Consider the following 59,047-nt stretch of genomic DNA (forward strand, 5'->3'; position numbering starts at 1 on the left):
TCTTAAAATTGAGGATATTGTTTAATTTCCAGTTAATATTTTGTTTCCTGTTATTGAGGAGATATCGTTGTCTTCAGCCAAACCGGACATCAAACAATCTCCACCCTTAAACTAAATTTTTAATTTTCATACTAAGATCAAATGGGGCACTTAAGTAAGATATCACAAGATGATTAAGAAATATACTCATAAATAAATTGAAAAAATATTTCCAGTCCCGTCATGTCAGAAACCGCAGTTAAGTCCTTTCAAAAAGTTTCACTATTGCTACAATTTTTCAATTTCCAACATCCTCTTTCTCAAGGAAATTGATATGAAATGCAAAATGTTATTTGTCGGCAAATGTTTCGACAATAGTATTTTGATATTTTATGTTATTTACTGTAAACAAACAATAGATTTCCGGCGATCAAAACTAAATTGCTTTGAGAAGTTGGTTCTGAAATCGAAGATCGAAGATAAAAATTCAGTTCATAGTGAATATCGAGCTAGCATTGGATTTCGAGCTAAGATCAAAATTCAATGTAAATCAAAGCTGAATATTGAGCTGGAGATGAATTTCGAGTTGAGTCGCAAATGGAAAATTAATTCAAACTTTCTTAAGGCCGGATTTCGAATGGAACTGAATTTCAAGTCAGCTAGGAGATCGAAATTCAAAATTTTCAAAAGCCGAATTTCGAGCTGGAGTTGAATTTCGGGCCAGCTCGAAGATCGAAATTCAAAATTTAAAAAAATCCGATTTCAAGCTAAATGTGAATTTCGAGTTCGCTCGAAGATCATAAATCAAAATTTCAAAATTCTGGAAACAAAGTGATCCCTCGGAAGCATTAATCACAACAAAATAACATGAGAATTGCAGACTCGGTTTGATTGAGTCTGTACATGAGGGATAATGAATAAGTGCAACAACCCTCACGCCCACTAGCACCGGTTTGAGCGGTACTAAATTCTCAACACTTCATAGTGTTGGCATTAACTATTCCGAAGGACCAGAAAATATAACAACACTTAAGTGAAGTACGCAAAAGCCGAATTTCGAGCTGGAGTTGGATTTTGAGCCAGCTTGAAGACCAAAATTCGAAAATTTCAAAACCTAAATTTCGAGCTGGAGTTGATTTTCGAGCTGGCCCGAAATTCAACTCGAAAATCAAAATGCATCTCCAGCTTTGATTTACTTTGAATTTTGATCTTGGGGCAAGCTTGGAACTTCAAGGCTAGCTCGATATTCACTATAAACTGTATTTCGATCTTTGATCTTAGATGTCAAAACCAACTTCTTGTTACCTGTTCCATTACTTTTGAAATATTTCTTTATATTTGGTAATGCATTAGAAGACAAAGTTTAAGTTGGGGATTGACCTCGAGGTTATGTTAGGGCAAATTCCAGCAGACATAAAAAATATAATGTGGCATTATCATTATTTTAACCAAACTTTTAAATTTAAACAGAAAATAATGATTGAAATTTATAATTCTACAGACTGTAGGAGTTTTTTATCCTGCGGATAAACAGACACTAAAGATAGGAGCTTTAAAATCCAAACTGGAAATGGACGTGAGACGGATCAGTACATATTTAAGAATCTTACTATTTCTCGTCAAGGAAAGGTATAATATTTTTTTACTTTTACATCCTTAATCAAATTTAAAACCATTTTTTAGCTGATTTATATTTTGGCACTGAAAATCATTAAATTGTGTACATTGTAACTTTACATAAGACCATTTGTAAGAATATTAAGTTTTCTACTATTTCGTTCCTTATTTAATGTAAAATGGAATTCGAAGGATTCCTTTGTCCTAGTTCCATTTGTTACCACGCAAAATGTTAGCATGTTTTAAAATACTAAAGGATTCAATTCATGGGAATTCCTACACATTAATACATGCATTCAAATAACAAATGTTCATACTTATACATTTACTGCTAAGGATTTAATACCACTTTTACCGTTGCCACAGCACATCATAAATGTTGCACTTCATTCAGCTTCGATTTTCAGCTATTCGTTCCGGTTTCCATTGTACTTGAAAAGTGCTTGTTGTACACATTTCAGATTTTTTTAAAATATCATTTGATTTATTTATAGTCTAGATCAGAAAAGGTAACTATACCAAATATACAATTTAAACATTGGAACGACAACCAGGCCGTCCCGAAACAACCGAAAGCTTTTGTACAGTTTGCGAAAGATGTAGAGCTGAAATTTGGTGGAAATGGCCCAACACTTGTACATTGCAGGTATTTGTTTTAAGTACCATTCGATAATTTAAGTGACGTTCATGAAATTCTGTGGGCGACTTTTATATTTAAAGATCATTGTCCAGTTTTAGTACATAGATAATTTTCCTTGTCTGTTACTATTATTTCTTCTTATGTATAATTGTTGTGATTAGCCTGTTTATTGTTCATTTAAGACCGCCTTTCCTTGTTGATCTTGTTAATCATATTTTAGTTATGAATAAGTAAGTATTGTTTTATCTTCATAAAGTTGATAAAATATAACATGAATAATGATTGATATAAGGATATGTTGTAAGACAATGGTGAGGTTAAAAAATGTATGAAAGACATCAACAGGACAGAGAAACCGTATGTTGCATCAATGGTTAATAAAGGATGAATAACAGCGTAACAGATACAAACGCAAAGTCCATCACATCCATACATTCAAATAAGCAAATGAGCACATAGACCGGTTTTTAATTATTTACTTTATAGAGCCATGTAGGAATCATTTCTTTGAACACCATTTACTCATAAAGTGTGTGTTCACATTTTGTATTATTTTACCGATAATGGGGTTTAAAGGACTATTTTTATGTTTTATCATAATCATGCCAGGACAGGGGCGGAGAAAAGTGGAATATTCTGTGCTGTATCAACTTTGTTGGAGAAAACACAAATTGACCAGGAAGTAAGTGTCGCAAACACCGTACGACATATAAAGTATAGACGAAGCATGGCCATACCGAATCAAGTAAGTGAAACTTTTGTTATATTTTTGAATTTAGCAGATAAAATATGTTGCTTTAATAAAAGTAGTAAGTAGTACAATTCACCGGGTATATTTGTGAAACAAATAACCGGAAATGAAATATGTTAGATAGTTTGTGTGTGTGGTTTGCTGAGTTTCATGTCGCACCAACACTTTAAAGGTATTATGGCAACTTCCCATCCGGTAGAAAAAAGTCTCAGGTGCCCCTTTTGTGCATTATTTCAGGCCAGAACGGGCACGTGTGTAGAACAACCAACGTTCCACAAGCTAGCTTGATAGTTTCCTCACATGAAAGTATCCAAACCCCCTGGCGGGACTCGAACCAGCAGTTGTGAGGGGCTCTCCGTAATTATGTGTGTTTTGACTGAAAATTATTAAATATAAACTATGTAAAATATTAATACTTTTGAATGTTTCATCTAGTAAAATTACATACAATTAAATCATAAGTAGAGGAAAGTAACAAGCCGATATAATAATTCAGAGATTGTTCAAATTTATGAGATTGAAACATATTTGGCACATGATACGAATTGTTATAAACGTATTGATATATTTCAGGAGCAGTATATTTTCTGTCATCAATGTGTGAATGAATACCTTCAATCATTTGATACATACTCCAATTTCGAGCAGAGCTCCGGAACATAATGATTCGATGTCTCGAACATTTTATAATACTTGAATTTGAATAGATAGCATGCCTTTTTAGCTCGACTATTTGCAAAATATAAGAGCTAATGCAGTCACCCATTTGTCGGCGTCGGCGTCCATGTGGTAAAGTTTTTACGTGTAGGGTGGTATCTCCATCACTACTGAAGGGATTTCACACACATTGCTTTTTTGTGATTGTCTTACATGATTGGCACAAGTCCCATAACTCGGATTTGCTTTTTTGCATATTTATGCCTCACACTTGTGACAGTGACAACTCTTTTGAACAGTTGAACACTCCTCCAATAGCTCTTGTTAAATTTCCTGCTTGCTATTTTGAAAAATGATGCCGTACTTTTAATGATCTCTTATAAAAATATCCCGAGTTTTCAAATTTCACAAATGTATTTTTGAGAGCACTTAAGTGAGAGCTTATTTTTCAATATTTTGATACGATGAAAGAAAAGGTTTAGTATTAAAGAGCTGTTTATAATAAATTCAGATCACTTATATACATACTGTTAATTTCCTTAAGCTTTATAATCATTTCGAGATGTATTGATCTTCACTTATATATGTGCATGTTGTATTTTATATTTAATATGATATACTTTGTTATATTTTGATTGTTATATTTTAATATGCGATCATTGTGATTGTTTTGTTAAATAACATCAGAGTGTTGAAATTTAAAGTTCAACATCAGTATCTGAATAGATTGACAACAATTTCTGTTTATCAGACAGAGTTTGCATTGGTGCCAAACAATAATTGCATGTCAGTAGTATCCATATATGAAAGTTTTTTCATATCCTGATTATTTTTAATAAGTTTTTTTTTTAATCTAATTCCATTAACATTATAAAGAAAGAAGCAATCCTGAATGAGTAAACATGAAATTGATGCTATAGACAGTTATGTAAATAGAATAAGACATGTTGCGATTTGTTTTTGGTCATATGACTCTTTATGGAAAGAATCTCTTTAGGATCAAAAAATATTTTATTCATATTAAACTGTTTTTGTATAAATCATTAAAGATGGATTTTCCTTAGTAGCTGCCTTTAATGTATGCTATACATGTATTAAAAACATTGTTTTAACAATATGCATCGCTTTGTTAGCAGGAAGATTAATGTTATTATTTGCTACATATATAATTATGCATTCCAACATGTTCCTCGTTATGCGTGAGGCGCGTTTAAGTGCCGCCGTCATTTCCTGTTATCTGCATTATGACACGTACTGATGGGTGTTGTACAACTTACATAAACATACACAGACCTAAGGGATATCAAATGTGTTTGAATGAATTAATTGAACGAAATAGTGAACATTTGACAAGGTTGCAATGATTTCAAACGAGGACAATAAATGTAATATGAAATCTACGCTTATTTCGGATTCTTTTTGTCAGTCTGAAAATACCGAGAAAGACCTCGCTACTATACACTAAAATGACACATATGTTATTAGGAACTGATGGACAATTTATGCCAATACTCTTAAGCGTATTCTATGCACTGTTTAACAGGGTCTGAGATAGCAGCATTGAGGGTGTGTGCAAAACTATATCTATATATTGTTTGGTACTAGGATTATTTTGTATGTCATTCGAGAACATCAAACGTTAAACCAGTTTATTTCCTGAACACACCAAGTTTGTAATCATTGTTTATTGGACACTGTCTTATTATTCATTTTTTTCTTTTATCATTTTTTCTATTCTATTGCATTATTGTTCAAATCGTCCTTATAAGGAATATTATAATATTATTCACTATAAGCTTTGGAATTTCTCAATCAGCTTTAATACAATTTAAAATAATGAATAAGTCATTTTCTGTAGACAAGCCACATCGTTTTCATATCATTGTATTTGCTAGATATTGTTTGGTATAAGAAAATATCATTTTATGTATCCTTGCTTACAACTAACATAATCTGTGTTTTCTATAATATTTCTATATAATATGGTACTAGGATTATTTTGTATAACATTCGAGACCATCAAACGTTGAACCAGTATATCTCGTGAGCAATACCAGTTTGTCATTTTTGCTCATTGGACCCTGTCTCATTTTTTTCTATCATCATTTCGTTTCCATTGTATTATTGTTTAAAGCTTCCTTATAAGGAACATTATAATATTTTTCATTATAAACATTTTTGTTGGTAAAAAAAAATATTTTTCAATATATTTTCTTGCTTACGATTAACATAATGTTATATCTCTTTAAAAGAGATCTGATTCATCACATGTACATTGTCATCTGTTGAATAAGTACAATTATCTACAGGAAATGTATACTTGAATTGTTGTATTATTTCATTGATTGAAATCACTTATACTTTACCTCCACATCAAACATCTGTTGATGAGCGACAGTAAATGTTTATGGCATGGCTAATTTTATAATATCTATTGACATTGTACCGTAAATACAACATGTACAACGTTTCTAAACGAAAAGAGGAATAAACTTGTGAAAGCAAAATTACAAAGAATAGCATAGCTATATTTTCCGTGTTGTTTGTCATTTCATTTTGTTTGTCTTATAACAAATAATAGTAACATTTATAGATATTTTAAGATAACAAATACAAACTTTTGTGCTTTTTTGTTTTTTTTTTAAAAAAAGCTTTGGATTATTCTGCCTAATTATATAAACCCGTACATGAGTCCAATAAAGTGGTATAAGAGTGGTGTAATCAGTGGCGTAATAACAGTGGTAAGTACAGGTTGTTTCATCCAGTCAATCGTGAGTTGTATTGTTTAAATCCTTTCTTTAATTTCAATAAAACAATGAAAAAAATATTTGCCACCTTAAAGGAGCATTTTTTAGAAACATGTTCAATTATAACTTTATTCTACCCTTGGAAATCTAATCAACACTGAAGTTAAATAAAAGTTAGCTTTTTAATAACTCTTCTTTTTAAATAATCATTTTTTAAGACGCTGAAATAAATTTGATTTATTTTGTTCGAAGAACATTAAAAAAAGAAGCAGTAAAATGTCTTAAATCTACAAAAGACCGTTAGGGCCATTTCAACTTCATAAATTCACGTATTCAATCAACATCACGAATTCACGATTTCAATTTCATTAATTTAACTTCGTAAATCTGAAATCTTAAATTTACGCAGTTGAATACGATTTGAATTTCACTATTTCAACTTATTGAATTCACGATTTCGACCTCACGAATAACGATTTCAACTTCATGAATTCAAGATTTACCTGCATAAGTTCACGATGTCTGCTGCATGAATTCACGATTTATACTTTACTAATTCAACTTCGTGAAGCTGAAATCGCGAATTGACGACGCAGTTGAATTCTTAAAGTTGAAATCGTGAATTCATAAAGTTGAAAACGAGAGGTCACGAAGCTGAAATTCTGAGTACATGAAGGTTAAATCGGGAATTCATGAAGTTGAAATGTCCTTACCGTTTTTGTGTACAAATCTAACGGAAACGAAATGGTGATAACTTTTATATTTTTATGCAAAACATTTTTAAAACAGCAGAGAACGTGAAATTTAGCAACTTGAAATATTTAGAAGCTTCAATTTCAAAACTGTCTCTTATTTGTTTATTTGACCCCTGGCTTATTCGAAACTAAACGAACGAAACTGTGTACCGATTCCTATGTCATTGGGAAAGTGAAACTTTATTTTAGTACAGACGAAAAAATTTGCTTTTATGATTTGTATGCACAATGTTTTTAAAAGAAATGTAAACAACATAAAAATGTTAAATTACAAATGCATTATGTCAGTTTAATAGACCGCCACTTATTAATTGCGATGTAAAATAAAACATTAGGTTAATTTCTTAGCTTTGTATACTACACGTTTATTTTCATAAATAAACTCACTATTTACATTTACGACAATTAGTGTAACGCATTGTGTAGTGTGTAGTAAACCTTTAAGTGGATAAGAAAATCTCTGTTGTTAAATTATATAGCAAATAATGGACTACCGAAAAGCTTCAGATACTGGATAATCAGTTACTTTATAGAGGTAGGCTTTAAATCAATTAGATTTAGCTTCTTCATATACTAAATACAAACGTTACAAAACAAGTTGCCCAATTTGGTTATACTTGAGCCGTTCGATTTTTATGAACTTTAAGATATGATTGTTAATATAGACATCCTTTTATAACACTATATCCTTTAATATGATTGTTCTAATGTAAACTTTCCTTGTCAACAAAATAAGCTGTAGAAGTATGAAATTAAATAATTTTACAATAATTTGAAATGGCAATGGTAGGTAAAGTCGTTTATAAGAGTATAACTAAAAGATGATGCTAATCTTACTTATCATAGTAAACACCGTTTTGTAAAATGGTCTAATATACTACCGTTTTAACAGTTGTCCAAGTTTAAAACACTTAACTATTTTCTATACTATATGGTGGCACAAAGATGACATGTGTGTTTTTTTCATTTATCTCGTGACGAGTTACTAAATCGTGGCCACGAGATAGCTAAGTCGTGGCCACGAGATACTTTGTCGTGGTCACAAGTTACTAAGTCGTGGCCACGAGATAGCTAAGTCGAGGCCACGAGATACTATCAGAACTTCATTTCTTCCGGGTTGAGAAATCATCTGACCTGTAAAAGCCAATACTGGTAAACATAATACAAAAGCTTAAATATCTTTATCTTTTCAATTAATATCATTAGGTTACTATTATATTTTCATAGTTTTACCGCTAACTAACAAAACTGATAAATAATATGTCATTTAATGTAATATAATGTAATCCAGGCAGTGTCTGCGTATCTTGAGATCAAATCGCTCTGTTTCTACACCCGACTTAATTTTTAATTTTTCTTAAGATTTACATGTATCGAGCTACATAAAATTATTTAAATGTTCAAGTGAGTTAAGAGAAAATATTAATCAGACGTAGATACTATTCTATTCCTGTTAAACTGCATTTAGATAAATAAGAATTAATTTCCTGTACGGATGTAACAAATAGATAACAAATACCCCCACAATCTAATCTCGACAAAGATCACGGATTTAATATTTAATAATGATGTCAATATTTCATTTGTTGTGCATGTATCGAGTTACTTAAATTTATATAAATGTTCAATGAAATTCAGAGAAATAGTTAATCAGGTGTACATGTAGATACCATTCAATTCCTGTTTAATTGCATTTAGATAAATTTATACAAATTTCGTGTACGGATGTAACAAATAGATAACAGATACACTCAACAAAGATCATTGATATATAGGATATATCCGATGTCAATATTTCATTTTTTAATAATGCGTTAATATATAAAAGTACTTTGCTTAGACTATCAATATGTCAAAGAATACTCATTTCTGGATTTATTAATACATTAGTATTTTTATTTTAATATCAATCACTGACAAATAAACAGTTGATAGATAGATAGAAAAAAACAAAAGAAAGAAGTATACTGACATTTTCCTATTATATTACATGCAATTAAAATTGTCTTGCTTCTGTTTTAAGATCTTTATCATGTCCTTAAAATAACAGGCAGAGTTAGTCTTGTGAGACAGTTATATAATCATACATTTCAATTCGTCATGTAATTACCGACAAGATCAGATTTTAAATTTATGTCAGTTTCAATCTGAGGGATACTCACCTTTCTAGATAGAAAGAATTACTTTGATGAATCGTATATATATATATATTTCCGATAGAAAGTCGACGAATATATTATTCATCAAATTGACATAAAGTAGACGTCGCTAAAAAGTCGAAGCGAAACCGCATCGACCTTATGCTTTAGGTAATATTTACAAAAAACTTCTGAAGGAAATGAATGAATTTACAATATGATAACGCTTAGTTCATGTTTAATCTACGTCTTTCTGAATTTTTCAATTTAAGCCTCAATCGTAATCCAAAGTTGACGATGTATATCGTGCTATAATTTTTATCAACGTTAAGTCGAATCGATTCTTTAATTCGAATTTTCTTTCTTATTAGCCGACAAATTTTGTAAAGATGTTGCTTTATGTAGAAAATGACATTCTGAAAAAGTGTATTAACAGATACATCAGGGTATATATATAAATCGTTTACCGCATTTTCGTTCCAAACGTTTTGTTCAAACATATATATGAATGAATGCTTCATGTTTATCACGATTTTTTTCATTGTATCATATGTGTACGTTCTGTCCCAATGTGTTATAGCACAATAATCAAAGTTACATGCTAGAATGAATGTAAAACTTATATATGGCTATTATTAATACATATTGATCGTATTAAAGATCAAATGTTTTGCCAAGTATTGAAGATCAGGCAATCAAAAAACTGTTCATTTGATAAGTTCAATATCTTATTCGGATATTCCTCAATTCGGATATGTTTTGAAACTAAAAATGTTGATTAATAAAAATATGCTCTGTTTGACAATAGCCCTTAAATTTAATTTTCATTTTTTGGCACAGGATTAGTATTCATATCTTAAAATATAAACAAGTTATTAATTTATGCAATCAATTTTCGCTTTTTAGAAGTTTAAGATATGACTGTTATTCTACCAGTTACAGAAGTCTTAATATTATAGCATTATACTCTTTGAGATGCATTGTTTTAATATATACCACCAATGTCAACAAAATAAACTGTAGATCTATAACTTTCATAAAATGTTAAAAATAGTTATTAACTATTAATTAATCGAAAATAGTAAAATCCTTTGTATCAAGTTGTATAGAGTTAAAGATCTTGCAAATCTAACCCATAAATGTACAAACTTTTTTGTGTAATGGTCAAATTAATAACTGCATAAGCAGTTGTCAAAGTTTAAAACACTTAAGTATGCTCTATATTGTCTTCCGGATTGAGAAATCTCCGAAGCGCTGGTAAACACAATACATAAGCTAAAATATTTTACTACCGCGATTGTAATTCACTTGATGATTTCGAAATTATTTTTTTTTATATTTTAATCTATGACAATTTTTATTTACTGATTGATGACTACACAAGAAGATTTTTCTCAGTCCAATTATGACAGAACTGTCAATGATCTATTTATTCCATTTGGAAGTTAAACATGAACGAGTATATCAATACATTATCAATTGCCTAGTCTGTATCACAAAAATATTCGACCGTTGTTAATATCATATAAAATTAAATTTGCTGATTAAAGTAATTTTTATCTAATCTTATTGTAAATATGAAACTGTATTAACGTGCTTTATCCTTAACTATATTCCTACAATGAAAACTTTTGACAATTTTAAGAGACAAGAAAGCACATTTGTATCATGTTTTAATGAAAAGAAAGCACATTTGTCTCATGCCATTTTTATGAATCATTTGTCATATATTTTTCAACGGCAGATTTTATTTCAGAATCGAGGTTCACCGTTTTTCCTCATGTCAAGTGCAATCATAAATGGGTTCGCTAATTCTTTTTTTATGAAATCTTAAACATAAAACTATAGTGGAACTATTAATTCTTATATCTCTTATTCAAAAAAGTTATTGGCTGAACATGAAAGGAAGGCGTTCAACTGTAACATATCTCGGTATAATGGTGAGATGACGCTAATAGCGCACGATAAGTGAAAGATATTCACGATGTAGTGAAACTGCCGCATGGCAATAATGATAAATCTCAGATATTATTTCACTAGTGTATATATAGCGCTTCATACGTGATTTATTCAATACCGTGTCATCGTGGTCATTCGTGCAAACCGTGTTTTTATCATCGTACCATCGTTCCATCGAGCTTTTACCATTGTACTATCGTGCATCACGGTTCAGAGAAACAAAAATGTTACCCATGTGCGATATATTAACTATGCAATATCATGACTCGTTTCGCATCTCGCCGGAACTCGCGGTCCTCTCTTCTCTCTCCATAATGTCGACGCGAAACAGACGACAGACGAACAAATTCCTCCATATATCGTTTAAAGAAGTTAGGTTCATACAAAACTGATATGAAATAATGATAAGTAAAGTTAGGGCATTCATCGTATTAAGCAATGCTACTGTAAAATCACTTAAAAACACACTGCTGTGACGCAGACGTAGAACCATCAAATTGAACACTTTAATTGAAAATTACTTTATCAAATACAACATTTGCTAGAAATTTATTCTAACAAAATGTCAAAATCATATCAATGATACAATTTAAACAGAAAACAGCTTAAAAGACGTCTATGGTCATGCAGAGTGAACAATAGTGTCCAATAAACATGTACTCGTCACATTACCGAGACAAAGCCAGATGCTTTTAAGGGCCGCCCATTGACGCGTGATTTCAAAACATCCCACTTAGCCCCTTTAACGTCGTAGGTTCGACTCTCACTCTCGGGGCCTCTGAACATATTCAACGCGGGAAAGCCCGTCCAAGTCCATTATGCAGGAATTAATAGTATTTATAGTTATAAATTACAAAGCGGTTAGTGGTCGCATAATTTCATACATAGAGTAGAATGATAATCAGTTCTAGCGATTTTTCTCTTACGAGATCATCAGCATTAAAATTCAATATTGAGATATATAAAAGAAATAGAGTATGTTAAAGACAGAATTATGCAAAATGTTTTATTAAGAAAAAAATTGTTGAGCCCGCTTGCGGTGAAATTTAATAAAAGAGGTCGATAGGTAGGCACATTCAGGTCTTAAATTTCTCATCTTACCCTGGTATTCTTTGTTTCTAAAATTAGAAATTCGGTCCGACCCCCCCCCCCTGTAACCAAGCTTCACTTAATCTTAACTAATTGCGATAACGGACGGACGTGTACGTTTAGCTTAAGTTAACCAGAACATGATTTGCTCTCTTAGATCTACAAATGGAAATGTTGAGTGAACATTTAAAGTTTAGTGATGCAATAAACTCACACTATAGCTAACTAAATGTAGCTACTTTTCGACGTTTTGTATAAGATCTGGACCGGTAAGCGATAGTTGATAGCTACCTTTCCTATTGCAAATAGATCGATTTAAAATAGTTCAAAATCGTCTTCTCACGACTCGGCCTAAACAAAAGTTACAGTTTTGCTTTAAAATTCGAGTTTAAACTGGTCCAATATAATTGTATATTTTGGAAACAGAAATCATTTCTGAGTCGATTGCACTTAATTTAAGAAAATTGGTTGAAAATTAACATAAATCTGGGACTAAAAATAAGGCCGGGTGATAGTACCGCCGGTGAACCTTTCTACCGTTACTTTATTAATTGTTATATATTGATAAAATTAAAATAAACAGACAAGCCACTCAAACACGAACATTTAGTAATTATTTATTGCATACGTTTCGGCTATATTCCTTCATCAGTGCAAAACATAATATTTTCCTTTGATGAAATTAAAAGAAACTCGCACCGACTGCCTGTGTCGCAGATGTGTTGACGGTATTCTTTAAGCTATTGGAACTTTCAAAAATATTAGTTATATATTCAATATTCATTCTGCGAAATGTCAAAGGCAAAACTGAAGTGGGATCGAATAGATACATGAGTGCTATAATGTATTGATAATGACAGATCCATAAAATCAAACTAATAAACGTGCCAGCATATTAGTGTTCAACATCATTTGCCAAGCATTGAAATCGCTTTGAAATAGAAAAAACAATCCTTCTAAATCGTGTAGAGAGGCAAATTTTGTCACTTTATATTAACTCGAACATTTAATACTTAAGATGTTGGAACGAAGTGCGCAAGTGTAAACTGAATGAAGTAGTCCAACGCAACGAACGTGCAAAGGTGTAACAAATTATCCAATATGTTTTATTGCGGGACGTTTTGTTTTTTACGCCATGGCGTAAATATAGACAAACCCCAAATATTTTAGTTGTTTTGAACTATTATAATATAAATCACAAATGAATGATGATTGTCATTTAAATAATTGTTAAATTAATGCATACAGTTAGGCACAAGTTAGGCACATGAAGGGCAAAGTTTAAATCCTCTTTACATTGTTTAAGGGTTACTTCGGTATAGTTCACATGGATGTGTCTTTATACCTAAGCCTCAAATGTATACATAGAAGGGCTAAAGTTATCACATAAATCATTCATGTTAAATTGTTTTCAGAAAGTTGAATATTGAAGAAATTCAGCGATAAACGATGTAAATGATGTGCACTTTGTTACCAGATTTACCTTTGCTATTAATTTATTGACTGACGATAGATGAAATATGCTTCCTGAACTCAGCTCTAACCATCGTATTGTAAACAACTTTCTATAGGCTGGAGGCATTCCAGCGATGCCAAATGAGGTCGAACACTAAGTAAGTTAGCTTTTATTAAGTGAACATTTTCATAATTAAATACCCACTGTCGCTCATTTCGGTCGCTTCCTTTGGTGTTCATAATTGTTGAAAGTTCACTTAATAAACACTTACATATACTTAGTGATAGAGCTCAGATATATGTCAGTATATTATGACATACTGAAGTGTAATTGACATATTCGTTATCTTCCGAATGTTTTATTTATTTTTTTACTTTTTATAACTTTATATTTGATTATTCTTTTATCTAGATAGAGTTGTTCTAAACGAAAAGCAAAAATGAAGCAACTTTCTGTAATGATGTTAATGATTCTTTGGTTCATCAAAGGTGAGTTATGTTGGAATATAATTGCTCTACATTTACAAACCAAGTCACTTTAATGATTGTTATTCAGTGTGATATGCTGATATTCTCATACTTACCTATTTTGCGGGCCGATTTCAATAAAAGTCCCAGCATATTGATTGTTTTATTTTGAGATATTTTAACTTAAAGATGTGAAAACTTGTAATTTTTTCTTTTACCTCCAATTAAAATGACACCTGACTTGTATATTGACACTGATTTCAAAAATGCAACACGTTAATATGAAAATTATATCAAATAGATCTTGAGAAAATAGAAATGTTAAATTAAATACGTTTTCAAAAATATTACAGAAATGATAATTCTTACTTTGTTGTCAGTTCCAGAAATGTTAAGACCTTCTGATTCAAATTGTATGCTTATATATAAAGTGGACTTGATTTATCTAATTGAATATCACATTTTATTTTATACAATGCATTCCTTGCATACACTCTCTTTTAACATAACAAAAATAATATTATTAACTATATAAACTAAATCATATAAAGGACTCCTTTTGTATATTGGGCACAACGAGATTTCTGTGCGAGCTTTAGGTAACCGGGCGTAATGTCAATTAGCAGTTTTACCTATCCTATCTTATTCTACGAATGAACATTCCACCAATAGTTTAAGATAGAGCTCGTCACACTAATTTCACAACAGCTACTTATTACATCTCCAAAAATCGACAAACAAATTTAAGAATACGGGACATTGTGAAAATCAACCCTCAGATTTGGCGTTCGTTTACATGTATACAAGGAATGTAAACATTTAAGAAATAGTTATGATTTAGCGATTTTTTGTTTTTCTTTGGCCTTTGATATCAACATATATGTCACAGAGTGAGTACAAGATATATGTTTTTTTAGTGGTGGGTGTTTTAATAATGTGGATTTTAGTGACAGAGACTGTCATACCTCTGAGCAGGGTATTAGTTTGTGCTGTCCGTCATCCCAATATCATATGTTGACGTCATCCTTATCACTTTTCAATTAAAAAGTTGTTAAGTTTCTTTATTTATTTTAACATTTTGTACATAATGTGTAAAAATAAATATGAGCTTACTGTAATCATATAAATTTTACTTATGACGGACTTTATTTACTAGCATTACATACAATCTTAAACAAAACAACAATAAGCAATGCAACTATTTATCTAAATTTAAATTGAAATAAGACTTTAATAAGCCTACTAATTCTTTTACAGAATATCACATCAAAAACTGAATTGAAAAATAACATGATTAATCGGGATCACTGTATTCTTTTGAATATTGCATACTGTTTAGGCTCAATTTTATCACAATTTTAATTTTCATTTTCACTGCTTCCGAGGAATCAACATGTTTCCAGATTTTTGTTTTGTGTGGCATCTCTTTCAAAGCTGAGTCTGTCATTTTCACTTTTCTTTTAAAATTGTGTTTTCCAGTGTTGAGAGCGAGATCCCCCGTCTTTTCTGAATTTTATGTCTTTAATTACCTTTATATTTGGGCAGATCTTAGGAATATTTTCAAAAATACAATATACTTATCTATACTGAATCAGATATTGCCTTGCCTGTGCAAACCATCTATTTAGGAATTATTATTTTCAAGGCATTTATTGTCATCTCTCATTTATTAAAATGATATTTAGCTCATTTAAAGTTGTATTCGATTTGTTTGATAGGTTCAGCACTCAACGAATGTGGTCAATGCATTTGTTGTAAAAATGGAAGAACACGGTGTCAGGACTATATGAATTATAGTCATTACTGTCTGGACGGTTGTATTGATGGCTATTATGGTAAGGAATGTACACACAAATGTTGCAATAATTGTCTGATTAGTACTGATCAAAATAAATGTCAAAAATGTGAGGACGGATATTATGTATATGGTGGCTGGTGTTACAAGTGTTCTGAAAACTGTAAGTCATGTTCATCATCCTCTGATTGTCAGGAATGCAACAATGGCTTTTTTATAGATTCGTATTTGAGTTTCGGAGGATATACAATGTATTGTAAGAAGTGTAAAAGTGTTTGTAAGTCTTGCACTAACGGAAATACGTGCTCTGAATGTCACGATGGCTATTATTTACAAAATAGCAATTGGTATTGCTATAAATGCCCAGATAAATGTACATCTTGTTACGCGAATCGTCAATGTACTAATTGTATACAGGGTCATTACGGATACTCCTGTGAAAATAGTTGTAATGTTGGCTGCCAAAATGGCTATTGTAATGCTCGTACAGGATATTGTAAATGTAAAACAGGTTTTATTGGTGTCAAATGCGACAAATGTATCACTGGATACGCAGGAGACAAGTGTAATAAGTGTGAAATTGGAAAATATGGTCAATATTGTAAAATCAGCTGCCCTGAAGGTTGTGCAACCAATCAGTGTTATCGTAATGGTAATTGTTACAGTTGCACAATTGGAAGACATGGAAATAAATGTACGGAATCATGTCCTGAAGGTTGTGCAAACAATAAGTGTTATCGTGATGGTAATTGTAACAGTTGTACAACTGGAAGATATGGAAATAAATGTATGGAATCATGCCCTGAAGGTTGTGCAACCAATCAGTGTTATCGTAATGGTTATTGTTACAGTTGTACAACTGGAAGATATGGAAATAAATGTATGGAATCATGTCCGAAGAATTGCCTGCATCATAATTGTAATTACAAAGGAGAATGCAACACATGCAATGATGGTTTCGTTGGAGACAAATGCGATAAATGTGGAGTTGGAAAATATGGCCAACAATGTAATATCGATTGTCCTACTGGTTGTGCTAATAACAATTGTTCCGATTTTGGCTTATGCTACAGCTGTAAACCTGGTAGGTATGGAATTGATTGCTCCGACTTATGTTCAAACGGTTGTGACTCAGACATCTGCACTAACAATGGAGACTGTTTCAGCTGTAAGAACGGGTTTCAGGGAAAGAAATGTGATAAATGTATCGACGGAAAATTTGGGGATATTTGCGATCAAAACTGTTTGTCTAAATGTATAGCATGTGTCTCGTTGACAAGTTGTTCCGCTTGTATTGAAAGACACTGGGGCAAAACTTGTCAACAATGTCCCACAAACTGCTTGAATTGTTCCTCAATGAGCACTTGCTCATCCTGTGAAAATGGCTTTCATGGACAAACATGCAATGAACAATGCAATGCTAACTGTTTTGGTAATCAATGTGATCGAAAGACTGGATATTGCAGCAAAGAATGCGTAGCTGGTTTTTATGGGAACTTTTGCACATTGAAATGTAGCTCTAACTGTCTAAATACTTCTTGTGGTAGAAAATATGGTGACTGCCTACATGGATGCAAGACAGGATACAACGGGACACAGTGCGCTCAGTGTAAGTTTTTAAATTATTGAAAACATTGTAAGTTATCACTATGAAATATAGTATTTAGTTACATTAGTTGACGAACTCATAATCAACATTTACCATATAATTTATAATAAACCAATTTGATTAAATTAACTGTAAATAATGCCCCACTGTTAGATCTAACCTTGACAAATACGAAGTAATTTCTAGTAAACTTTCACACAGCCACTCATCGGCGAGCTTACATAATTTGTGCCTTCTTATTTTAAACCTGGAAAACCAACACTGAGTAGGTAATTTTCGAGAACAAACAAAGCGTTGTCCAGATAGCCGGCAGATAAACTGGCAAAACAATCTTGCCCATTAAAAATGGACTTTATTATATCAAGTTACTTTGTTACAATTACTTTAAACATTTTCTTCTAATAAAAATCAACAATTGTTTAACTTCCACGGATAACGGTATTTTGATACTTCTTCTGATTCCTTTGTAAATTTGATTGCATGGCTAAAAGAGCTTTCTCGGGAAATCTGAATTATAAAGAAGGCAAATTATAAACGGTCGTCAAATCTGCATAAAAGAAATAAGTAGATACGAACTTTTGTCAGATTGTTTTATGAACATAATTAACGGCAAGCTATCATTTTGAATGACATAGTTTATATTTTGACTTCAGTAATAATAAATACTCAAAAGAAATGGAGATATTTGTTTGGAGTAACAATAGTATGGCTTGAATTTAAAATAGATAAGAATGAATTACGCACTTTCTCTTATATAAGAAATAATATCGATCATGTAAAAGGTATACGCCGATTGGAGTTCTTATGCGTAATAGCAGTAGACTCAAGTGGGTTTGTTTTTGCATTGAAACTGCAACAAAAGTGTTAGTCACCAAACACCATTCAGATTGATTTAATTTCGATCATAACATGACCACGAAAACACTAAATATGGGATATCACTATCGCTATTTTTCTACTGCTAATGTTCGTATCATCTTATCAAATTTACAATCAATGAAAAAAAGCATAATGATATACCATAATGATATACTTCAATAGGTTGTTCACCTAGTGCCAGATAAACCCATCATTGAGGCGTCTTTTAAAAATGAGTTGCGTGCATATGATGTGATTTCGTAAAATACATTTTATCGTTTGAAACAGATAGAATAAACTGTGTCTGGATGCTTTTAAGATTGAGTTGATAAAAATCATGAAAGGAAAGAAAAATATCATAAAATTACTTAAGTATTGATGCCGATATTTTTCGATGTTATTATTGTAGTGAGAATATTATAAAAGAAGCAGTAGGTTATTAAAGGTTATTTTATAAAAAACGATACAAGCTTTTTAACAACTGTAAATCTTTGATAAAACTTGAAACAAATTGCGTGCGAGACAAAAAGTGTTCTATGTTTATTCTATTATTTATTATAATATTTTGTTTACTTTTTGTATATCCTAGCTCTAGAATTGCTAAAGGAAGACGATAACAACACGAGTTTTGTAATTGAAGCATCAGTTGGTGCTGGTGCACTTGTAATGGTTGTTATTCTACTGATTGCTTTTGTTCTACTGATAAAAAAGTAAGTTGTGTACATGGATATTATTTTAATAACATAATTTGTAAATACCATTAAAAGTATTGTAAGTTTAAGGAATGAAATATTTTAACATACCTTACTCCGTTAAGCATGTTAAGTTTGTAGAACTAATTGCTTTTCTATTGTTTTAAGAAAATCTAAGTTCAAAACAGTAAATGTTTCTTTCATGTGTGTTGTATTCTACATGTCATAGCTATATGTTTATATTCATTAAAAATAATACAAATAAGCAGTTCAATAATAATACTCAACAAACTAAATGTATTATAATTATCATTATAAACACCTTTATTATCTTATTAAAATAATGGTTGATTTCCCGACGATGAAATTGAAATAGTGTTTAAATTAAATTTATTAGACCTTTAATTCTCATTAGCAAAAGGTTTATTTCTCATTAGCAAGCTACTTATCAAAATGAAATGATAAAAATATAAGGGTCTATGGACAAAAACTGAAAATTACGATAAGTTTGACTAAGTAAATCTTTCGTTAGTCAATCTGCCTCTCCTTCAGTACGGACCCATAATGATGAAACTTGCCATTCATATACAGAAATCAAAGTGCTTGTACCGGAAAAAGGCAATTGCATAATTGCTGTCACAAAGAGCCAAACATTATTATGTTGCACCAAGAAATTTCTAAATTTCTAATTTCTCTATATCAGAATTTTATGCGGCTTGGGTAGTGACCAAAGACATGTATAAGATTTCATGAAATATTTTCAGTATTCTTTCGAAAACAGATGATATATGTTAAAGTTTCAAATGAGTACCACCAGGTTGTCCTTCTCTAAAGGACATTTTCAGTCTAAATCTAGATTTAAAATCATAGGGTTCATAAAGTGACTTCTAATTATCGTTCTGAAAATGTATGCTACATACTAAAACTTTACAAATTTAACTGTTCCGAATTCACATAGGGTTATTAATATTAATCAGTCAAAATTAATTTCAGAGTTATAGTCCTTTAATAATGACCTCTATTTATAGTCATGCAGACATGCATTAAGACTAGAGTAAAAAGAAATATTTTCCTTCACAAAGGGCTATAAGTCAGTAAAACCAACGTTAGAGTTTCGGGTTTTGGATCAATTTTCGCGTGGTAAGTGACCTCCAATTATAATACCGAAGACATGAATTTAGTTTTAAATGAAAACCATCAATACAAATGATCATCTTCAATAATATTATATAGAAACTTCAAGTTGGTATATGGTTCAAAATGGGACGTAATGCTGTCCAAAACCATAGCAGAATCAATTGCTTTGAGACTCAAAGACATTTTTGTGAAGTTACAAGCAAGTATTTATGTGGTTCAAATATGACGATGTATAAGATGTTGCACCCAATCTTTTAGCCAAGTGATATGCCAAGGTGAAAACTGAGACAAAGAGGAGTAGGATAAGGCCACTTTTCTTCAAATAGTTGAGCAAAATGTTTTATCATGCTCCAGTCTTTTTAACAGTGACATGACACTTTATTTGTTCAATTTTTTCGTCACACATGCATTTAGATAGAAAGTAAAACGTTCCTCAAGAATAAGTGGCATTAAGCTGAAAATAATGGGACATTTAAAATAATTGTGGCGGTACAGGCTACACATTTTTTGGTGACTATAAAGTAGGATTTGAACACTCAGGTAGGGGAAATGTTCAAGGGGGGGGGGGGAGTAAGTGTTTGTCTTTCTGTAAAAGAATAGAACTTGAATATCTTAGTTGTCAACTTGTACGGACTATATTTGTCTAGAAAATTATAGTGTTACCCGATTTTGTGATAAAAATAATCAAAGAAACTTGTATGTACAACGACTGATACGCCTTACAGACCGGATACATTGCTCTCTTTTAGATTTGTGTTGTTGTTTGTTTGTTGTGTTTTGTTTGTTGTTTGTTGTCGTTGTTGACACTTTTGTGTAATGAGCCAATCTCTGAAATTGGCTTATTGTTTACATGTATTAACCGGAATTAATAAGAAAGAACCTGGTTCCACGGTTTTCTATAATACACACTTACACAGTAAACACTTCTTTTAAGTTATTCGTTTTAAATGCGTTTACACATGCGTTATATTTTGCAAATAAAAGACATTGAATCACAGTCATATATCAAACACATTTTAGATGACACTAATCCTATATTCTCATTGATTGACACAATTTTGTAAACTGCACGCCGATTATACTTTCATTTTTAAAATAGGTAACATACTTAAAATTAATTATTTAACGGCATTTCGAAAGCCGTCATATTTTTCTTGCAATAGAAATGATACCATTTACTGTAATGCTTTGCTTGACATTGTTCAATTTAGTGGGCTTTATTTATTACGAAATTATAATATCAAACTCATTTTACTAAGAATTCTAAGTTTCATATATCACATTAACGATTTGCTGGTTATCATTGTTTGAAATATTTTAATATCATGAAATTTGCAAGATAAGTATTTAAAGGAAGAACTATATCTTGATAAAATCTAGGCGTCAAAGAAAAAGCAAAGAAAAAGAAGGAATTAAAACAGAGGATGAAACGATGACGTACAGTGTGATAAATGATACTAACATCACGGCTGAAAACAATCGTACTGATGATATTGAAACAGATAGAGAAAATACTACTTACAACGTAATTCAAGATTCTGATTTGTCTACGGGTAATTCTCTTTCTTAACCGTGCTATTATTTAATATAAGTTTGTTCAAAAAAACATTAACAATGACGTTAAATTTATTTTTTAATAACAATATGATGATAGTATCTATCATATGTCGCAGTTCGGATAGGAATATCCGTGGAACGTACCCATCAATTTGCCGGTGACCAGGCTGATCATGGAAATAAATGTCATTTCATCAGTAACTACACACTTTAAGTAGCGTGTGAGTTTACAGGCATAGTGACAGTACTACAGGGGATTTAGATTGAGATTATTTACGAGATTGTATAAGCAGTCAGGCATTGCAATAGTTTAATGTCAATGTAAATGAGTGAAATTAATCATTCGTGTGAGTTTTTGGCTATTTTACAACCACATTTGACCAGTCAAGGATTTGTGCAAGACAATATAATGACCTAAGGTTTAGAGATTCAGTTGTGTAGCTAAGCCGAAATAGATAGTATAAACAGTTCCACGGTTTACGTAATCCTTAGATGCTGAAATTATGCATAGAACACTGGAATATGATAGTTCACTGTTTACGTAACCAGCATATAACAGTTTGACAAATATTTAGAACTGTTATTAGAACGTGGCGCTCTTTCAAAGGTTTTTATAAAAGGTTTTTATAAAAACAACAGAAATTTTCATATTTCATCTTCATGGCCATTGGCGTATTGCTCAAAATCATAGGTCTCGGTTTTCAACGACGAAATATTGCCTGTTTATTGTTGATCATTTTTCAACGGGGTCATTTTTTAACGTGTTGATGGGTCATAATATAATAGGCAAGGATCCATTTTCAACGTCGAAAATTGGTCAATTATCAGTTGAAAAGGACTTGTTGGTCTTTTTCAACGACAAAATGCAATGTGTTCCTTTTATTTAAAATAACTTGCTGTCAACTTTATAATGATATATTTTCAAAAGATTACAAAATATTTTAGATAACATATATGCCAAGCCTATCAAACCTAAGAGAAAAACAGCGGCAGTAAAATCATTTAACAGAAATTCAACCGAAGTAACAGTAAATAATCCTACCTACAAGAAATCAGAAACCAGTCAAACAGAAACGGTTAAGAAGGTCAAAAACAGTAAACCTCCCATTGCGTCTAAACCTGCCCAAATGTATGACAACAATGTAATTCCAAAACCAAGTGCTATGCAACCGACATCACACATATCACACATTGAAAATGATGCCGCTCTAGAAATAGAGGAGGATATTGACTGCTTGTCTAGCAGATCTAAATCAGTAAGCAGTTTCTTTATTGTATCTTTATATAAATATAAGTTGATACGTATTGATAAGGTTTTCTACATTCCGAAGTGTTTTCGTGACCATACAGTGTAGTGGTTTTAGCATCAGTTATAAGTTTTATTATTATTTATGTTGCTCTATTTCTAACATCATTCCTATTCTTTATTGTCATTCAATCAAATTATTTTTAATTATTGATATCAATATCAAACTACTTGGTTGATAAAAGTAATGATTGAAATAATTATTTGCATGTTGTATTTGAAACATGAGTATAAAATATTTTGTCAATTGTAGGTATTCATAGAAGAACAAAAGGCAGCAGAACTTGAAAATGCAGACACATACTACAATGTGGCAGCTGTTATAAAGAGGAAAATAATTCTCGATAAACTACCTGACTTTGTTGCCAAGAAGACAAAGAAAGATTTTGTTGATGAGTTTCAGGTACTTATGCATTAGCCATTATAACTAACCTTTGATAAATTTAAATTTATAGATAGTCTGTATATTAGATATGCCTGATAAAAGATGTAGATATATAATGATATGTGACTGTAGTAAAATGTTGGCAGTGTATGCTGTATTGTGTTTTTCAGGCTTTACCAGCCATGTTGATCAAGCCATACGTTGACTCCCAGAAAAGGGAAAACCGCTCTAAAAATCGCTACAAAGGGATTTATCCATGTGAGTTTTAAAGCTACCCCCTTGTATTATATACCATTAGGTCTTTATCAAAATAGATATGTTTTCTGTCTATTGGTGCTACTAAGATCATCCAGTAATTTTGGTTTCTGAGGATAAATATTTCAAAATGCACTTTGTTATTCATTTTCGAAAAAAGACAAATTAATAAAACACATTATACGTGTTAAAAGTCAAGAAATGTTGGGGTAAATATTCTTTTTGGAAGTCGTTTCGCTTCTTTTTGTTAACATTTGTAGTTATGTTACAAAATGTATGTTATTTGTTAAGAATTTAAGTTATTATATAGATCTATATTTTAAATATGATATTGTTTTCAGATGATGATACCCGTGTTGTTTTGAAGGAAGGTGACTCAGACTATATTAACGCCAGCTACATAGATGTAAGTTGATCAATGGTATTATGACTATAAACGGATTAATATTCTAATTGGAACTAGTTTTCACCTTATCGAGAAGCATTGAACTGAGTGAACTGAGTGAACAACACATATTTAAAATGAATAGAATTGAATATTTCATATTGCATTAATGTTATTATATTTTTACAGGGATACAACAAGAATAAAGCGTACATTGCTTCGATTGGTATGTTATTTTATTTATCTACAATACTGTACGGTTGACTTTGTTACTTAATATATGTAGCAGTATTTCCAGATTATTATAATATGTATTCTGATAAGCATTAAGGTGTCTGTATCCTGTTTAGTACGTATTTTAGAGTAACAAATATATTAAATGTAACGAGTTTCGCAACTTTTTTAAACTATGTTTTAAACAAAAATGTTCTAGGTAAACAATTGTCAGAACCTGCCAGCTCATCCTATTGCATATATTTCTTCTAAGATAGTTATCATGATGAGCATACATGCCATAAATGTCCTTTGTATTATTATTACAATTTATTGAAATTTAATTTAAGGTCAGGGATAATCTAACTTAACAAATTTATCCTGTTTCAAGTGTTCAAATTAGTTTAGTATTAATGTCGTAAATGTCCCGTATAACCATGTATAGAGTGGCAATGTTTTACTGATATGTAGACTGATATACTGTGATATTTTATGTTATTGTTTATTACAATTATTATACATTTTTAAATATCGCAAGTGAAAACTGAATCATAGTTGATAGTTTTGTCATCGTCATTGAAGTAAAGCCCATTTAATATACAAAATTTTAAAAATGTGTCTAAATAGATATTTGTACACAATAGGTCCGACCTATAAATACATGGGCGATATGTCAGCGTTTTGGATAATGGTTTGGCAGGAAAATGTCGGAAAAATTGTTATGTTGACAAACCTTGAGGAAGGCGGAGTGAGTTTTCGGGTTTTGACTTCTTATCAATTATATTCCGATTACTTTGTCTAGTATTATAAATAAGTTACTATTGTAAAATAAGTATTAATATGTAATACATTTCTCGACAAAACGACACTCAAATTTATTTGATAGATAATTGAATAAATGAAAAGAAAGTTTTTGCAAGATTAAAAAGATCAATTTTAGATAAAATTATCTTTAAATGATTGAAAGTATACAATGTTTTAAATATTGATTTGATTATAATCACAACTTTCTCTCTTGTTAGGTACCAAAATGTGATCTGTATTGGCCAGAGAAAGATTTCAGTCTCATGTTTGCTAACATACAAGTCACGTGTCATACTGAAGAGAACTACGCCGACTATACTTTCAGATCATTTTCTGTTCAAAAGGTAAATCACGATTACACAATTACATAATACACCGACAATGTAGTCCTTCTATAGAATAATTCGATTGAAAGACCCATTGTGCCCAGTAAACGTTATTATTATCATTATTATTATAATAATAATAATAATTATTATTATTATTATTATTATTATTATTATTTGGATAAGCATTTTACTTTTAGTGTTGCTGTTTTAGTCTCCAACAAATAACTCATTGGCCAAGTATCTGAACCATCTTTTATGTTGCCTTTTGGTTATTTGTCCACTTATATTGATCTAGCTGAAGCTCGAATATACCAAGTAAATGGAGAGCTGTCCTACCCCTGTCACATTATGTGTTATATTATTCATAATTCTAGCACACGTTTCGTTGAACTTAAAATTTATATTTAAAATGTTATTTTACTATAACATCTTTATTTCTTACGGCATCTGTTTAATAAATCCTTGTAATATTTGTTGCTTATTTTCACCCGAATCATGTATGACAAGATTCATAACACTAGCATGAATATTTCCAGAGCTATTCCCCCTTGAATTTCTTTTTATATAAAATGTTGGTTTTTGATCTAACTTCTCTTTTTTTAAACTTTAAATTTAAGCTTTAAGTCAAGTCCCATATAATATTAAATAATAAGTCTCAATGTTCATAACTTTTATTTCAATATTTTCCGAATTATCTTTTTGTAACTTCTTTATATCTTCAGGGGTTTACTAATAACACATGTTTTATATAAAACTTATGGACTTTACAAAACAATTCTGTAGATCTATTATCCTTTTAAAATAATGTTGAAATTTCTAATATTCATACAGCAAAACTATATCACAAAATAATTAAGATTGCGTTCATAATGAAGTATGCTAAGTAGTTGTTGAAATATCTCAATATAATTTAACAATTCACACATCAACTCTATAATTTTATGCTCACTTACACAGTAGTATTTATTGCTTGATTGTATATTACATTTTGAAGACATTAACGATATTAACTGTACTTCCTTCCTCAGGATTCTATCAAAAGAGAAATAGTTCAAGTTCATTTTACTGCTTGGCCTGACAAAGGAACGCCTGATGACGTCACGAGTTTGACAGAATTTAGACAGAAGGTTAACAGTACTAAGACTAAACTAGATGGCCCTATTCTTGTACACTGCAGGTAGTATAGATATGCGAGCATTAATATGTAGGCCAACGATTGTTTAATACGTTTAGTGTGACTATATAAGGTTACTCTAATTATTTTAAAGTCATCTTTTCACTTACTGTTAGTATTCAACAGTCTTATTATTGTATTTACGAACGTTTCTGCTGTAAATATAATGTAAACGATTTGGTAAAACCACTCCATCTTTATGTATTTTGATAAAAAAACACGATTTTTACGTTGTTTTTTTTTGTTTTCAGCGCCGGAATAGGTAGAACTGGTACGTACATTGCTTTAGATAGTATAACAAATGAGGGCGAGGCCGTGGGAGAAGTTGATATATACGCATTTGTAAGGAATATGAGAGAACAGAGGGTAAACATGATACAAACAGCTGTAAGTTATCACTAGATTCATATTCTCCGTCTTCGTTAAGTGTCCGACTGAATTAACATGATGTTATTGACAAATTTCATAGAAAATAACATGATTCTGTCTTTTGGTATCAGTTTTATCAGACGAGGCTGATATTTGTGTAAAAGGCCAAGACTTGCTGAACCCATTCGCATATATCAGCTAAACCTAACAAAATTGATATCAAAAGATCGAAGCATGTTTGTCTGGTTATAATCTTACACATAAAAACAGTCAAAATTACAAAATTATTTACTTTTAAATTGCGATCTTTGAAGAAAGTGCTATTTTGTTTAAACAAAATTCTTGAAAAGACATTTCTTCGCCAATGAAAAAACAAAACAAAACAAACTTGTCATTGAAAGACAATTAGCAATTAAACTTAAGCTATACAACCACGCGTCTTGATTTCTGAACAAAATGATTTGCTCAGCTATCTGACATCATTCATTTGGTACTGAACTATTCACCATCTAACTTGACTGTAATTATAAACGAAAATTATGTAACTATTACGTCTTGAATCGAAACTTTGAAAATGCTATGAGATAAAATTTTAAAAATTAAAAGTGCTGTACAAATTAAAATTAAGCAATTGAAAATAGTCACCAGCCTGATATCAAAAATTAGTATCAGACAAGTGTTATATGGTAGTTGACATAGAAGTTGCATGTTAAAAATACAATATAAGGTAAAACTATTTTATAATAATTATTGTGATATCAAGAATTTAGTAAACAAATGAGCGTAGAATTAAATAATAATTTATTATTCATATTAGCCAGTAAATCTTTCTTTAACAATTACAGGAACAATACCAATACCTTCATAACGCGATAGTTCACACTCTGACCTTTGACAGTAAAGCTGTTGAGGCCTCAAGGTTTAATGAATATATGAAGACGCATACCGAAGATTATCTGGGAAATATGTTTGAGGTATGTTTATTCCGATATTATAAATTTTACTGGTTTGGTTTTTGCACTTCCCTCCTTTTAAAGACACAAAGTGTAAGCGCAATATGTTTCAATGAACCCCTTTTCGAAAACAGTTGATAATTTCATTTTCTATAAGCAAGAGTAACGTTCTTATCAGCTGAATCACAGGCAAAAATATTGAATAAAATGGTAAATGTAATAAGCATAAGCAGCAGCTATTACAAAAGATTGATGAAATAAGGTTTTAATAAAAAAGTTTTATTTCCTGTCAAAAGATCTTTTGTCCTTTGTCCTCAAAGTTGTTGTTATGCCGACTCTAATTATTCGCTGGTTATGCTTTCTTATATTATAACCGCTGTGCTGCATCAATACATAACTTTTAGTAATTTTCTTATGTCTTATGCCAAGTTAAAAAGACATGCCTTTGTTTCAGTAGAATATGTGCACTAAGCATGTTTTAAACTTGTTCTATAATAGCCATAAAATACTTAAAAACAATGCACGCAATCATGTTAACCTTAAAAAGCATAACATAACATAAAATAAAAATTAAAACTCACTTATAAATAATCTTTTGAATCAATGTCACGGAAGTGTCGATGGTGTGTCGCCATCGCTCCATGAAAACATCTGTGATGGAACCCAATCTTGATAACGTCATTTTAAGGGTATCCATAAGCCGATGTTAGGGGGCGTGAACAAACGCTTAATGTCTTTTTTCAGTGTGCAATTTAACCGAGCCTGCATTATTTTGGTTTGCATTGTTTAGCCTGTGAGATTTCCTAGTTTACAAAATTATTAAGAATAGAAACTTAAAAATGTTATGTAGTAAATGACTTTTTGTCTACAAAAGAAAACAAAATAGTGTGTGAATCATTTATTTAGTTTTGATTATGTTATCTAATGAAATCATGTTATTTGATTTCTATTACTAGCTATGTACAATTTAAACAAGCATTTGTTTCTCTAAACTGTTTCTTTGTTGATATAGAAGCTTCAAGCGTCTGTTGAACAAAGAACGGATGATGAACAGGAAGATGTTAAACGAAACAAAACTTTAGTAAATAAGAACAGAAACGGTGCTGATATCCCAGGTAAGGCAGCAGGAATATGACTTTTGTTTTTTATTATGTATTACAGTACATTTGATATAATGTTTATTTATATAAGTTATCAGTACGATGCTAATATTGATTAAAGGAACAGTTTAAACGTGTACTTACATGTACTTATATGTTGTAGGAGATCGTAACAGACCTCGGCTATTCATGGCTAAAACTCAAGGTCAATCAGATTACATTAATGCAGTGTACGTAAATGTAAGTATTTTTTGTGTTTAATGCTATGAGTAGTATTTAGTCATTTATAAATGTAAAAGAGATAAAAGATTAAAGATAAAAGCTAACATTCAGGAAAAATCTTTTTTCCATTGTAATAAAGTTCTCTGGCACTTGATACAGTAAATTTTACAAGGATAGGATTCTCGATGTGCGGAAGCGTCGGATGTTTAGTTAAATCCACGTGAATTAAATGCAAGCAATTTATATGAAGATAACCCTATAAATACCATAATATGATTGTTATTTAAATATTAATTTTATATTCTACCATAACGTTAGGCATAATGGATCCGACTCGAGGTAAATACAGCTTTCTTTCTGTCGAGTATACATATGGTACATGTCTTAAATATAAAAACATGTATATGGTCAAACTATTTCGTAAGTGAACTCTGTGTACAATTTCAAATACGGTAAGATATATCACATTGCATGAGAAAGAAAATAACCTCTGTAAACACATGTCAGGAAATGAATCAATTCTGGAAGCATCTTTTTTACGCTCTCTATTTGATAAACGATGTTTAATCCGTCTTCAAGCTAATCTTACTCATTTGCCATTACAGAGTTTCAAAAACGTGAATCGTTTCCTGATAGCACAAACTCCTTTACCAGACACGGTTGAGGACTTTCTTACATTAATTGTTCAAGAAAAAGTTTCATGCGTCATCAGTATGGAAACAATGTCGTCAGCAAATAAGGTTGATATGAATTTTCCCACTCTTATGTTTAATAAGTAATTGTTATTGTAAAGTTTGAAGTTTTTTATTATAAATATTAAATATGTTTATGCATTTTAATTGAAATCACGCCGAAGCACATAAATTGTAAATATAGTGTTTGTTTATGTACAAAGATTTGTTTGTGATTTATTCTGATGTTCTGCTATAACTCAGACAAGATAATAGCCTCATCTACTTCTTTGTTCATATGAATACAAAAGCATCGTGGTCATGTGTTTGTTTATTTTGATATATCTATAAAAGAAAAGTTATTACATAATTGGACATCTCTCGTAATGTTGCAATTCATTCATATAACTCTGTACAATTTCCGGTAATTTAATTCAGGACGCTGGAATTTACTGCCCTGCGGATAACCAAACGTTAAGGAAAGGGGCCTTTACGATAAAAACTGAACGAGGAGATGGGACAGACCAATATCAGTTAAAGAAAATGAAAATATCCTATAAAAGCAAAGTATGGAGTTTTCATAAAAATCGAGTTTTGCATATACATGGTCAATATGGGTCAATAAGGGAAGCAGTGACCTAGGGGTTAAGGTGTCTGCCTCTCAACCAAGAGATCATGGGTTCGAGCCCTACTCGGGTCACGACCATGTTTCTCCATATGACACCAGTACTGGTTGGTTCCAGGAAGCGGACTCGAAAGTGATTAATATAAGTTGCAAGAACTTGTTTCGCAATCGAGCTTAAATAAATAGGTTTAAACCAATCTGGGTCAATAAGTTTTTTTTTATTAAATAGAAAAATGTTATAAAAGTTATGAATAATTCGTTAATACTTTATGTTAGCATAAGACTTTTTTCTTTTTGAATAGTTTTACAAAACATGTATCATGCGACTACATTTGCTGATAACCACTTCATATCCTTCTTTGCCTTGAACGTTTGGTTTCATGGATGTTTTTTTATATAATAACAACATTTAGTCTGGATCAGAAGAGATTATAGTACCACATGTTCAGTACACACAATGGGATAACAACAAGAGCATTCCGGGAGAGCCTGTCAAGTTTGTACAGTTTGTCAATGATATGGAACTAAAATTTAGCGGAACTGACACCAACCGACCAATGCTGGTCCATTGCTTGTAAGTTGACCTCAGTGAGAAAATTTGTTTTCAAAAAGTAAACTGTCAATCGTTGAATTGAAATTGTAAAAATAAAATTACATGACTTTCTTCAGTTGGGATTTTTTAGCCTTGTACAAAATACTTTGTCTAACGACAGAACATTATGTTGTTCAATATTTACACTCACAAAATTGCTCATACTTAAAAGACACATTTAGATTAACCGATGCTAGGGTTGAAGATGGTAGCTTATATTTACGTGTATGACGCTAAATATGTCCAATCAAACTTGACCTGCAGCATTTTAGCTCCACATTTTTAGTCGGTGTTACTTAACCTTTCGCTAAGATCAATTTTTCTCGGAAACTGTAAAGGCTATTCATTCCAAACTTGTTTTACATGTTTATTGCCAAAATAAGACGCTAGATAATTCTAAAAAAAAATGCAAAGTTATGCGAATTTTCCAACTAAGACCCTTACCCCTGGTTGCCCTTGTTTACCTTTTTACATAGTTGTGCAACCTTTTCTATGTTGTCTTTATTTCACTATCCAGCGCTGAGAAAAGTGGAGTGCGCTGTCAGAGGACAGTTATTGATTAATCATTTGGTGTTTCGCATTGTTTTAGATTTCAATCTTATCGGTTTTACAAATTTTGCTGATATTAAAATTTATAAAATTCTTAAACAAGATATTTAATTTGCTTACATATTTATCGTAATATGAAAATATGACACTGACAATAAAACATAGTGTAAATAATAAATATAAATATTGTTTGTGTCTGTAAACTAATTAGTTAAATTTCTTCAAATGTTTTATTTAACCTTTCAGCGTGAACATGTAGCATTTAATTTTATTCATCGCGTGTTTCAGAACTGGAGCCAAAAAAGGCGGACTATTTTGTGTTGTTTCAACTTTGTTGGAGAAAACACAAATCGACCAGGAAGTGAGTGTCGCAAACACCGTACGACAAATAAAATATAGAAGACATTTGGCTGTGCCAGATAAAGTAAGTCGGAAACAAATTGATAATATTATTTTATCACGCTATTCCTCTGTTAGTACCAATCATTATTGAGTCATTTAGAAAATGATAATTCACTAGAGAATTAATTTTATTGGACCCGTACTTTAGTAAATTTCATAATATAAAATATACGTAATACAGATTGTTTCAAACAGAAAACTATTTTAATAAATCCATATTTATCTCTAGATGTGTATATCTTAACACTTCCTTTTTAAAATATTATGTATAAAATTTACTTCCTTTGACAGTGCATTTTCTGTCATCATTGTCAACCATTCTTTTTGTAGGACCAGCAAATTTTGTCATCATTAAACTAATAATACAGTTCTTTTTTAAGACCAGTAAATTTGTTTCATCCTTGTTTACACATTCTTTTGTGAGGACAATTAAAATTTCAGTCATCATTTTAACCATTCTATTTCCAGGAACAGTACATTTTCTGCCATCATTGTGTCAACGAGTATTTACGAACATTCGATATCTACTCAAACTTTGAACTGAAGACATAGACATTCAAAGACAGTTTTTCGTGACGACAAAATCAAACAATAATTTCTTTTTGTAAATAGATGTTTGTTATTGCTGTTTAAGTTTATATTTACGATAATCGCTTCATTTACCTACATTTTATCAGAGTTCTTTACCCTTTATATTTTTTCCATCTGATCAGATTTAAACACTTTTTAAAGAGTAAGAACCTAATAAGAACCTACTTTTTACCAGCTAATGATCAGTACAATCTCTACAGAGGAATACCCTTTGGTAGACAAATATATTGCATGCTGCCAAGACGTGTTACTGAAGAAAAATCATATCCATTGTAAAGTTTTCCTTTCAAAGAATATTTCGCCACCTTAGTGCAATAACCGATAAACTGCTATTGAATTTAGAAGGGCTTGTTCCGTTATTGCACTAAGGCGTCGATATACTGGTATTTTAAAGTGGTCACTACTTTTAAAATGACAGTTCTGCTGAGGTTGGTGCTAAGAAGCGGAAAGGATTATCTTATCATTTAAACAGCTCAGGCAGGGAACATGCACGTTTTTTCCTTGTCTTTTTTGATAGAAAGGAAGTGTTGACTTCTGAATCTTTAATGTCATCATTTTGTAGATGCGTGCCCTATTATAATAAACGAATGGCGAAATACGCGATATTCACATATATAAATATACAGAGACAATGAGGGGTCTAAACAGGAGGTTCCTCATTGCTTTAACATTTCGAGGAGACAAAGAACCAACATTTGTGGGAGGCGAAAATCTGACTGAAAAAAGTTATATTCAAGAAACACACACTTAATAATAATTTGTTGTTGTTTCATTGTTTTGATAATACTGAATGTTTTACTTGACATTTTCCCTTTTTATTGAATATTTTATTACATGTCGAATTGATAAATTATGTCGAAGAAAACGAAAACATATATGTTTCTGCATATCTTGTTTTCAAAATATACAATACATTATTGATATTCCTAGAGAGTTTAAACATTTCTATTTCGGTTTAACGGTTTAACAATAGCAACTAACTATAGAGATAAGTATTTTAAATATTTTACAACACTTGAAAAACTATAGACTATTAATAGTATTTATTATAAGCATATTTTGTTTTTTTAAACAATAAATTTATATTAACATATGCAACAACAATGAAACACATTTCTTAAGGATACAACATGTTAGTGAAAAATTGCAACAAAAAAAGTATATAGTTCTTTGGAAATTTTGTGAACTTTTTTACTTAGGCATAGAAAGAAAATTTAAAATGATCGCATATAATTTTCTTAAACGGTGCTTAGTTAAGTTAAAGTAAATTGATTAAAAAATCACGTAGGATGGTTACCGCCCAACTTTTTTCATCAATATTTGTAACTCATCATTGTCTTGAATCATGCAAATTTGAAGAAAATACTCCGTGATAATTGTTTTTTTTTTTTGGCTTTTCAAATTAAGAGCCTTCTACATAAGAAATGTTTAGCATTTCCATGTAAAACATGACTTATTTAAATACGCATATAGATGCTATTAAATTTGATTATGCAGGTGTTTGCTTTATTAAATATATGTATATTGAAATACATTTTAACATAATTTTCAAAATATTTATGTTTTATACCAAAGGTTTCTGTACTAATTAATGTTTACATTTTATAAACACAGGATCTTTTTCCACAAACATGTCAAAAGGTGCAAGTGTTTATTAATGTAATACTAGTTTTGTTACAATGGATGCAGCCATTTTGAATATTATTGGCAGCAGTTCATTGGGCGTTGGGGTGAAGCCTATATGGATCTCAACATTGAGCATCGGCAATAAAATATTTGAATTTCCGCTGGCTAGCCATATGTGCACTAAATCACCATATGTGACATAGAAAGAAGGTCAACTTTTAAAACATTAATATAAAATTATTTTTAAGAAAATCTAAATGTGATTCTTTTGTCCTGATTTTACTCAGTATTTACCAATTTCGTACCAGGTCTTCGTCGGTAATATATTGTGGGTTCTGGTGTGTCAAAAAAAAATGCAATGCGCATTAAGAAAATATGTCGCTAAACGGACTCAAAATACAGATATTTTACTAAATTCTTTCAACGAACGATGCCCTGTGAATGACCAACTTTCTCTGTCACATATGGTGTTGTACTGCACATTTGGTTATGCGGAGCAAAATTCACAATATGTTCAATATTGAGAAGCATATAGCCCAAGCTCCGCCATCATTTCCCAATCCCGAGTAATGACATATCATTTTACTAAAGTTTGACACAATACATGTAGTTGCAGTATAGCCATGACAATTCACGAATAAAAGTGCTTAAACCTTAATGAATGATATTTACACGTTTATAACTTAAAATGTGCTTTTTATATAAATTATAAGAAATCATTTTCAAATTGCTTCGAATCGAGCTACTTCACTTATTTTAAAATCTTCAAAAAGTAGGATTTAGCTATGCTTTTACATATTTGCTTCTTATTTATACCATGTAGTATTTTAAAGGTCTAATCTGGCCCAGAAATGCCTTTATTTTTATTTCTTAAAATCATTTAAGTTTCGGTTTACTGTAAAAATTTCAAAAAAGAAAAGAAAATAATTAACCAATTATCTGAGCCATGTTATTCTTCAGTTGCATTTTGACAAATATTACAATTATAGTGATTTCGTATTTTGTATGGAAGTCAAAATACTACTTTGTTTAAATTTTGTTTCTTTTTTGACAAATTATATCACATTAAGAGCTAAACTTTTAGGAAAAGAAATTTACATGCTCTAATATCATGATTTAAATGTTATTGTTCCGCGCCCAAGGACCCGGCTCTGGTCAATTAATCTCTTCGATTTACAGCTTAAAAATAAACTCATAACCAGAACGTTATGCCAATTTAAAATTGGACTGCAAAAGATGTGAACCTATTAAGGGAAAACTAATTCAAGGACTCCTTTCGCCATATAAGTGTATTCGATTTGGCTGCCCTTATTATATCATAATATACTATTTGCAGCGAAACACATTTTGAAAAATAAAATAATGTTTGCAGATTTTGCATAAATATATTTGTTAAATATACATTCCTAATTTTATGCTTTTGAGTGGATTACTGATTTATCCGACAAAATTATATTTGATCATTTCACAGTGAAAAGTATAAAAAAGAGAAAAAAATCACACTTTTCAATAAAGAGACTACTTTTTAACCTTTTCCCCCTTGTGTTACCTCACTTTTATTTCATGAAAAGTTCGTCTGAATCTGAGGCTACCAGAAGGATTTTGATATTCAAATTGATAATAATAGTATCTTTATTTAAAGAACATAAATAATTCCATCGTAGACAACACATTACATATCTCAATTTTAAATGTGGCCTTCTAAACAATATATAGAAACACAAACACAAAACATCATAAAACAACAACAACAACAGTGTACTATTCCACAAAGATTTTGTCCCATAATATTTTTTGACAAACGCCCCTTTTAAATATTAAATATCATTTATGAAATTTTCATTTACAAATATTTAAACAAATATACATGAATAATAGTTATTAAAACATAATGACAGAGTTATGAAGATATTTATTTGATCTGCAAAATATGTTTTAATACTTTTTTTAAAGATTCTCACATAATTAGAATAACGTATATTATATGGTATTCTATTCCAAATCTTTGCAACAAGTATTTTACCATAGTTTAATGATCTAAAATTGTAAATTTCATTGCTGGAAAAGTCAAAATTTCAGATATATAAGATGGGACTAGGTTATTACAAGCTTTGAAAATAAGAATTCCAGTATGAACATTACATCGTTGAACGACATCCACCCAAATTCTTTATGTATATCTTGTCTTCTTATTCGTGATGTATGTTTGTTTAGAATAACCCTTGCAGCTATTTGTATTTATAGATTTTATTTAACGACCTAAAATTTACTTTGCTTCAATCAGTACAGTAGTAATTAAAATTCGACATTATATACACATTAAAAAATTACTGTTTCATTTCATCTGTCAAATGGTAAAATATCACACCACACTAATGCTATTTTAGTTAAGTTTTGAACAAAGTGCTTCAATTTGGTAGTTCCATGACAAGTTATTCTCAATATAAACACATGATATGTTTTGTGTATTTTAACATTTTCTATTTTTTCGTTTTGCAATACAAAACGTAAGTTTATTACAATGATTACTTTTTTTGTTTCGTACATAATATCATGCATTTTGTTTTATTTGGATGGATTAACAAATTGATTGGAATAAAAAGACAATTTGTTTGTTTGTTGTGTAAGATGTTATTTTATTTTATCATTAGTACTTTTTAAACAGTATTTTCTCTCGCAGCCACGCGCGAGAAAACTGCTTTTCAAGCTCCAACGATGAAATAAATTTTTATATCATAATGTTAAAAGAAATTTATCAATTCTATATAATTTTATTTTATTTGACAGAGCCAAATATAAATTTAAAGACACTTTGTAAAAGAAATGATCAATATCTAAGTTCTGGTTTCATTTCATGCCTTTCAGTGTACAGTAAAATTTAATTTTTGATAAGTTCACAGTGAAATTAAAAAAATATATAATTCTCTCAGTTTACTGACAAATGTGAATGTGTATGAAAGGATGAGTGGAATATATTAGTGGACATATCGTCAGAAATAGACTCCGCCGTGAGTGAAATATACACTTGGAAATAAGTTAAGAACATCCGGCATTTTGCCTGAATTTTGATTTGCCAACAACTGAAATTTTTAATTTTATTTTGGCAATGGTACTTACCAAATGCAACAACTGGAACAAGCTCTGAACCAAGAATGGCAACTTTTACCAAAACATCGCATTAACGCCTTACTGGTAGTATGAGGAGAAGGTTTGAGGCTATCATCTTGGTACATAGCGGTTACAGACGTTATTGAAAATTGACTACATAATGTCATTTAAGGTTACGTAATCGTCAATATTTACCAACAATATCCACCAGTTGAGGTTTTATACGTGTTCCGACACCATACCAATGAACGAAACTCATAAATTTACTGGTTTATGATTACTTAATTATACTGCTACTTATCAAATTACTAGTTCTTGGCTCAATTTAGTCAACATCTCATGACAGTGCTTTTAATCAAATCTAATTTTAAATTTCCGGGATTGCTTAACTTATTTCCTGGTGTATTGTCATGCCTTGTTATGGGGAAATCACATTAATTTTTGCAAATATCATTTTTAAAATGTATAAAAATTCGTATAATTTTACAGATTTATTTTTTTTCAACAAGAACAATGTGACGTCATGATTTGATAATGTCAATAATGATAATCCGTAAAACACCTAAATAACATGTAATAAATAGAAAAACTTGTGTTACGTATGTAAGATCAAACATTAGCAGACTTTTCATAAAAAAATCTTATGATTTATCTTAATTTTTTGACTTATCGATAATCGTAAGTTAAATCTTAAGCCTTTTTTTCAAAGCCACTTGTAAGTTCAAATTTTATCTTAAGATAGAAAATTCACTTACAATATAGTTCACGATGAAAACATTCTTGGGACGTTCATAAGATATTTGATATTGATGTGCATGCTCTATATTTGGTTCCGGTTTAAAAGTAAAGTGATTTAGAGCTTGAAATAGGTATTTAACACAATCAAGTTCCAATAAAAAGAAAAAAACTGATTATAACTGATTGATTGAAGATGAAGATATGTATCTTTAGAAGTGATTCAGAAACAAAGTCTGCTACGTTATTGCTAAGGTATATATAAATAAAAATATGCCTCAAGTATATGCTAGCAATTAAATCGAACCCACAAAATTGTTCGTCATCAAGTCATGACATCACAAATGTTTTTGTTGAAAAGTAATTTTAACTTAATTAGTTTTATTTATAACATATTGTTAGCTTAATCTATATATTTGTATTTCCATTTTTTTGTTGTTTTTATTCTGTTTAGATAAAATATACATGATATTTTACTCTAAACAGAGAAAATATTACACTTACGAACGGTGAACACACATTGTTAAGTTACGACAGATTATGCACTTAAGATTTTCTTAAGATATTTTGTGAAAGGAGCTGTTTCGTAAGATTTCACTCACGATAAAAAATTGTCTTCAATTTTTGTTTGTGAAAATGGCTGCAGCTCTTATATTCTCACTCGTGGCTACGTCATTCGTGAAAGAATTACACCTGGTGTTGACTGTGTGAAATATATTTCGATCTTTTTTTCATAAACAAACAGTTAGCCTCTATGTTATGTTTCTTAATAGTGCTTTAATAAATGTTTCATATATCAACATCGTATTTGTCAGTGTCATTTTACAACTACTTTATTTGGTTAAGTATTTGTAACAGTCAAACGTTTTTGAAACCTTACATCTATTATTTATCACTAAATCAACTGTAGAATATGAAATAAGATATACGATAACTTACTGATCTACAAAATAATAAGTTTATTTTTATTTATTCTGTACGTATAAGCTCTAGTTGCTTGTTAATTATGCCACTTCATCTTGAATGTATGAATAAAATATAAACACTTATATATTTTTGTTTTCTTTTAAGTGTTGGCGCGTAGCTTCATAATCATGCAACTTGATATATGCCACTAAAATGTAGTGTACTGCAGGTAAATTCAAACACGAATTTTATATTAAAGTTCATTAATTGTTGTGATCTTGAAAGTCTTGTTTATATAATATTTGAGTCTCCTACATGGAAAATTATCGTACTCTGAGGGATGAGTCAGAATACAATGGAATGTGTTAATGAATATATTTATTTTCATATTATCCCCATTAAATTTAAATCTTTGTAAATTATAGTTTTTCATCTATTCATTAATAATTTTAATCATGAAATACTATTTATTTGTTGTCCAGTCCGCCTTTAATAACCATGAAAACGACGCAGTTGGGCGGCTCATATTTAAATTTTGTAATACACCAAAGCGCTTTATATAAACATATACCTTGTCAAAGATTACCTGACATGATTTACCTTCTGGCTCTTTTGTGATCTAGCAAATCACTTAATGACCACTTAACAAGTCTGCAAATATATACCGGTCTGTTATTGGTAGTTACTATAAAAAATTGACAGGTTTTGGTATTGTTTCGCACATTCACAATCTGCGTAGGGCAAAATATCATTGCTCTATATAGAACTGTAGTAGAAGTTCACAGACAATTCTGCGTAAGTTGAATAAATGTAACAAGATCTATTTAAAACAGCTTTTAACTAAAAAATCAAAAATTGCCTTTGTAGCTTTGTGGCCGGGATTGCTAGGAAGAATATAGAAACGATGCAATTTTAAAGAACTATTGCATTTGCGACCACGTCGGACTGGATAATCATTGAGATAACAAGGAAACATAACATACTGTATCTATGTCGGCCGATATCATCTGCAACGTCGACCCGATATCAGCATTCAATGGTGGCACGACGTCAGATGTGCATCCCGAATTAAAGTCTGACCGATATCGGATGGCGATATCGGTTTACCGACTTACAGCCGATGTCATACCTTCATTTGTTATAAGAGTTTTTTGTCTGTCTAACAGTATATATGTTTGCTTTCCTTTGCATAGGGGGGCTTAAACATACAACGGAACATATATTTATTTTGCAAATTCCTTTATTACATCAGAAAATTTAAATGTTCATATAAAATATATAGTTACGCATACATCTTCAATGTTTAAGAACAATGTATGTTTAACTTACGATTTTTCCTTGCTAACAAATATAAAAAATAAAAAAAAAATGTTCACATGTTTTCTTTAAATTAAAAGTCAGTCAAAATAAAAGTGATTGAAGAAAATACCTAAGTCATGTGACTGACAACTACTACATTGCTTTTGTAATACTATTTTTACTTGTTTATTAGCCCTTTCTTACAACTGTGGCTAAAACTAGAACTAAGTTATACTGATCATGCAAAGTTAACTTTTCACTATACAATAGAATAAAACAAAATTAAATCAATTTGCTATATAGGTGCTAAATATATATCATTTAAGAATTATTTCAGTATAAACATGTGTAAATCGGAAATCTGTCTCGTAAGTATCATGTTAATATCTGTATTTTATTTAGTAACTGTATTTTACATTTTAGACTCCACTGAACACAAGTTTGAATAAAACTTTAAGTTCCTGGTCAGTTGCTTATTATTTGCCTGCCCGTGCTCTGCCTTGTGCCCTGTCCTGTTTTTCTTTGGGGTCCTCCTGGGCTCCTTACCGATGGCGCTTGTTGCTGGGTCGGGTGGGGGGCTGCGTTCATTGAGCGCCGCCTTTCCTTGTCGATCTTGTTCATCATATTTTAAAAGACTAAAGTTGACTTTTTCATGTTAAATAGAGTTAAACAGCATTTTGTAATTTGTAAATAATATAGCTACCGGTTTCTTTTTGCCGCTCCAGATTTTGGCAAATTCAACCCCTATTTTTACGTGCTTTATAAAATGAAAACTATCTTAAATTGTCATATTTACCAAAAGGTTTGAAAGTGTATATGTTTTGTTTTCTATCTTTAATATTTTTTTTGTAAAAATGCATTTAAAGTTTGCATTTGCCATGGTAGAGTGTCTTTTGCCATGGCATTTCGGAATTTTTCCATGGCAAATACTGAGTTATAAAATGGTGAACATTTAAAAATGGTGAACAACCCAAACCTCTATATGAGTTGGGTGAAAGTCGGGGGTCTGAAGCCTATTTTAAAATCCAAATAGAACAATCGATGTTGTAATCAATATTTCTTTTTACATTTCATTTGACTCTCAATGTAAGTTGTTTATTTTTATATGCTAAATGTCATTTTAGATGTAAAAAGTATTTCATTCACAATTAATCAAAACGAAATGAGAAAAAGAAAAACGTAACAAAAACACGTGAGTAACCTATTTAATGTAAAAAGAAAATTGGCTGTACAATCCACATAATAATCAAGGAGGTAATCAATCTCGAGAACGAAAATGAAAAGAAATAAAAAAAAGAAACACAATTTCGATGTATATAATTATAAATGGACATGTCGGGTTTCGGTCAATGAATTTCTAACACAAACATCTACGCAGTCGGTAGGCGATCAATAAATAATATGCAAGCAGTATATCAACTGAAGGTTTCAATGGCCATATAATGTATTTGACAAGTATTGAACATCAAAAACTGAGGGTATCTGATAAATTCGTTTCTTTTATGGGTTTTTTTATGTAAACATAATGATCTTACATGATCGTGAACGTTTTTGGTGGTCTCATTATTTTGGACAATATTCATAACTCATTAAGTTATTTTGCAAAAAAACTTAATAGTTCATAATATAAAAAAAATATTGTTCACTAGAAAAATGTAATGCGATCTAAACACAGTGTCAACTGTTTTGTGGGCGGAAGTATGATAAAACATAATTACAATATCTAAGCAATTAAAATAGAATGTTCTACGAACTAACTATCTTGTATATTTTATTATAGAACATGTAGAAGTATCCAGTGAATTTTATTTTAGAGCTCTCATTGAAACTTAATTTTAAAATGGCAAGACCTATCCTTGACAATTGTTCTTAACTGTCCGATAAAATTTCCATATTTTGTTTTGTAATTTAAAATAAGCGATGTAAATTCTTCTTATGTTCAGTTATTTCCTGTAATTTTAAAGAAAAGCAAACTAATTTTACATTGTCTTCGGCCAATAAGGCTTATCTTTAAGTAGCCCACCATTAATTGACGTAATTTTAATCGACTTTAATACAATTGTGTTACAATGTTAAAACTTGATGTTTTATTTAGCGTGTTTGTGATAAAATTATGCAACGGTTAATCAGTATGTTTACTGGACTGATACTAGCAAAAAGACATTATCTCTATTATTTAAATCCCTCCAGTGTCTGTTAACGTCACTCTTAATCATGTGTAACGTATCGCTTGGGACATTAATTGTTGAAATGTTTTATTCATTTGTTTTCTCTCTAACAAAACTATCTATTTTTTACTGCTGGTTCAATTTATTAGTTCAATACCTAGTTTAAACTAAGAGAATAAACGAAATGATGTCCTCAAACCTAAAGCAATTAGCGGTAGTGTAATGTGCCTAATGTGGCCTTCATGAACTGTTCTCATCTAGCAATAGGGAGACACTCGAGAGCATTGAAAAAAGAGCGAAAAAAATCAGACTCGGTTCGTCAGTACTTTTGAAAGCTTCAACATCTCTTACGTCACGTAGCACTGGCATTTGCAGATTTCAAGTTTCTACAATAAACGTTTTTTAATGTAATAATCCCGTAGGACAACAATAATTAGGCTTTAACTCAGTACAATGTTGGAGGTATAGCTCTAGACGTTTGCATAAATCATATTAACAAAATTGACAAATATCGTTTTGAGTTTGTTTTCTTTCGTCGATTCTATTATATTTCAGTTCTCATCGTATGTCAATTGTTCAATCGGCAAGAATCGACGAATAAGACGTTTTAAAGTTATTTCCCATCGGCGAAAATGCACAATGTTAGCATTTATTACTCAAGCGCCTTCTCCGATATATACCGGGATACGTATTTCTCCAGGAACACATCTTTACTTCACCATTTACAAAGGATCGGATACTAAACTGTTATCAAAATATCAAAAGGGAACGCTCGGTAACCAACATTTTTTTATCAATATTTCGCATTTAAGAAGCACAATCATTTGCAATATTTCTGAAATTTCCATTTTCGAACAGAATGAAGAAATGAAAAAAGATGTATTGACGGGTACAAAAGCAGAGTATATATAATCACAAAATTGCCAGGTACTTACATTGAGAGGTTTTAACACAGAAAATAAATAATTTGACACATCTGAACGAATATGTTGGCGTGATAAACTACCAACAATTTGATATATAAAGGATATTCAAGTTTTTTCTGTAAATACATGATTTATTTTCACCGAGTGGTATGAAAATAAAAAACTCAATAGTTCTTAATAATTATATAAAATTAGCTGTTCTTTAGAATATGTATTGAGATGTAAATTTATTTTGTGTTCAACAGAATTATAATATTTCAGCAATTTATCTAGAGACTTAGACAGTTGACGAACTGTCCTGTATATTTTGCTTCAGAGATATCCTATACGTTTTATTGTGAAACCATCAATTAAACATAATTTTAGAATGCCAAGAACTATCCTTTACAATAATTATTGTTGTAGACTGGCCGATAAAATTTCCATATACCAATTTGTAATTTAAAATGATCGATGATTTTTTTTTGTCTTATATTCATTTCCCTCCCGTAAATTTGAAAGAAAATCAAATTGGTTTTAGACGGTCTTTGACCAATAAAGCTTATCTTCGCTTGACGCACCATTGATTGATGTAATTTGAATTGACTTTGGTACAATCGTTTTACAATGTTAAAACTTCATATTCTATTTTTCTGTAAATTGCGTGTGTGTGATTAAAATATGCAAAGGTTAATCAGGTTATCTACTGGACCGATACTAGCAAAGAGACAACATCTCTATTATTTAAATCCCTGTAGCGTCTGGTACATCACTCTAAATCATGTGTAACATGTCGTTTGGGACATGACTTGCTTAAAATGTATTATTCATTTGTTTTCAATCTAACTAAACAATTCATTTTGTTATGCTCAATAAAATGTTTTAGTCCAATATCTGGTTATATTATTCTGTTAACCGGGTTTACAAACAGACTTGCTGAACATATCATTGATTTATTTATGAACGTATATTTCATGTCAATTTAATTTATGCAATTTGTGACTATTCACTGAATCGTTAGATGTTGTTTGATACCATAATACATGCATAAACTTTGCAAAATAAATACCTAAAACTATATAGGCAGGTTTTTTTTGGGATATTTTTGACAAAGTGATAGAGGCAATAAATTTGACGTTCGGTTTTTATTGTGAAACATAGTAACAATGCAATAGCAAGTCATGACATACCATGTATTTATTATCACATACTAGTAGTTACATTAATATTGAAAGTCGGTGGCAAATACCCGGTTACAACTGACAACCAGAAGTAAATTCAGTAAATACAAGGTTATGGCAACATTTAAATCTCATGTCCGACTAGAACATTGTTTAACAATGAAACTTACCTTTGTGACATTCACGATACTAAGCACAGCACTAGGGTATCACCTTTAATTGTTTTCTTTATTTCTTAAGCAGTTTTATTCAATATACGTTAAAACACCCTGATTATATGAAATTGATTTTCATTTGCACATAGGGTACTGTCAATAAACTAGTCCCTTGCTCTTATGCTTCAACGAATATGTCAAACTGTTTTCCAGCCATCAAAGTATGTTGAGGAAGAAAATCTTAGATAATAAAGCACACTTCTGTAACTATAACTGTTAAAATTAATTTAAGGTAGTCTTTTTTAATGCTTTCTCGCCAAAAATTCTTACATCGGCAAAAAATTGGTTTGTCTAAGACGTACAATACATAAGAACTTTGTTAGTGGCAAAGGTTTTATTATGTGTCATACTTGCATCGTTCCTTATTTTTCTATTTTGTAAGTTATACTGTATATTCGGAAAAGATAAAAAAGAAAACTCAAAACAAAAATTTTATTACACAAATGAAAAGAAATGAACAAACGAAAGCTACATTTACAAAACAATATAGGTATATCAAAAAAAAAAATAATAATTCATTGGTTGTTTTTACATTTAACTACATGTAATATGGCATGACATGGCTCGTTCGTATTGATTGTTTACCGACTTCAGTCCTACTCCTTATTTTACATTTTGAGAATGACTCCTGTGACATGGTAGCAGGAGCCTACGCCAGGACACAAGATGTTGAGTTCTGCTCAACAGGGCAAAATTGCTTCACAACAATTTTTTCTTCTTATGACACCAATGCTGGTTGGAACCGGAAATTTTATTTGCCTTTTTGAAATTTCTTTATCATATACTATCATCAATTTAAATTATTTCCAATTTCATGGAGTTTTACAATTTTTATCTTACTATCTCAATATATTTATTCTTCTTTCATGTGAATAAAATTTCAATAAAACCTCCTACAGGGAAGACTAATGAACCGCTTCCCTCCTGCAAACTGTGTTAAAAGCGTGGAGGAAAGTTCAAGTATTTCTATCAGAGTTTGGCGGTCGCACCAGCATTTATAATTTCAGACTCGATAAATTAAATCTGGTTGTTAGTAATTATGACAATTGAACTTCTCTCTGCACCACCTTGCACCGGATTATGCAGATTTCACTCTTCTTCAGTGAACGTATCGGATTAAATGATCCCGAAGGGTCACACTAGACAAGAATTTAAACTGCTAGCAGATATCTTTATCACAAAATAGACAAAAATCATTTGCTGTTGTTTTCTGGGTTTTTTTGTTTGTTTCTTTTGCCGATTCAAACATTTTTCATTAATTATCGAATATAAACGAATATAAATCGGGGTGAATAGATTAATATTAATAAGACGTTTTAAAGTTCATTCTCATTAGTGAAAAAGCGAAATCCTAGCTTTTAATAATTCAACAATTAAATAAAAAATGTAGGACAGGTACATTCTGCTTTATTTAGACTCTCCTTACAGTAAATGTTATTTTACACACGTCCATAGAAATGCGAAAGTTTTCATGACTCAGGAATTGGGAGATGAAATTTAAATAGAACACATTAAGGACTGTCTGTTAACAAATTTAAAGCTGTCTCGTATACAAATATGGACCTAATCATGAATGTTTCAAAATAATCTTTGGGCGCATTTGAATTATGTAAAGCAAAATTTAAATACTCCTTTGCATGTATTTCTATGATCAATAAGCAACTTTTTACACAGACTGCCGTTGAACGACTTCAGAAGAAGCCATGAATGAAGTCAGAGTTTAGAACAAAGTTAGAGCTATCCTTGGACAAATGAAGGACTATCTAATTCAACAGTGTGTCGACGATAACGATAGTTTCTAAATACATTTGATAGAAACTGTGCACTTTAATATCAAAATTCTCTTCAGTCATTCGCAGACTATGTTAGCATTTAATTCACAATTACGCATTTTTTCGTCGGCAAACTGCCTTCTAAAAAACGCGCAGCTTGTTCCGGTCCTGTCACGTAGCCAAATGAAAGCATCTGTATCCATCTCAGCTAGACCTGGTAAAATAATGGAAACCATTTATTACATACTTATAAATGAAATATGGAGAAATATTGATGAAATAAAATGCGTATTTCCATTTTCCGTATTTTCATTGTAAAAATTTATTTTTCATTGCAGTAAAACAATTTTTCCGTATTTTCACTGGTATCTTGCCGGACTACTTTCTTTTAAAATCTGCCAGTGCACAAAATATAAGAGAATTTTTTTCAAATTGTTTTGTCAAAAAAGAGAAAAATGTATAGAATAAACAGAAATTCAAGTTTTTTTCTATAAAAACATGATTTATTTTCATCTTGTGGCATGAAAATAACCACATTTCACTCGTGGCTACCGCCATTCATGAACTATTAATTTTCATACCACTCGATGAAAATAAATCATGTATTTATAAAAAAAATTCATTCCTATATTTATTATCTTTATTTTACATGATATCAAAGATATTCAAATCTAAAGTCTTAAGGCTAAATACCACAAAAATATAAAATTATCTTTATTTATAAGAATTCTTAAAATTAATAAAAATATATATTTGTTTGTTCTTTTTTTTTTGGATTTGTATAAAATGTTGAAATATGTACAATGAATATCTTTTTTTCTTGAGATTCGTTTAAAATGATAGCTATGGGCAATCTTAATGAAACGGGCTTATAGAAAGTTTAGTGTATTATGCTTGAATGATGAACATTTAATGTCATTGGTTTCTGTGATTAATTTTGTGAAAAATATAATCAATAATAAAGTACAAAATGATACACATAAAATATCACTTAACTCTAACATAATTTCGTTGTTTATCAAAATGTATGAAAGCATTGGTGCTAACAAAAAACAAATGCTATGCGAAAGAGCCCCAAAAAACATTCAATAATAAAACTTTGCTAATATGTAAAATCCTTTACCTGCGTCGGATTGAAGATCTAGTTTGTCTTGTTCATTTTCAAGAGTCAGAATATTTTCACCCAGTAAATTGCAGAAGTCGGACGCATTTTGGTGGGTAAGCGGTACATAATATTGAAACTGGTTTTGTATGTGGCGACATCGTTCGCCGGTCATGTAACCAAGGCCACATGGTAGCTAAAAATAGAATAACGCATGTAAGTCAAATGCAAAAATAAATTTACTGTTAAAAATATGAGTCAGAAAAAGAACAACATTTTTCAGATGCATTTTTGTCCACTGAGTTCGAGTCAATAATGTTCACCAATCAATAAATGATAATTTATATCCAAACTTGTCCTTTTCATTTTATTTTTCATTTGTGCAAATCTTAATGTTATCCCAAGTATGAATCCTCTGTCTGTTTATGTTTATTATAAACATTATTGCAAAAGGACAAATTAGAATGAAATGGTAATCATATTTTCTTTTGTTGTAAATGTAGATATTGTATACGAGCATGCTTTGCATTGTATCCGGCATAATGTTTGCCAATAAATGTGCTATGCTCTAAATTTGAATTTCCATCAACTTTTCTATATATCAAATAAAGAAACAATCATTCATTGAAAAATCAATCAATCGATCAATCGTTTAAAAACAAACAAAAATCATACCTTTTCGTACAGTTTCCATCCGGTTTCAGACTGCATGTGGTATTCACTGGACTTCAATTTCAGGGTATTCATTTCACAAACCTGCGAAACTTTATTATAGTTAACTGATGTACACGTGTCATCAGATGCGCAGACAAGACAACATTGGCTTACACCAACTTTCAATGGAAAGGGGACACCCTGCATCATTCTTAAATCGGTAGGGAACGCCCGGAAATCAAAGTTGTCTGATACACATTTCGCACGTAAGATGTACAAAGCAAAAATGATATGCTTGAACAGTAATCCCGATATTTCTATTTTTTCAAACATATTGAAAAAAATTAAATTAAAAATGCAATGCATTTACAATTACAAATTGTAGTGTAATGAAAATCAAAATAAGAAATGTCCGGGTATTTATTTTTTCAAATTGCCAGATATTCACAATCACAAACTGCAAGTGATAATTATTACGGGATGCCTAGAATGGTAAACGTGCGCTAATAATCAAGTATATATATACCTTTTTAACCCGGACACATCCGAGGAGAGACAACTTTCTAATTACTCAATTACTCTTTTTTATTACTTGTACAGTTGTTAATAGTACAAATTCAGTGTCCGTTAAATTAAAATCCATTTCAGAGTATTATCAAATCTTCGGAACAGTAGATAGATAATTAAAAGGGATAAGACTGGTCTGCAATGAGAACAGTTTTCACTAGTGTTTCAAATATTAATTAAACAATTGAAATGCATCATTTGGATATTCCCATAAAATGCAACTTAAAAAGAAAATGATCATAAAGTTCTAAGTGATTCGGAGTGAAAATTTATTTGATGAATATTAGAATGTTAGTTCTGGAACACTTTATTGTAAAACTATTTTATTGGATTAAGAATCTCACATTTATAAAGAACGTTCATGAAGTGTTTTTATTTATTTCTCAGAATAAATGTTTTAAATGCAAGTTTAAGTTGTATCACAGACCTTCCTTTTAAAATAATTGACATTGAAGCACGATTCCTTAAATACAATATGAGTATAGTGGGTTTCAATACATTTTCGCATCTTATCCCGGACATCTTTGATTTAATTACATAAAAATCTTTTATCCTGGCAAGTCAATGACTGAGTTCGCAAAACAGATCCGGGCTTTAGTTTGCCAGTCTAAAAACTACAGGTGTAAACGGCAAAAAAAAAAAAATAATAATAATAATTATAATGATAATAATAAAAATAATAACGATGATGTTTTAAAATGTTTTTATTCATTATTTCGTAAAAGTATACACTTTTGTACTTATCTCGCTTTATGAAAACATATCAAAGTGTAGAAATCTGACGCATATGATTTGTTTATAACCGAATATTTCAAGAGACAGACTTTAAACGACTGCGTCCGTTTGTTGGAAGTTTCCATCGACAATAGACGACACCTATTTTATTACACATAATTACTTTACAGCATGATTTTGATTGTTTTCCTGTTCTATTCCATTATACTCAGTACACTCTCAATGAGGATTTGAAAACTATATTGATATATATAAATATAACAGTGTAATTCTTTTTTTTTCATTGATCCATATTTTGTTTGTTTGTTTGCTTGTTTTGGTTTTATGTCACACCGACACAGTATAGGTCATTCGGCGACGTTCCAGCTTTACTTGTGGAGGAAGACCTCAGGTGCCCTTCCGTGCATTATTTCAGGCACGAATGGGTACCTGAGTAGAACCACCATCGTTCTGTAAGCTAGCTGGATAGTCATTGATTCATATAGGAAAAAAAAGAAACCAAATTGATATATAGCAATTGAGATTTTTATTACACCTTGTATATTATCAGTGTTTTTTTTTTTACAGAGGTTCCAATGGTAATGAGATAACAAACATTCCCAACATCAAGATAATAATAAATAAATAATATAAACACAAGTTATTAATGAAATTTATTCTTATTTAAACAAATGATAAAATTGAAAGGTACATTTGCTGAATGAAGTATAAATTATTTCCACTGAAAAAAAACCCAACAAAAAACAAACAAAAAACAAAACAAAAAACACATTTTAAATCCTGATTAAAGATTACTTTCTCTAACATAAGAAGTCTTTATGAACTAAATAGTCTTTTATATAGTTTTATTCTTTGTTGTAATGACAGCGAAAATAACTGCCTTATTATAATGTCATCGCTGAAAGAAAGCTTTCGAAAGCATGCGACAACCTGGTATTTGTTTATATTATCTGGAATTTCCATTTCAAAAAAAAATTGATAGGGCACTAGGCACAGAAGCGCACATAATCTTTTTAATTTGCTTATTTCTGTCAAGAAGCAAAAACGAAATTGCGAAAAGACAGTTATCATACATGGAAGTCGTTAGTTACGGGGATATTACACTGGCTGGAGCGACATCTCGGGATGTTTCTGCAAAAAATCGACTCAGCCTTACGGCCTCGCATTTGTTTTAGAAGAAACTTCCCTCGATGTCGTCCCAGCCAGTTTTTTTATCCCCGTAACTTATTCCTTTGATAAACTATAACTATTACATAATGTTTACAAAGTCAATGAAAGCAATAGTATAAGATCTAAGTTTTTACATTATAATTTACATAATCAGCTCAAGTCGCAAACTATTCAACATTGTTGCGTGCACATATTACATTGATTAATGCGATGTTACGGTAGATTCTTCAGACATTTTCAGAGAATTTTACTTATTTTTGTACAAAACTCACACAGACGTTTTGCTGACAACTAATAACCATCTTGAAAACTATACGGATTGGAAGTAGTTCTTCCGTACGTAAAGGCCCTGTCACACTAGACTGCGCTTTTACTGCGTTAGCACGGCGTTATTAAATTTAACAAAGCGCCGCAAGATTGCAAGAAAAATTTGATATTTTTGATGACGTTGAGACTTCACGGCGTCTTCACGGCGACCATGACGTCGCTACGGAGCTTCCACGGCGTTATAATACGTATCAACGGCGTTTTGATTGGCGATTTTCTACGTTCGGACTGCGCTTCTACTGCGTTCTTTGCAAGCACGTTTTATATATAAACAGTGGAATCCCTCTATTAGGACTTCCAAAAGGACTAGTCTAAAGTCACAGTGATCGTAATTATGGCTATAATTATCAAGGCATATATATTTCATGACCACTCTATTTGAAATTTTATGTGTAAACATGTTTTTAAACAATTATATTATAACCTTCAAAACAATTTGCAGAAAATAACATTAAACCACTCTGAAGCTTTATACAATTTTCTTATCATAAAAGTTGCAAGACCTGTTTCAGCAAGTGTCATGCTTTAGAGAATTCAAGCAGATGAATACCAATAAACTTGTGATCTAAAGAGGTATTGACTGGAATATCAGTGGTCTCAATAGCGGGGTTAGATAAATAAAACAATGCATTGGATCTGAAACTGGTGGTCTTAAAAGTGGATAAGTGGTGTGGTCTTAAGTGTGGACCATGCTACCATTAACATAAATAACAAGAAATCTCGTTCTTTTGAATATAAGTCTCAATACTGGGGTGATCTTAATTCCGAAGTGGTCTTAAGTAGGGATTCTACTGTACTGTATTCTGCAATATCAGATGAACGCAGTAGAATCGCCTTAAAAGCGCAATGGTCGTCGTGACAGTGCCGTTAAGTCGTTGTAAGAGCTTTTGAGAAAAAAAAATACAGCTCCGTGCATGCGCCGTACATCGCAGAATAGGCGCGATAGAGACGCCGCACCATCTCCGTGCAAGCGCCATGGCTAACAAAGGCGTTCATTCGGCGATCGTTCTGTGCTTTCATGGCGCTCCCATTGCGTTGTAGGAGATGCAGCTCCGTGCATGCGCCGTACACACGCAGAATAGGCGCGATAGAGACGCCGCACCATCTCCGTGCAAGCGCCATGGCTAACAAAGGCGTTCATTCGGCGATCGTTCTGTGCTTTCATGGCGCTCCTATTGAGTTGCTACGGCGTCCTTACCGCGATCCCACAGCGCTCTTATCAGAACGCCGAGTGACGGCGTTTGTTTTGAACATGTTCAAAATGCGCGCCGTTAGTCGGCGTTCTATGCGATGCCACTGCGATGCTGCGGCGATGCTACGGCAATGTTTGCGATCTTACTGCGCTCACCTCGGCGTGCTGACATTTCTTTGGACGCCGTGAGAACGCCGTCCTAGTGTGACAGGGGTTTAAGATTTTATACGAAGTTTTACATATTGTTAAATATTCATTTGTCGTTTCTAAGGCAATAGTTTTGGTGATATGATGTGAGCAAGATATGTTTGACAATTAAATAAAAAAACAACATTGACATGCACATTTTAATCAAATATTAATTACTATAGGCATTCGGTTTGTAGGGAAATCTTAAAATAAGAAAATGCAGTCCGTACGTTTTTTCTCTTAAAATATCTTAAATATAATCATCTAAGTTTACTTGTTGGCTTGGTAGCTCTGTATATTTATAATGTTTTAAATTTTGATCAATTTTCCCGAAATGTTAGGAAGTTGCCCGAAAAATTGCAAACCCATCAATATATTTATTGGGGCAGACATGCAATTATTGTTATTGTTCGTTAAATTAATATAAAATAATATTTAATAATTATAATAATATTTACCCGAAGACATACACATAATTATATTAGATTGTACATTATATCTGTGGAATCTTTATAAACCTCGTAATATCAATGAGCGATACGTTTCAAAATTAGTTTAATTTCAAACCAAGGACGAAAAAATAATATTTAAATGTTATGCATAAATTCAAGTTTAAATGGAATTTCCTCATACTTATCTTGAATTTCAATAGATTATGTTTTCCCCACAGGTAGCCCTCATATTCAGAAGAATCATATTTTTTTGTATGATCGCCTCGTTTTAAAAATAAAACAAACAATTCTTGAATGAATATATCATTTCTGTTATTTTTCGAGAAAGTTTATTTTAAACTGTGCTTTGAAATGAAAGCGAAAGACCTTTCTAAAGTTGTGTATTTCAAGGGCGGGCAAAATAAAATTTGCTTAATTCAGAGGGATTTCATGCCAATTTGTTACTTTTATCGGCTAAGAAGAAAGAAGACTTATTGTTACAGACAAATATCAAATGTTGACAGATGAGTAAGCTTCAAGAGGCGACTAGGACTTTGGAAAACATGGAATTTATTTAAAGTCTTAAAGCAATCAAACGAAAGCTGGGTGTTTACTTATCATTTGGTCAGGTGACTGTCATTGGTTTTACACAATTAAATTCAATTATTGATCGTAGGATACTAAAATATACCCAAATATCACCAAGAGCAGTTCTGCAAGTGTAGTGAAGCGTATTTTTCAGACTGTTAAAACGAAATAAAAAACAAATGAGACTGTAATTGCCGATTAGTAATTGAACGAAATTAAGAATTGAAGTAATTTTCATCGTTTTATGGAGTGTGAATTTCAGTTCTTTCAGCTTTGCTTTGGTCTCAACAACTCGGAAAATGTCGAAAAATTGACGAATGTTTAAGCAAACAATCAATTGCGTTACATGTACCACATGGAGAAAATCATTAAAAAATAGTAGATAACTTTAACTGTGAAATTATCAAATATAATTTTAGGTGATACACATATACAGTACGCTCAGCGCGACTTTTGCAAAACCCGCGTGACACCGCGGATGAGGTTTACCGCGGACGAAAATTTGCTCAGATATTGTCCTCGTGACCCCGCGGACAGAAAATATTTCACCACCGCGGACATAAATCGGCGGCTGAAACCGTTTCCCCCGCGGAACGCAGTGGTAAATTGCGGAGGAACGCGGCGGTCAAACACCGGTCAACGCGGTGGAAACCTTAAATTTTAAAAATTAATTACTGTATTTAAACATCAGTATACGTACATACTGTAACATGTTCTGTACATATAACTATATGTAAAATTTGTTTTTTTTCTCTTTTTTGTTGTAATAAAAGTACATGTACAAATGCAGTGTATTTCTTGTTCTTCTTCTTGTTATAGTGTTGGGTAATGTATAATATGTATTCGACATCAAGATAAATCATTGTCGTAGCAATTTCATGGTAGTGAGAAACTTGAAGTCAAATAATGAAAAATTCGGCATATGACATTTATGAAAAAGATACTGCAACAATTTATATGCCAGCTTTTGTTTCTTATTTAAAAACTTTGAAAACGTAACCCTCAAAAATTTACTCAGGCAATATTCCAGTTTTCTGATGCGTTTTACTGTTTCTGTTTATTTGCATGTTGATCATAAAGTCTTTTATTTTATTTGGAACATTAAAAGAAAGCGTTTATTTCACCAAAATATACATTAAATGATATTCTTGATTTATCTAATTACAGGTGTGAGAGTAATGTATATGTTTTTAAGTTTGTATCAACTGTTGAAGTTTATTTTCATTTTTGTTTTAGTAGTTTGTTTGTTTGTTCTTTTTATATTTTTTATAGATTTTTTTGCAGAATTTTGTTAAACTTGACGTTAAACTTTTTGTTTTTCTATTATGAACAGTATGCATGTACATACATGTGTATAAGGCAAACAAGCACATGGCAGTTATTTTCTAAGAACTTCCAGTGACCGATTTTCAAATTAAAAATAGTTCATTTTATTTTTATCTTACGATATTATTGTTCATAGGAATAATAGTATTTGTAGACAACATGTAGTTTTAAGTACATACAATTGAATATTAAAAAACAACAACAAAAACAGGTACAGCTGTAATTATTTTTATTACTAGTATATACCTATAAATTTTCTCCCGAAAATACACGCAAATATTGTAGCGCAAATACGCTTCAACGGATAGAAATTTCCGTATTACGTTAGTGACAAATACGGTACCATATATGAAAGTGCCGGACTATTTTTGACGTTGGTTCCGATCTTAGCTTTGTATTACGTTGCATTGTGAAACGGGAACCAAAATTATTAAAGGCGTGGCCAGTTTGCAAGAATTACGTATTCATCTGTCAGTCATGAATTTATTTCTTGACAACTTTATTTCATTTTCTGAAAAAAAAACACGAAAAGGTATATAATAAAAGGAAAATTATGTTGTAGTAGCTTTCTGAGACTATGTATTTTTCTACTCACAACGTTGGAAAATTGAAAACCCCCGCGTTTGTCCGCGATAAAAAAAATCGTCCGCGGTGGTATCGCGGAAAAAGCAAAACCCGCGGTGAGCGTACTGTAAGCATAAGCAATATAGTACGTTTTTAATAATCAATCATGTTATATAAACTTTATGTAAAATTCCGCACACAATATAACAAATCTAGAACTATCCTCCGATGAATAAAGATTTATACTTGAAGGAATTAAGAACTATCCTTCGACGGAATTGGGACTATCCTTGAAGGCAAACCTTTGGAAAAGAAAGGTCAATATCAGTTTCAGGATGTGCCAATAATCAATAGTGTACAAATACCACTGTGTAAAACATGCACGTCCGATATAATGCAGATAGAGATTGTTATCTTCTATATTAAGGTCGTTGGCAGACTATGGCGGCATGTAAGTTACAATCACGCATTATTGTATCAGCAAACTCTCTCCTATAACAATTGCAGTTAGATCCTACGCTGTAACGAAGCCAAATCCTAGCATCTATATTCATACCAGCTAAACCTGGAAACAATTACATGAATAAATTTGTTTTATTGTATAATGATTACACAGAAGTTCATATACAAGGCTGAAAATCACTTAACTCAATAAACACTTGACGATTTTATGAATTATGAAATAACATAAAGCGAAATATTATCATCGTTCGTTATTTTTAATATGCTAGTTCAGACACAGGCTTTCCGCGTGTTAAGATAGTTTACTGTATTCACTGTATCTTTACAATGGACTTAAAATTCATTACCTGCATCAGCCTCAAGATCTCTTCTGTCTTGACTATTTCCCAGCGCAACAAGGTTCTCACCAAGTGAATGACAAAAGTCGTACGCTTCCTGACGTGTTCTGACTTTGCCAGGTTGAAACAAGTTTTGAATATGACGACATCGTTTGCCGCTCATATAGCCAATGCCACACGGTAGCTAATAAAAATGAAATAAAAATGTTCAAAGAGATTTGTGAACCGGAACTTTGATTGTGTGCAATTGTTAAAGGTACAGAAAACAGTAAAAAACACACATTTTTCTTATCTATCTTGGGAATATATTGTATAATTTTAACAGTTTTTTACTGTGAATGACACGATTTTTTCATTTTAATTTTCACCGATTTAAAGGAACAAATTCATTACATTGGGACAATGCCTGCTATAAGGAAAGTGCTATTGTGGTCATTATTTGAATGCTTGAATGAAAAAATATATACACGAAAAAATGAATATATAAAAGAAAGAAAGAAAGAAAGAAAGATAGAAATAAATAAAGAAAGAAAGAAAGAAAGAAGAAAAGAAAAAAGATAGAAAGAAAGAATGAATGAATGAACGAATGAATGAATAGGATGGCCGGTGTATGGACGGATAGGCAGATAAACGGACTGGCAGGTAGTCAGTCATAATGATATAAAGTTATACATTAATTAATTATAACATACAAACCTTTTCATACAACTTCCATCCTGAGTAAGGTTGCACACGAAATTTCAGGGACTTCATTTTCAGGGTATTTATTTCACAAACTTTAGAAACTTTGTTAAAGTTTACGGATGTACATGTGTCATTATATGAGCAGGCGAGACAACATTCTTTTATATCAACTACCGATGGATAAGCGTCTCCCTGCTTCATCCTCAATTCGATAGGGAACGCCCGGAAATTTACAGAGTTGGCTGCTGCACATTTTGCGTTTAAGATACACAGAGCAAAAACTATATGCGCGTAAGGCATTTCTGCAATTGCCATTTTATACAACAAAATGAAGTATTTATAATTCCAATTTGCCACCTATATTTACAATCACAAAATGTCATCTTTATTATGATCACATTCAAGAAAGACATTTATCAAATAGGTTATAATCTTGACAAAAAAAAACAAGCTGAAGACACTTTGAAAATAAATATTTTTTCTTCCCTATCAATAACCTCTAAATTTTAATTGAATAGTTGTTCATATAGAACAACACCCGTTGCCTGTTAAACCTTAAATTGCGTCGGTAAAATAAATTTATTGTCAAATTGATATAGCATTGTTATTCAACTAAATCAACTGAATAATTAAATGGCTTTGAAACAAAAAAAATCTTTAAATAAGTGATGAAGACACTGTTTATTAATGAGGTACTCACTATTGGAAAAGTTTGTCATTTATAATGCAGTGACCTGTACTGATGTTTTGATTTATCAAAGCAGTCAGTTGTTTCAGCGCACAACATGAAATGGTATTAATATCAATTATACAGAAGCACTATTATTTGTAGTTTCCACTGAGTTGTAAAAAGGAAAAGGGTTTAGCATGCAGCATAAAACACAATCAAACACGCGCATGCACACATACACATTACATATACACACAGAAACATTAAATAAAAAAATGAATAAATAATCCAAAAACAAACATCACAACATACAATCCATACCTATTTTTAGAATTACTTTTATGTATATGTCAAAGATAGTGAAGGTAATAATTGAAGTTCTTATGGGCAACTGTCTGAAAGTGCGATGAAAATATGGTAGAAACAAACACTGGCTTCTTACCCTCTGATTTTACCGAGGAAAATCTTTGAAATATGATTAAATATTAACAAAGTAGGCAAAGCCAATAAATTGTTTACTTGCAAATCGGAAAAAAAAACAACAATATTTGGTCAAATATCAGACACCCGCCGTTCATCATTGCGTTACAGACCCAATTATGAAATGATAATAAAGATTTCACTGACAGGCATATAATTCTATATTTTTTTTATCTTTTTTATTATATACACGTGTCGTCTATAGCAAAGTAAGCAGCGGCCCCATGATTTGACTTCCCCGTATAAAATGAAAAGTTCTATATATGCTAAATTCCAGCAAATAAGGAAAGATTTTGGTCATATACCGCCAAATAAGGAAAAAATAAGGCTTGCATAATGTGTTACTAACTTGAAAAAACACCAGGGATCTAAACCTCCCTACTGCTGGAGCTAAAAGATGTAAAGACTCCCGTTATTCTATCCAATATACACGCCGTGATAAAGTGTAGCTGTAATTTTAGAACCTACATCCTTAAAGGCGAGCACTCAGCCAGAAAGGGGATAAAAGTGAGCTGATGGAAAATTGAGAAAAAATAAGAAACATTTGTTCAGCCTCTCCATGACCACGGGCATTTCCCCAGTGTTGACCCTTGCCAAGATAATCTATTTCTTAACTCTTAAAAAGAACAGATACATGTATTTATTCTTGGTAGAGCTATTAAGTTACGCTGTAATATATAGTAATTGTGTAAAGATTGTGTTGCACGAGATTTTCGTGCATCAACTAAGCGTATCAGATTTCTATATAAAGTATCGAAAGGTATTTTCAAATCACTCGAGGTAATTGCATTGCTTTATTCACATGTTTATTTTCCCAATTAAATG

At 31.1% G+C, this 59,047-nt stretch overlaps 3 protein-coding genes across 3 annotated transcripts; 1 reads left to right on the plus strand and 2 right to left on the minus strand.

Moving 5' to 3' along the window:
* Positions 1–1,480: 1,480 nt before the first annotated feature.
* On the plus strand, positions 1,481–33,693 carry LOC132753179 (uncharacterized). Its single transcript, XM_060743617.1, has 25 exons — positions 1,481–1,608; positions 2,091–2,242; positions 2,846–2,981; positions 3,561–6,385; positions 14,200–14,276; positions 15,974–17,659; positions 19,107–19,227; positions 21,727–21,899; positions 22,849–23,159; positions 23,463–23,612; positions 23,765–23,852; positions 24,191–24,255; positions 24,424–24,460; positions 25,092–25,195; positions 25,470–25,595; positions 26,609–26,757; positions 27,006–27,141; positions 27,969–28,097; positions 29,089–29,191; positions 29,340–29,416; positions 30,004–30,138; positions 30,508–30,636; positions 31,108–31,268; positions 32,124–32,259; positions 32,706–33,693. The coding sequence occupies exons 5-25, from the start codon at positions 14,228–14,230 to the stop codon at positions 32,787–32,789; spliced, it is 4,149 nt and encodes a 1,382-aa protein (XP_060599600.1). The 5' UTR covers positions 1,481–1,608; positions 2,091–2,242; positions 2,846–2,981; positions 3,561–6,385; positions 14,200–14,227; the 3' UTR covers positions 32,790–33,693.
* Positions 33,694–45,498: 11,805 nt separating this feature from the next.
* Positions 45,499–48,996, minus strand: LOC132753180 (uncharacterized). The gene is made up of 3 exons (XM_060743618.1): positions 48,521–48,996; positions 47,867–48,041; positions 45,499–46,957 (listed from the first exon to the last, which is right to left on the minus strand). Exons 1-3 carry the CDS (start codon positions 48,863–48,865, stop codon positions 46,821–46,823), a joined length of 657 nt encoding a protein of 218 aa, XP_060599601.1. The 5' UTR covers positions 48,866–48,996; the 3' UTR covers positions 45,499–46,820.
* A 7,014-nt stretch (positions 48,997–56,010) lies between these two features.
* LOC132753178 (uncharacterized) lies at positions 56,011–57,617 on the minus strand. Its single transcript, XM_060743616.1, has 3 exons — positions 57,085–57,617; positions 56,398–56,572; positions 56,011–56,153 (listed from the first exon to the last, which is right to left on the minus strand). The coding sequence occupies exons 1-3, from the start codon at positions 57,385–57,387 to the stop codon at positions 56,011–56,013; spliced, it is 621 nt and encodes a 206-aa protein (XP_060599599.1). The 5' UTR covers positions 57,388–57,617.
* Between the last annotated feature and the right edge of the window lie 1,430 nt (positions 57,618–59,047).

Source organism: Ruditapes philippinarum, unplaced genomic scaffold, assembly GCF_026571515.1.
Source record: "Ruditapes philippinarum isolate M1 unplaced genomic scaffold, ASM2657151v2 ctg5445_1_1_1_1, whole genome shotgun sequence".
Taxonomy (NCBI): domain Eukaryota; kingdom Metazoa; phylum Mollusca; class Bivalvia; order Venerida; family Veneridae; genus Ruditapes; species Ruditapes philippinarum.

Coding starts and splice junctions, on each gene's coding strand:
- LOC132753179 (XM_060743617.1), top strand. CDS start 14,228: ATGAAGCAACTTTCTGTAATGATGTTAATGATTCTTTGGTTCATCAAA. Junction 19,228..21,726: donor TTTGTTCTACTGATAAAAAA/GTAAGTTGTGTA, acceptor GATAAAATCTAG/GCGTCAAAGAAAAAGCAAAG. Junction 29,417..30,003: donor TTAATGCAGTGTACGTAAAT/GTAAGTATTTTT, acceptor TTGCCATTACAG/AGTTTCAAAAACGTGAATCG.
- LOC132753180 (XM_060743618.1), bottom strand. CDS start 48,865: ATGCATTGCATTTTTAATTTAATTTTTTTCAATATGTTTGAAAAAATA. Junction 48,042..48,520: donor GATGGAAACTGTACGAAAAG/GTATGATTTTTG, acceptor TTCTATTTTTAG/CTACCATGTGGCCTTGGTTA. Junction 46,958..47,866: donor AGATCTTCAATCCGACGCAG/GTAAAGGATTTT, acceptor TTATTTTACCAG/GTCTAGCTGAGATGGATACA.
- LOC132753178 (XM_060743616.1), bottom strand. CDS start 57,387: ATGGCAATTGCAGAAATGCCTTACGCGCATATAGTTTTTGCTCTGTGT. Junction 56,573..57,084: donor GATGGAAGTTGTATGAAAAG/GTTTGTATGTTA, acceptor CATTTTTATTAG/CTACCGTGTGGCATTGGCTA. Junction 56,154..56,397: donor AGATCTTGAGGCTGATGCAG/GTAATGAATTTT, acceptor AATTGTTTCCAG/GTTTAGCTGGTATGAATATA.